General features: G+C 38.6%; 1 protein-coding gene and 1 pseudogene across 1 annotated transcript; both read left to right on the top strand.

Moving 5' to 3' along the window:
- Positions 1-34,350: 34,350 nt before the first annotated feature.
- On the top strand, positions 34,351-42,560 carry LOC127172439 (membrane-spanning 4-domains subfamily A member 4A-like). The gene is made up of 7 exons (XM_051121702.1): positions 34,351-34,444; positions 36,908-36,939; positions 37,204-37,323; positions 39,720-39,776; positions 41,268-41,420; positions 42,052-42,195; positions 42,507-42,560. The coding sequence occupies exons 1-7, from the start codon at positions 34,351-34,353 to the stop codon at positions 42,558-42,560; spliced, it is 654 nt and encodes a 217-aa protein (XP_050977659.1).
- A 15,768-nt stretch (positions 42,561-58,328) lies between these two features.
- Positions 58,329-68,604, top strand: LOC127172438 (up-regulator of cell proliferation-like; annotated as a pseudogene).
- Positions 68,605-72,089: the final 3,485 nt, after the last annotated feature.

Here is a 72,089-nt window from a genome sequence, read left to right as displayed (position 1 = left end):
GGTCATGCAATTAGCATTTATACCAACAAATCATCAGGTATGTACAATGTATGCAATATTTTGTGTTCATGTATAATAAGCATTAATTTGTTTTTAGCTTGTAATGACTGTGTAAATTGTAATTGCTTGTGTGTGTGTGTATTCTGATTGCTGAGATACTCTAATAACTTGCTCAGAATTATAACAATTTTTGTTCAATTTTTTTTGTAGCATTTTATTTTTTGGATCATTGTTATATGTTGCTATTCACCACGCTTCAGTTCATCACCTCTGTCTGTATCACAGTATTCTCCTTCAAAGCCACCAGCTAAACCAACTTTACAGTGGTAAATGTGGCACTAAACCAGGTAAATGATTTAGTGAGGTAGTTATTATTCCCATTAGCAGGGTGGCAGTCAGTTCCCTTTCTGTCGCTCACTCCGATGTTGTGTTGAGTGTTTGACACTAGGGGTCACTCTTGGGAGCCCAAACAACATCAATGTGCAGATTTTGCATAGTTGGCCATGCCCTGGATATCTGGGTATAAATATGCCAGCACGGCATCTGCTCACTTATTGTGTTTTTTGAATACAGCGTCTTTCTGTGAGAAGCAGCACCATTCACCTCCTTGTCGTTGGATCTACGGCATGGGCAGCAGTCTCTCCCTTCTTATACACAGCTAAGGCATTGTCACCGTTTGTGCAGCAGTTCTCTACGGTGAAGAAGCATACGGAGGCCATTAAACACATCTTGCTTTGCCTTGGGGTCGGGGCCTGGCCCTGAAATGAAAAGGGATTTACAGCTCTTACTTCATTGTACCCAAGAAGAGTGGTGGACTTGGAGTTTTGAATCAGCCCCTTCACAAGCTTCCATTCAAAATGCAAACCCTCAGACACATTCTCACGTGTGTCAGGGATCAGGATTGGTTTGTGGCAATATACCTGAAGGACATGTACTTTCATGTCTCAATCCTTCCGAGGCACAGGCTGTTTTGGTTCTCAGAGCTCATGCTCTTGTCATCGGCTCCTTCCTGGCGCATTCCTCTGAGGAGGGACCTCCACTCCCAGATCTCAGGAACCTCCGTCTATGGTCCCTGGATGTGACCAAGAAGACACGCATGACCTGAAATGGCGCATTTTTGTAAATTGATGTTCTTCCTGATGGAAGGACCCATGGAGATGTGTGCTATCCTCCCTCTAAGGAGGCCTGAATAGGCGCCTTTCTACCTCGACACCTCTCATAGTCTACGTGGCAGCTATTTCGGCCAACCATGACTTGGTGGAAGGCAGATCGGTGGGATTCAGGCCGTACAGGAAGATCCCTTTGAGCCGCTTCAGTCAGTTGATCTCAGTGCCTTCTCAATGAAGATGGCCCTCCTGACTGTACTCACTTCTGTTAAAAGAGTGGGAGATCTTCAAGCCCTCTGCGTTAACGTTTCATGCCTGGAATTCGGGCCGCAGACTCTCACATTATCCTGAGACCCCAGCACGGATATGCGCGCAAGGTACCCACCACTCTCTTCAAAGATCAGGTGGTGACTTTGCACACTATCCCTTCCCAGGATGGAGAACCCAACCTATTTTTGTTATGCCCAGTCCACGCCCTTCAAATTTATGTTGAACGTTCTCAGAGTTTCAGATGTTCTGAACAGCTCTTTGTCTCTCTTTATCTCCCAATGCAGCGGAAGCCAGACCTGCAGCTAGACCAGGCTCAGCGGTCCCCTTCCCACTGGAAGTGAGAGCCCACTCGACCAGGCGTGTCACTGCTTCAACAGCTTTGGCAAATGGGGCCTCTCTAACAGACATCCGTAGGTTCTATAACCTGCGAATGGAACCAGTGTCTTCCAGAATTCTAAACGCAAGCTCTGCGACTCAGGAGACTGGTCAATAAAAGAGCAATTTAGCACTACCCAAGGGATTTACTTATTCAGTTCTGTCTGTTTTCTCATGTGAACCCTGAACTACTTCTTTCCATCACTCTAACACATTTCACATAGCCAAGTTCGGTGGAGGAACCTGCTATTAGAACCCAATATAAGGTAGGTTGCCTCATGTGAACTCTTGTATTGGGTTGGCGCGCCACATTTAGTGGCTCCTCATGCGGCCCCATGTGTGCATTTTCCACCTCACATTCCTAGATGTGGTGCTTCCCCTGAGACAGATTCTGTCTCTAGATTCTGAGTTTTGGTTGTCTCTCCTTATGTGGAGTCCACCTCAGCATCCTCCTTATGCAGCACTCCCTCTGTCCTTAGGTGATTATTCACATGTTACCTCCCCTTCAGGTAGGATGTGGTCTCCGTAGTGTCCACTGTCCCAACGTGATACCAATATTCTCAGCTGTTCATATTTTTGATTTTATTACTATGAGGAAAGGCTCTGTCTGAAGGACCTTTGCCTATCCAATTGATAAAGTAGGTCTAGATCTTGGACGTTGGAAGGTTATGAAGAGGAGAGGTGCATTCATTGTAACACGTTGGCTTGTTAGTATCTGCGCCCTCATACACTTGTGATGCAATCTGACAGTTGTGGCATTTTGTATAGGGACCCCTAGTGTCGTACACTCAACACAACGTCGGAGTGATCAACGGAAAGGGAACGTCTCAGTTACGTATGGTAACCCTCATTGCCTAATGGAAGGAACGGAGACATTGTGTCCTTCATGCCACAACTCCAGACTGCCTCTGAGTGGGTTGAGATGTCAAGATGTCAGAGGTGTTTAGGATCCCAAGAGTGACCCCTAGTGTCATACATTCAACACAACATCTCCGTTCCCTCCATCAGGGAACGAGGGTTACCATATGTAACTGAGACGTTATTTGTGTTGAAGTCAATTGAAGGAGGGAGCAACTTCACTGAACAAGCCACAACCAAAGTTAAAGCTAGCAGAATGATAAGGAAATATATAGCAATGTTTCATGATGAAATGCCTTTAATCTAGTATACATCATACTGTATGAAATAGATACATGAAAACTATAAGTCAATCACAGCATGCTTTATTGTTTTTCTCTTTAAAATTTTTCAAAGTACTATTCTGTACTAACATATCTTGTCTGTTACTTACCAAGGAAACTGAATCACAGTGAAGAGATCCAAAGGCATGCACGAAATTAATATCTCATATTTTTGCTTTTTAATCTGTTCTAGTTTTACAGTGTTATATTTATGCATATTTTCATTTTCATGTTTGGTATGGAGAAAAAGATTTCTTTGAAAATATCCTGAACATATGTTAAGACCAGTGCTAGGGGTAACGCATTACAAGCAGTGAGCAATCATGTAATCAGATTTTTTCAAGTGTTAGTAAAGTAATGCATTACTTATTAATTTATAGGAAACATTTCTGAGTTGTGATGTTCTGTGATGATCCATTTCAACCACACTAATAAAATATATATATACATATTTCTGAAGAGTGTTGAACTTTCTTCTCCTGCATCTTATGCAGTCCAGAATGGCAGCACAGCTGAAAAGTTTGTTTACTGTACAGATGTGAATTTGCATTTCCTTCAGCCTGAGGCATTTTCATTTTACTTTCTGTGTGAAGGCGCTTTTAACTTTTGCCAAAAATGCATTTTTTTTTATTAAAGGGGTCATTGGATGCCCATTTTCCACAAGTCGATATGATTCTTTAGGGTCTTATTGAAAAGTCTATGATATACTTTGGTTAAAATTTCTGAATGGTAGTGTAATAAACACTCTTTTTACCTTGTCAAAATTAGCTTTGAAGAAATCAGCCCATTCTGTTGCATGTTCCTTTTAAGGCAAATGAGTTCTGCTCACCCCGCCCCTCTCTTCTGTGGAGTGAGGAGCTGTGCACTGTTTACTTTAGCCACGTTTTGCCACTAAACTTGCTAACAATCACATTATTAGGAAAGGCGATTGCAAATATTCATTAAAAAAAAAACCTTATACTCACTTCTGCTGTAAGTGAAGCTGGATTACGAATGATTCGCGTGAACATAGACGGATATATGTAGATCGGGAGGCGAATTCCCTTCACAAACAAATGTAATCTACTGCATCTTCAGCGGCTCAGATGTCAGGAGTAAATGACGACCACTATGTTCATTATTACATCGAACAACAGAACACCTCAATTGCTTAGGAGCCATTCTTGTCCATGTCCCTGCTTCTGCATCGAAACAATGCTGATCGGACTGTTACAGCTCATTCAGGGTGGGTCTAATGTAAGACGCCAGTGTCAATCAAACTATAGTGGGAGCGGCATCTGTCGGTGTGAAGTCACACAGATAAGAAGCTGAGAATGGCTTGATTTGAAAAAGGGGAAAATATTTTTACAGATAAATTAAAAACCACTGGGTGGATTTTTACCATTATAGGTTAGATGTGTACATCTGTGTAAAGTAACACCATTAGTTACTTTTTTAGGGAGTAACACAATATTGTAATGCATTACTTTTAAAAGTAACTTTCCCCAATAGTGGTTAAGACAACAGTCCCCAACAGTGGTTTAATCTTAACGTATGTTAATACAGTGGAGAAAACACACACACACATACACACTAAAAACTGATTTTTAAAGATATTTGTGTTCACAAATTTTTATAATTTATGCTACATTTTTGTTTGAATTTCAGGAGGAAGAGTGTGACATAATCCTTAAAAAGTATAAAGCAAGTTCATATGACACAAGCTCCTCCTTAGCGGTTCTTCACAGTGCACACACACAAAGACATATCATAAGAGCAATCACACATCCACATCAACACAACTCATTTTATTTCAGGTAAAATATTTCATGCATCATTTAACTTCTATAATTATTTTAATCATAGAGTCTATATTTACTTACACACTTCATCATAATATTCATCATTTAAAACCCAACCATCTTCTTTGGACTTTTGTGATCTTTCACATCAGCGATTGTTTTAGTGTAAGTTTTTGCTCATTTATTGTTATAAAATGTTATATGTCAAAAATATAATGTATACATATCTCAGACAATCAAATGATTAAGTGTATATTAGAGTGACAACATTTTTAGCTCTTTTCTGTTGTTGTTTTTGCTTTACTTTAATTGCAAGCTAATGTAAGCCTTTCAGATCTTCTTGTTTTAGAAACCCTAGCACATCACAGTTTTATAAGTCACTCCAGAAAAGAGCATCAGCTGGTGTTTTAAATATTAATGCAAATGTACATGAAAAGCAACTTTAAATAAATTGTAAACTGCAGAATTTTAATGTTTAATGGTTACGGGGATAGTTTCTCACCCTGAGTTTCTTACAGGTTTTGAACACAAAATAATATATTTTTGGTAACTAAACAGTTGCTTATAGCCACTGACTTCCATAGTATTCTGTCACCGGGACCTGTTTGGTTACCAGAGTTCTTCAAAATATCATCTTTTGTGTTCAACAGAGAAAAGAAGTTGATGTCAATGATGGAAATGATGAAAATTCTCATTTTTGTGTGAACTGTCCCATTAATTAGAGGTGAAAACTTTGCCTAGAATGGAAAGCAGCAAGGTCATGTCAACTGACAAAGCTACAGTTATCATCCAAGTAAATCCACAGGTGCCACAAGATGCTGTTATTTGTGATGATGGACAGGAGACCAGAAGAGCATATCACAATACGGCTCTTACAGAATTTTTCAGAGCACAACCAAAGGCACTGGGGGTAATGCATTTAATTATCAACTGTAATTATATATGGCTTGGGGAATATTTTTAGTATCTTATGTTCTTCTGTGATAAACTAGAAAAAAATGTTGTCATAAGTCCTCAGGTGAATAGATAGGGGCCGATCTGATTGCTTTAAGACTGCAGTGCATAAAACATTACAATACTGTATCTCCTTTGTGTGTGTGTCCAAACATGAATGATATGCCATTATATAAATAAATGAATAAATTTGACCCATATCTGATCTGCCTAGACTGTCCAGATAATGATTGGAGTGATGGTTATCCTATTTGGTATCGTTCGCACCATCCACTGCACTGACCGTTACGGTTACCGTTACGGTTTCTGTATTTCTGTCATTACTGGCATAATCTACTGGGGATCACTTATTGTAAGTTTCTTTTACTGGCTTTGTTGGCTTACTAGATTTTAATTTCCAGAATGAACTTGAACATGTCCTGTGTTTCTTTCAGTACATCGTCACTGGTTCTCTGTCTGTGTCTGCGCAGAATGAACTTCATCCATGTGTGGTGTGTATATAATTTAACCCTTTTGTCACATTATGATGTATTCAAACGGTATTATTCAAATTACTTTTTAATTGTTGTGCAGTTTATGCCACTAAAAGCACAAAGCAAGCATTTCTGTCATCTGTTCATTAAGTAAAGACTGGAACCAGAAGGGTACAATGGCGCTACGGGGGGGAACTGTGATTTTATTTTCATCCCTAAATACCAAATACAGTAGTAACAAAAAACACAGTGATATATACACAGTGTACATCAAAAAATACGCAAAAAGTGCTACTGGGGTCCATAAATTGGTGCTCCGTGGATGAGGGATTTCTTAATTCATCAAAAGGCTTTTAATGCCAAGGCGCTTAAAAATATAGTGAAAGCCTAAAAAATTAAAAGCCTTTATTCTCACATGGCTTTACATTAAAAACAACTCACAACTCACTTTTTATTTACATGATTTTTAATGAAAACTAAAAACAATTTTTGCAAAAACATTCTTAAAGGGACTTTCAGCCTCACTGATATGTTAGCGTTAGGGCCATTCCACCGAATGGGTGCCATTAGCTTCCAAAACTCTTCTTTTTTAAAGACTTAATCTAGTAATACACATATTAAACTATTCAAAAGCTGTATTGGTCCATCTCAGGTAACTTTATTTAATTTTTTACACAATTTTTACCAAAACTCTTGTCTTGTAACAAGCATGTTTAAAAATATGTCAACAAATTACTTACTTCATTTTCCTCTCAGGCAGGTGTTTATTTGAAAGGAATGGTTGGTTTCATGCTAAAAAAAGACCAAAAAAAAAAAAAGACAAAATTTTTATGATATATATATCATAAAAAAAAATGACTGTTTATTTATATTTATAATAAAATATAAAATTTAAATTGATATAAAATTAATAAACTTTTCAGTTTTTCTGTGGATATTGTTTTCTTTCAGCGCAGGTCACACTTAAAAACCATTCCATGTATGAGTCCAATACATACAGTCATGGCCAAAAATATCGGCACCCTTGCAGTTCTGTCAGAAAATGCAACACTTCTCTCAAAAAAATTGTTGCAATTGCAAATGTTTTGGTACTCACATGTTTATTTTTTGTTTGTTTGTTTGCATTGAAACAACACACACATATAAAAAAAAAAAAAAAAAAACAGAGAAGAAAAGTCAAATCTGACAATTCCACACAGAACCCCAAAAATGCAATGGACAAAATTATTGGCACCCTTAACTTAATATTTGGTAGCACCCCCTTTGGAAAAAATAACCGAAATCAGTCACTTCCTGTAACCTTGAATGCATTTCTTACACCTCTCTACTGGAATTTGGGACCACTTTTCTTTTGCAAACTGCTCCAGGTCATTCAGATTTGAAGGATGCCTTCTCCCAGCTGCTGTTTTGAGATCTCTCCATTTTATAACTCTCAAGCGCTTTGTTTGTAATCATTTCTGAGTGGCAGCAAAGCAACCTCGAAATGTCTTTGAACCTCTACCATGTTTCACTCTAGGGACTGTGTTCTTTTCTTTGAAGGCCTCATTTCTTTTTCTGTAAACAGTGCCATGATGTCCTTTACCAAAAAGCTCTGCTTTTGTCTCATCTGTCCATAGTACGTTCTCCCAGAAGGATTGTGGTTTCGACACATAAGTTTTGGCAAACTCCAGTCTTGCTTTTTTATGCCTTTGTGTCAGCAGTGGTGTCCTCCTGATAGCGTCCCTTTTCATTCAGATGGCGACAGATAGTGCGAGTTGACACGGATAGAGCGAGTTGTACCCTTGAGATTGTCCATGTTTTTCCACATTTTTTTTCCTCTCAAATCCACAGACAACTCTTTACACTTCTTTCTTTTCTCCATGCTCAGTCTGTCACACAACACAAAGGTTAAGTCAACTTTTCTCCATTTTAACTGGTTGCAAGTGTGCTTACTATATTGCCCAAACCTGTTACTTGCCACAGGTGTGTCTAAATACAAATTACAGGAGCATCACATACTTGAAAAGCAATTATTTCTTATAATTTCTGACAAGGTGCCAATAATTTTGTCCAGTCCATTTTTGAGGTCTGTGTGTGTTTGACTTTTCTTCCATGTTTTGTGTGTGTGTGTGTGTGTTTTGTTGCAGTGCAAACAAAAACAATAAACGCGTGAATATCAAAACATTTGCAATTGGAACAATTTTCTAAGAGAAGTGTTGCATTTTCTGACAGACCTGCAAGGGTGCCGATATTTTTGGCCATGACTGTAGCTACCACAAGACAGACATTTCAAGTATATTTTCTGTCAAACTTGCAGAAATGTAATATAAAACAACAATGCAGGAACAACCATTTTGTTTTCTCTGGGCAAAAGCATTCTCTCAGTGTGGAAAGAAGGCCAAAATGCTGAGAAAAATATGCATTTTCAAATTTATCTAGATTGATAAGGATGTAGCCTAATATTTACATTAATAAATCAGATGACACTACTATTCACTCCTGTTATTATAGTTACTATATATGAGTATAAGATATATGAGTATATGAGTAACAGGAATGAAAGTAACAGGAGATTTTAGGATAAAATTAGCAAATATGTATAGCCACATGGATTACATGCTAATATTATAATACAATTTAATAATATAATATTATATAATATTATAATATAATGCTAATATAATACAAATTATAGTGATTCACCAAAGATTTAAGTAATAAATAATATATAGGTAATAATAATGTAGGTAACAGGACAGTATATACGAGTACACATTTTCTGTCATTTCTTTGCCTTCAGAAGATCCAGATGTTGCAATATCCAGTTGAAAATGTGTTTTTAAAATGTTTTTTTAGAGTGGGGAATGTGTTAGGGTAACAGGACTGAATGAAAACCTGGGGACACGACTAAAATATTACAGATTTATTTTGAAATAAATGTATTCAAAGCATAGATGGGATATAGAGGTACACAAAAAAGCAAAATAAAAATGATTTCTGAAGGATTTTAAGCATCATATTTTATGTTAAAACATGTATATATATAGTAACAATATATTAACATGGAGGACACTTTGCTTAATAATAAAATGTATTTTATAGTTAGTTTTTATGCATATTTGTACATATAATGTAACTGGGGACAGAAGTGACACCCATAAACAGAATAAAAGGAAACCATAAGATTTCCATGATAAACTCACTTCACCACAGTAGCCAAAAAATGGAGACACTTTTACCACTAGAAGGATGTGCAGAGACATCAGAATGACTTTCAATATATAAAGTTGAAAAATGCAATATAATTTTTTTTTACTCAGATATTGCTACTAAATTTCACAATTAATTACAAAGAAATCGCAAGTAACACATTGAATTGAAGCAGAAAGTCTCAAATCAATGTACTCCAATATTCTTCTTCTTCTTTTTTTACTTCAAGTGTACCCCTTTACAAGTGTGCACCATTACTACTGTCATCTTTCATGTGTCAGCTTTTCTTCCTGCAGGTGAAAGCTTCTCTTATAATGAATGTGATCAGTGCCATAACTGCAGCGGCAGCCATTGTTCTGATGAGCATAGAGATACACTTTTCAGAGCGCTATACCAGATATTCTGAATTGACGGTACAGTATGCAAGACTATATTAATGTGATTGCTGTTTTGTTTAAACAAATAGTTTGTGTCATTATTAACTAACTGAAGCTATTAATAATATAATATACATTGTGCTGGTCATACACTTACAATGAACTGGACATTTCATACTTCAAAATGATGCAAAAGCACCATAAAAATATTACAAAAGTAGTTAATATGACTTGTGCACAATGTTTCAAGAGTCTGAAAACCCTATATAACTTTTTTCATGTTGAACCATGCTGGGCATGTTGAATATTTTTTAGAGATATGATCTGGGGATCGTTGGAGTATTGCTGGTGTTCTCCATCCTTCAGTTCATCATCTCCATCTGTATCTCAGGATTTGCCTGCAAAGCCACCAGAGACATTAGCTCTACAGTGGTAAACGTGGCACTGAACAAGGTAAATGATTTAGTGAAGATAACCCGGGTCTGTTTTATCCCAATAGCCAGTATGCACAGTATGCAGAGCTTTCTATAGCGCTTCCCCCCAAGGGCGATTACACTTATTAGGTTCAGTCTGTTTTCTCATGTGAACCCTGAACTACTCCTTTCCATCACCTTTCCAGCATATTTCATGTAGCCAAGTTTGGCGGAGGAACTTGCTATTAGAACCCAATACAAGGTAGGTTGCCTCATGTGAACTCTTCTGTTGGGTTGGTGCTCCACATGTAGTGGCTCCTCATGCGGCACCATGTGTGTATTTTCCACCTCACATTTCTAGATGCCGTGTTTCCCCTGAGACAGATTCTGTCTCTAGATTCTACGTTTTTGTTGTCTCTCCTTATGTGGAGCCCACCTCAGAATCCTCCCTATGTAGCACTACCTCTGTGAGTCCCTAGGTGATTATTCACATCTTACCTCCCCTTCTGGTAGGATGTGGTCTCCATAGTGTCTCTCCCACCTCTGGGGGAACAGCCACTGTCCCAATGTGATACCAAGGTTCTCCGCTGTTCATACTTTTGATTTTATTACTATGAGGAAAGACTCTGGCTGTAGGACCTCTGCCTTTATGACGGCTCTCCAGTTGAGAGAGTAGGTCTAGATCTTGGACGTTGACAGGTTACGAGGAAGAGAGTTGCATTTATTGTAACACATTGACTTGTTAGTATCAGTCCGACAGTTGTGGTATTTTGTATAGGGACCCCTAGTGTCATACACTTGACACAACATTGAAGTTGTCGACAGAAAGGGAATGTCTCAGTTGCATATGGTAACTCTTGTTCTCTGATGAAGTGAACAGAGATGTTGTGCCCTTCATGTCACAACTTCGGACTGCCTCTGAGTGGGCTGAGACGCTTCTCGACTCCTCAGAACAGAACAAGTGAGCAGATGCCACGCTGGCATATTTATACCCAGATATCTGGGGCGTGGCCAGCTATGCAAAATCTGCTCACCCAATTCCACTGGCTTTTTCTCATGATGTCAAGAGTGATCCCTAGTGTCGTACACTCAACACAGCGTCTCAGTTCCCATCATCAGAGAACGAGGGTTACCCTATGTAACTGAGAAGTTATTTGTGTTGAAGTCAATTAAAGGAACAATGCAACTTCACTGAACAAGCCACAACCAAAGTTAAAACTAGCAGAATGACAAGGAAATAACTAGCAATGTTTCTTGATGAACTGCTTTTAATCTAGTATACATCATATTGTGTGAAATAGATACATGAAATCTATAAGTCATCACAACATGATTTATTCTCTATGAGTTTTTCTCTTTACAATTTTTCAATAAAGCACATGCTTTATAGCTTCCTGGTCCGTGACGTCACCCACCTATGACGTCTTGCTTCTCTATTGGACTGATTACACATGTGATTCAGAGCGCGCTTATGCTGAGGTCGTTCCCCAAAGCTTTTTGTTGCAGCATCTCATTCCCTTCAGGGAACCAGGGTTACAGTCTTAACCTGAGACGTTCCCCTTCAGGAACTCAAGCTGCATCGAAACGCTATGGGGAATGATATGCCCATGCCCACATAGTTCCAAGTCCCTGCCCAGTGTGTGTGCTAGGCCGAAAGGACAGAAGAGCCAGGAGCGACTCGCAAGTCTAGATCATAGAACCTGACAAAGGCCTTCAGGGTGGAGTGGGCTAACCCTGCGGAGAACCGATCCTGCAGATACTCCAGCACTGTACCAACTGGGCAGTTAACTAGGTCCCGCTGGTGGTGTCCGCACCATGAAGTGAAGAGTCTCCACTTCAGGACGTACAGTTTTCTCGTAGAGGGAGCTCTGGATTGGAGGATGGTCTCAACAACCTCGGTTGAGAGATCAGAAGCTACAAGGTGCACCCCCCTCAGAGGCCACACCCATAACTTCCACAACTCCGGGCGAGGGTGGAGAATGGTGCCCCCCACCTAAGAGGAATCTCCTAGAGCTGTCGAGAAGGGAAATCAGGTCCGAGAACCAAGCTCAGGCCGGCCAGTATGGGGCTACTAAAAGAAGACGGACCCCGTCCCGGCGCACTCTCTCCAGAACTCCCTGGAGCAGAGCAATCGGGGGAAAGACGTACAGACCAAGCCTCGGCCATGTCTGTACCATGGCATCCAGCCCCACGGGAGCTGGATGAGTCTGAGAGTACCAGTGGGGACATTGCGCATTCTCCTGAGTCGCGAAGAGGTCCAACTGAGCCTGGCCAAACACTCTACATATCTGCTTCACAACCTTGCGTGTGAAGCATCCATTCCCTGGGCCTCGGCCCCTGCCTCAACAGGATGTCTGCTCCCATGTTGAGATGCCCAGGAACATGAACTGCTCTCAGCGAGAGGAGTTTGTCCTGGGACCACACAAGGATCTGGTGCGCCAACTTGTACTCCCTCGAGAGCTGACTCTGCGTGATCCGCTCCCAAGCAAACCACGCACATGCTGTGTGTATCCCCGCTCGGGATGTAACGTGAGCAGGGATTGTTTTGCCTGTAACGTGACTTGCTTTTATCTTTTGGATCTTCAAAAATATAATGTATGCATATACCTTTTAGTGTTAATCGCAGACAATAAAATGATTAAGTGTATATTAGAGTGACAACATTTTTAGCTCTCTTTTTTGTTGTTGTTGTTTTACTTTAACTGCAAGCTAATGTAAGCCTTTCAGATCTTCTTGTTTTAGAAACCCTAGCATATCACAGTTTTATAAGTCACTCCAGAAAAGAGCATCAGCTGGTGTTTGAAATATTAATGCAAATATACATGAAAAGCAACTTTAAATAAATTGTAAACTGCAGAATTTTAATGTTTAATGGTTATGGGGAGAATTCACCCAAAAATGTTGTAACTATTTTCTCACCCTGAGGTTGTTACAAACCTTTGTTTTCTTACAGGTTTTGAACACAAAAGAATATATTTTGAAGAATAGTGGTAACTAAACAGTTGCTTATAGCCAATGACTTCCATAGTATTCTGCCACCGGCAACTGTTTGGCTACCAGCGTTCTTCAAAATATCTTCTTTTGTGTTTAGCAGAGAAAAGAAGCTGATGTCATTTTTGTGTGAACTGTCCCATTAATTACAGGTGAAAACTTTGCCTAGAATGGAAAGCAGCAAGTTCATGTCAACTGACAAAGCTACAGTTATCATCCAAGTAAATCCACAGGTGCCACAAGATGCTGTTATTTGTGATGATGGACAGGAGACCAGAAGAGCATATCACAATACGGCTCTTACAGAATACAGCACAACCAAAGGCACTGGGGGTAATGCATTTAATTATCAATTGTAATTATATATGGTTTGGGGAATATTTTTAGAGTCTTATTTTCTTCTGTGATAAACTAGAAAAAAAGATTGTCATAAGTCCTCAGGTGAACAGATATGGGCTGATCTGATTGCTTTTAGACTGCAGTGCATAAAACATTACAATACTGTATCTCCTTTGTGTGTGTGTGTGTCCAAACATGAATGATATGCCATTATATAAATAAATAAATAAAATTGACCCATATCTGCTCTGTCTAGACTGTCCAGATAATGACAGGAGTGATGGTTTTCCTATTTGGTTTTGTTCGCACCATCAACACTGACATTTATGCTTTTTCTGTTACTGGCATAATCTACTGGGGATCCCTTATTGTAAGTTTCTTTTAATGGCATTGCTTTCTAGATTTTAATTTCCAGAATGAACTTGAACATGTCCTGTGTTTCTTTCAGTACATCGTCACTGGCTCACTGTCTGTGTCTGCGCAGAATAAACGTCATCCCCGTGTGGTGCGTACATATAAATTAATAACTCTCCTTTTGTCACATTATGATGTATTCAAAGTATTATTCAAATTACTTTTTAATTTGTTGTGTAGTTTATACCACTAAAAGCACAAAGCAAGCATTTCTGTCATCTGTTCATTAAGTAAAGACTGGATGCAGAAGGGTACAATGGCGCTACGGGGGGGGAACTGTGATTTTATTTTCATCCCTAAACACCAAATAGTAACAAAATACACAGCAATATATACACAATATACATCCAAAATATGCAAAAAGTGCTACTGGGGTCCATAAATTGGTGGTCTTTGGATGAGGGATTTCTTAATTCATCAAAAGGCTTTTAACGCCAAGGCACTTCAAAATATAGCGAAAAAAATAAAAAGCCTTTATTCTCACATGGCTTTACAATAAAAACAACTCACAACTCACTTTTTATTTACATAATTTTTTAATGAAAACTAAAAAATATTGTTGCAAAAACAAGGGACTTTCAGCCTCACTGATACGTTTGCGTAAGGGCCATTCCACCGAATGAGTGTCATTTGCTTCCAAAACTCTTCTTTTTTTAAAGGGGTCATCGGATGCCCATTTTCCACAAGTTGATATGATTTTTTAGGGTCTTAACGAAAAGTCTATAATATACTTTGATTAAAAATTCTCAATGGTTTTGTAAAACAACACTCTTTTTACCCTGCCAAAATGAGCTCTGCAAAAATCATCTCATTCTAAGGGGTTGTTCCTTTAAATGCAAATGAGCTCTGCTCACCCCGCCCCTCTCTTCTCTCTGTGGAAAGACGGTCTTGTTTACATTAGCCGCATTTAGCTGCGTTTAGCCGTTAAACTTCCTAACTACCACTTTATAAGGAAAGGCGATCGCAAAGATTCATAAAAAAACGCTTATACTCACTTCTGCTGTAAGTGAAGCTGGATCATGAATGATTCGCGCGATCATAGACGGATATATGTAGATCGGGAGGCGCATTCTCTTCACAAACAAACATAATCTACTGCATCTTCAGCGGCTCAGATGTCGGGAGTAAATGACGACCACTATGTTCATTTTTACATCCAGCAACACAACACCTCAATCAGTCAATCGGAGATATTCTTGTCTAACTTAGATCACTGCTCTGGCATCAAAACATGGAAAGTTACTTGTTACAGCTGATCTAAGGTAAAATGCTGTCAATCAACTATTGTGGGAGTGGCCTCTGTTGGTGTGATGCCACAACGACAGGCATCTGAGAACGGCTCGATTTGAAAAAGGGGATATTATTTTTACAGATTAATTAAAAACCACTACATGGATTTTTATCATTATAGGGTAGATTTGTACATACACTGCCAACACACATTAATGTTCAAACAACATGAAAAAGTGAACTTCCGATGACCCCTTTAAAGACTGAATCTAGTAATACACATATAATTAACTATTCAAAATCTGTATTGGTCCATCTCTGGTAACTTTAAGTTTTTACACAATTTTTAAGTGGAAGATGGATGCATTATTCTTAGTCCTGTTACCAAAACTTTTATGTCTTTTAAAAAGCATGTTTAAAAATGGTTTACAATTTTTTTCATTTTCCCTTCAGGCAGGTATTATTTTAAAGAAATTGTTGGTTTCATGGTCAAAAAAAATTTATCTTAAAAAATCACTATTTATTTACACAAGGTGTAAGTACACAAACCCATTTTATTTTATTTTTTTCATTTTGAACGTGACTCAAACCTCAATCTTATCAATCTTATTCTATGATGCAGTTTATTAAATAATGAGATAAATGAGGTCAGTCGTGGCCTAATGGTTAGAGAGTCGGGCTTGTAACTGAAAGGTTGTGGTTTGAGTCCTAGGTCAAATAACAAAAAACAAATAAATATTAAATATTACATTAAAATTGATATTAAAAATAATAAACTTAACAAATAATGCCTTTTCTGTGGATATTTTTTTTCTTACAGTGCAGCTCACACTCTAACATCATTGTATGTATGATATAGTTGCCACAAGACAGAAATGTCAAGTACATTTTCTGTCATACTTGCAGGAATGTAATATAAAACAACAATGCAGGAACAACCATTTTGTTTTGTCTAGTTAAGTTTTCTCTGGGCAAAAACATTGTCTCACTGTGGACAGAAGGCCAAAACGTTGAGGAAAAAGGTGCATTTTCGAATTTATCTAGATTAATACGGATGTAGCCTAATAATTGTATGTTAATAAATCAGATGATACATATCAGGGTTGGGGTCAATTCAGGAATGAACTCAACAATTCCAATTCAAAGAAGGAAATGGAATTGGAATTGGAATTCAACAACAATTACAGGAAACAGAGTTGGAATTGAATTGGAATTACAGGAAGTGGAATTCCACTGAATTCCGTTTATTTCTGTTTCTGAAGCATTTATTTGTGATTGCATTTAGAGACATACATTTGAACTTTATTTATGATGCTTTACAAATACCAAGTAATGTATGAAATAGAGTTGATCAAATGCAAGTAAATAAAAATGAGAACTGTACATTATGAATTAATAATTGAATGACAGTGGTAAGTTTCTGGATGTACTATACATTCAATATATGATTACCACATAATATATGTCTCAACTCACAAAAAAAATGAGTCATGTTCATTCATGTATTTCATTCACTTTTTATTGCATCGAATTATCATCATTTCCTGAAAATTGTCATCGCTAAGATTGCATCTCTCAGGCCTATATCTCATATATCTCAAGTGGAATTTAGTGGAATTTATATGATTTCAATTCTGTTTCCTGACATTCCAATTCAATTCCAATTCCATTTCCTGTCAGCTGCATGCAATTCCAATTCCATTCCAGGAAGTGAATTGGAATTTACCATTCATTCTCAATTCAATTCATGAATGGCCCCAACCCTGATACATATTACATATACTTACATATACTTATTATTACTCAGTTACTACATATGAATATAAGATATGAGCATATGAGCAACAGGACTGAAAGTAACAGGATTGAGATTTTAGGATAAAATTAGCGAATACATATAATCTAGACACATGGAGTACATGCTAATATTATGAGGATACTCAGCAAATTATAGTGATTTACCACTATTCACCAAAGTTACATCTAAGAAATAATTTAGGCAACAGGACAGTATATTTATATTCATGCTTCCAGCCACCATTGCAAAATCATCAAATATACAGAAAAGAAAATTAGATTAAAATATTTCGGTCATTTCATTGCCTTCAGAAGATCCAGATGTTGTAATGTCCAGTTGAAAAATATGTCTTGGAATTTATTGTGGACTATATTGTGGAATTTTCCCAGTTTCTTATACACTGGGGACATGTACAAATGTGTAACAAGCAGGACTTGTAGGAAGCGTGTAAGATCCAAGTGTGAGCTTTTAATTACAGATCGTAGTCAGACAGGCAGGGTCAGTATCCAGACAAACAGAGTGACGAAGACAACACAATAACGTAATCCACAAAACAGGCAGAGTCCAAAAACCAGGGAGAGCAGTCCAAAAAGTAACAAATAAACAAGGAAAGGAACGATGGCAAAAACTAGACAGAACTATGGAAAAACAAAAGCAAAACTATGATAATAAAACAAAACCGTGGCAATGACAAAAACAGGGCAATGAAAACAGAGAAAACCGCTTGGTAGAGTCCACAAGAGAAAAACAATACTTCGCAAAGTCTGTTTGGAAATGGCCTCCCTTTATGGCCACCAAACAGGAAGTTACCAACGAGGCAGCAGAGGGAGCAGCAACAGTCAGTTCATGGGTAAGGGCTCCCTCTGCTGGCTTGGCGTTACTTGCGGGGCAGGCAAGGCAGGCAGAGCAGGCAGAGCAGACAGGAGCAGAGATATCCACAGTGAAACTAGTGACATCCATAGCAGAGTGGTGTGTTCATGGACGATTTCCTTGGCTGTGGCATGACAGGCAGAGAGTTCATAATAGGCCTTCTTGGCTGTGACATGACAGGCAGAGAGTTCATGATTGGCCTTCTTGACCGTGACGTGGCGGGCACAGTTTTCATGATAGGCCTTCTTGACCGTGACATGACAGGCAGAGGGTTCGTGATAGGCCTCATTGGTCGTGACAGGACAGAGAGAGAGTTCATAGGAGGACGCCGCCCCCATTGGAGGATCCACAGCATAAGCTGACACCTCTCGAGGCATAGGCGTCAATTCTAGGGCAGACGTGGCAGTGAGTTCATAAATGGACGCCACCTCCTTAGGAGGTTCTACAGCGTGTGCTGACACCTCAGGAGGTATAGGCACGAACTCGTGGACAGATGAAGCCTCAGGAGCAGACTTGTGGTCAAATGAGGCCTCTGGGGCAGATTCGTGGACGGACGAGCCCTCTGGACCAGACTCGTGGGCAGACGAGGCCTCTGGACCAGACTCATGGACAGACGAGGCCTCTGAACCAGATTTGTGGACAGACAAGGCCTCTGGGTGGACAGACGAGGCCTCTAGAGCACAGTGTGCAGCCCACACAATGAAAATGGCAACGGCCATTACAGGCAACACAGTAGATGGTGGGATGTCTGTTGGCCTTGAGGGTGTGGATGCTGTGGACTTGTGGCTTGGGAGCGTGGGCTCGGCGTGGCTTGGGAACATGGGCTCTGCATGGCTTGGGGTTTCAGCCGATACGTGAGGTTCTGGTAGGACAGCCGTTTCTTGACTTGACTCATGGAGGTCTGCCGTGACTTGACCTGGCTCGTGCAGTCTAGCTGTGACTTGACTTGGCTCGTGAAGGTCAGCTGTGACTTGACTTGGCTCAGGGAGATCAGCTGTGGCTTGACTTGGCTCATGAAGATCAACTGTGGCTTGGCTTGGCTCAGGGACAACAGCAGCAACTTGACTTGGCTCATGAAGAACAACTGTGGCTTGGCTTGGCTCATGGACGACAGCAGCAACTTGACTTGGCTTGTGAAGATCTGCTGTAACTTGGCTTGGCTCATGAAGATCAGCTGTGACTTGGCTTGGCTCAGGGAAGACAGCAGCAATTTGACTTGGCTCGTGAAGATCTGCTGTAACTTGGCTTGGTTCATGGAAATCAGCTGTGGTTTGATATAACATAGACAACCCACCTGTAACTTGACTTGACTCAGGAACAACATGGCTTGACTCAGAAACAACAGCTGTAACGTGACTTGACTCAGGAACAACAGCTGCGACTTGGCTTGACTCATGGGGAACAGCTGTGACTTGGCTTGACTCATGGGGAACAGCTGTAACTTGGCTTGACTCAGGGGGCACAACTGTGACTTGGCTTGACTCGTAAAGAACAGCTGTATCTTGGCTTGACTCATGGAGGACAGCTGTATCTTGGCTTGACTCATGGAGAACAACAGCTATATCTTGACTTGGCACAGAAAGTGTAGCCCTGACTTGACTTGATACCGGAGGATCAGGCATCACTTGATTTGATTTGGGTGCAGCAGACATGGCGAGATGAGATTTGGATGAGATGATTCTGACTTGATGAGGCTCAGATGGGGCAGCCATTTTGTGAACAGGCTTGGTGATGGCGGCCATCTTGTGAACAGGCTTGGGGATGGCGGCCATCTTGTGAACAGGCTTGGGGATGGCGGCCATCTTGTGGACTGGCTCTGGGATGGCGGCCATCTTGCGGACTGGCTCTGGGATGGCGGCCATCTTGTGAACAGGCTTGGGGATGGCGGCCATCTTGTGAACAGGCTTGGGGATGGCGGCCATCTTGTGGACTGGCTCTGGGATGGCGGCCATCTTGTGGACTGGCTCTGGGATGGCGGCCATCTTGCGGATTGGCTCTGGGATGGCGGCCATCTTGTGGACTGGCTTGGAGATAGCAGCCATCTTGTGAGCTGGTTGTAGGAGGGCGGCCATGACAGGTGCAGACTCTGGACAGGCAGGCATGGCGTGAGCAGGCCCTGGAGCAGCAGGAATGGCGTGAGCAGGCCTTGAAGCGGCAGGAATGGCGTGAGCAGGCCCTGGAGCGGCAGGCATGGCGTGAGCAGGCCCTGGAGTGGCAGGCATGGCGTGAGCAGGCTGTGGCTTGGCAGACGTGACGTGAGCAGGCTGTGGCTTGGCAGACGTGACGTCAGCAGGCTGTGGCTTGGCAGACATGACGTGAGCAGGCTTTGGCTTGGCAGACTTGGTATGAGAAGGCTTTGGCATGATAGTGACAATACCGGACATGACACAAGAGCATTTAGGTGTGGCTGGTACAGGAGGATGGTAGGATTGATCATCGGCGATCCCTACAGTAAATGCTGATCCAGCCAGCAACAGAGCATAGTCAATATAATGGATTAATGACCAGTAGTGGTGATGTCTTGGCAGTTTAACTGAAATGTCCTTGTCCAAGCCAAAAAAGAAAATGTCCTTAAGAAAGCTGTCTTGAAAATCCACCAAGTGACAGAGCTCACAAAAGTCCATAACATATTGTTCAATTGGCCGGTTACCTTGTAGTCATCTCTTACTGAGTCGAACTAGGCGTGATGCTGGGTCCATGGTTTGATCTGTGTAGAAGCCGCTGGATCTTAGGTAGGCGAAGTATTCTGTAACAAGCAGGACTTGTAGGAAGCGTGTAAGATCCAAGTGCGAGCTTTTAATTACAGATCGTAGTCAGACAGGCAGGGTCAGTATCCAGACAAACGGAGTGACGAAGGCAACACAATAACGTAATCCACAAAACAGAGTCCAAAAACCAGGGAGAGCAGTCCAAAAAGTAACAAGTAAACAAGGAAAGGAACGATGGCAAAAACTAGACAGAACTATGGAAAAACAAAAGCAAAACTATGATAATAAAACAAAACCGTGGCAATGACAAAAACAGGGCAATGAAAACAGGGAAAACCGTTTGGTAGAGTCCGCAAGAGCAAAACAATACTTCGCAAAGTCTGTTTGGAAATGGCCTCCCTTTATGGCCACCAAACAGGAAGTTACCAACGAGGCAGCAGAGGGAGCAGCAACAGTCAGTTCATGGGTAAGGGCTCCCTCTGCTGGCTTGGCGTTACAAAATGCTATATTCATTAATTATATATTTTAAATTTGCAGTTATATTAAAGTGCGGGACACTTTGCTTAATAATAAAATGTATTTTATATATATTTTATATATATAATAATATTTTTATGTATATTTGTACATATAATATCCTGGGGACAGAAATGGCTTAAGGATTGTTAAAAGGGCTGATTATTATGAACCAACAAACAAAATGTGTAGATTTAGTTGATTTATATACAGCACAGATAATGTACAAAGTTTATAATAATTTCCTTCAAAATCGTATTCAGAGGCTGTTCAAAATAAGAGAAAGTAATATATATGTTTAAAAACTACTAATGTAAAAATAGGTGTATATCTGTCAAAGGGGTTAATCTATGGAATAAATGCAATAAGGAATTAAAACTGTAATTCACAAGAAAATGTACTAATGCAAGGTGATAAATAATTATATGACTAAGTATTAAAAAATTGTCAATGTATCAGCTTAAATTTTGAAGTAATAGTTGGAATGTGTATTTCTGTTATCATGTATGTTTGGAATTAGTACATTTTGGGAAATGTTTTATGTAATTTTGTTTATCTTGTGTTATCTAATTTAGTAAAAAGTGTTGTTCGTCAGTTAATAATTTATGAAGGGTAGACTAGGCATAATAAGCAACGCTTCGGCCTACACTTTTTTCGGTATCTGTGTTTATAGATTTATTTTTGTGAAGTATTGTCTTTGAAGACCGAAAAAATATATTATTGTTTGATTGATTAATTGATTGATGGCACCCATTCGGTGGAATGGCTCGTAAACAGTATAAAAAGAAACCACAAGATTTCCATGATAAACTCACTTTTACCACAATAGTCTAAAAACTACTAAGGATGTGCACTAAAAGACATCTGACTCATTTTCAGTTTCCAAAGTTAAAAATTGCACTGGAAAAAAATAGCAAACAGTTTTTACTCAGATATTGTTACTAAATTTCAAGAAATGGTGTTGACATTGAATTAAACATGAACTTTTAAAGTAGAAAGACTCAAATCAACATACTCCAATATTCTTCATTTTCTTTTTTTGTACCCCATTACACGTGTGCACCATTACTACTGTCACCTTTCATGTGTCAGCTTTTCTTCCTGCAGGTGAAAGCTTCTCTTATAATGAATGTGATCAGTGCCATAACTGCAGCGGCAGCCATTGTTCTGATGGGCATAGAGATACACTTTTCAGAGCGCTATACCAGATATTATCAATTTAGGGTACGATGTGCAAGACTATATTAATGTGATTACTGTTTTATTTAAACAAATATTTTGTGTCATTATTAACTAATTGAAGCTAATTTTTAATAATATACAGTGTGCTGGTCATACACTTACAATGAGCTGGACATTTCATATTTCAAAATGATGCAAAAGCACCATAAAAGTATTACAAAAGCAGTTAATATGACTTGTGCACAATATGTTTCAAGATTCTGAAAACCCTATCTAACATTTAGAAACACTGAAATATTATTTGAGAAAACTTTCATGTTGAATCATGTTGGGCATGCTGCATATTTTTTAGAGATATGATCTGGGGGTCGTTGGAATATTGCTGGTGTTCACCATCCTTCAGTTCATCATCTCCATCTGTATCTCGGGATTTGCCTTCAAAGCCAACAACAACACCAACTCTACAGTGGTAAATGTGGCACTGAACAAGGCAAATGATTGTAAATGATGATAACCAGGGTCTGTTTAACCCATTTACTAGTATGTACATTAATTTTACCTTAAACAGTCCCAACCACAAATACTTTTGTTTTTGCCCCCATTTTTCATGAGCTGAACTCAATGATCTAAGACTTTTTCTATGTACACAAAGGCCTATTTCTCTCAAATACTGTTCACAAATCTGTCTAAATCTGTGTTAGTGAGCACTTCTCCTTTGCCGAGATAATCCATCCACCTCACAGGTGTGGCATATCAAGATGCTGATTAGACAAGATGCTGATTAGGCAGCATGTCATCTAAAATGTGCAGTTTTACAGTATGTTCCTTGGGGGTGGGCAGTCAGTATCCAAAAACCAGTTGATCAGGTTGTTGATTGTGGCCTGTGGAATGTTGGTCCACTCCTCTTCAATGGCTGTGCGAAGTTGCTGGATATTGGCAGGAACTGGAACATGCTGTCATATACGCTGATTCAGAGCATCCCAAACATGCTCAATAGGTGACATGTCTGGTGAGTATGCTGGCCATGCAAGAACTGGGATGTTTTCAGCTTCCAGGAATTGTGTACAGATCCTTGCAACATGGGGCTGTGCATTATCATGCTGCAACATGAGGTGATGGTCGTGGATGAATGGCACAACAATGGGCCTCAGGATCTCATCACGGTATCTCTGTGTGTTCAAAATGCCATCAATAAAATGCATCTGTGTTCGTTGTCCATAACATACGCCTGCCCATACCATAACCCCACCACCACCATGGGCCACTCAATCCACAACGTTGACATCAACAAACCGCTCACCCACACGACGCCATACACGCTGTCTACCATCTGCCCTGTACAGTGAAATCCTTGATTCATCTGTGAAGAGAACACCTCTCCAAAGTGCCAGACGCCATCAAATGTGAGCATTTGCCCACTCAAGTCGGTTACGACGACGAACTGCAGTCAGGTCGAGACCCCGATGAGGATGACGAGCATGCAGATGAGCTTCCCTGAGACGGTTTCTGACAGTTTGTGCAGAAATTCTTTGGTAATGCAAACCGATTGTTGCAGCAGCTGTCCAGGTGGCTGGTCTCAGATAATCTTGGAGGTGAAGATGCTGGATGTGGAGGTCCCAGGCTGGTGTGGTTATACGTGGTCTGAGGTTGGATGCCAGCTCTGAAAGGCACACCTTATGGTAGAGAAATGAAATCAATCATGCTGACATTCCTGCAGTCAGCATGCCTTGCACGCTCCCTCAAAACTTGCAACACTGTGGCATTGTGCTGTGTGATAAAACTGCACATTTTTAGTGGCCTTTTATTGTGGCCAGCCTAAGGCACACCTGTGCAATAATCATGCTGTCTAATCAGCATCTTGACATAACACATGGATTATCTCGGCAAAGGAGAAGTGCTCACTAACACAGATTTAGACAGTTTTCACAGTTTTGTGAACAATATTTGAGAGAAATAGGCCTTTGTGTACATAGAAAAAGTCTTAGATCATTGAGTCCAGCTCATGAAAAATGGGGGCAAAAACAAAAGTGTTTTTTTTTGGTCAGTGTATAAAACTATCAAAATGAACTGAAAATATTTCAATGACCATAATATGTACCACTACACACCTTCGTGGTCTAAAACCAGGACAACAACAGTACAATACAAGCTGTTTAATTTTAAATAAATTATCTGTAGTCTTGTATTGTTGAGATGCTGTTATGCTACAAACAGTAAAACATAACTCATTTTCTTTTAATTAAAAAAACAACAACAACCTGCTTCATTGGCTGTGTCCAAAAGCTCTAAAGGCAGGAAGGCATCAAGGCACAATTTTGAAGGCAGCATAGATGTATCCTTCGCTGCCTTAGATATCCCACAATTCTCTGCGTTCCATTCTGTGACGGTTGAGCTAAAAAAATAAAGATGGCGTCTGAAAGTTGCATTTGGTGGTCAGTTTGTGCATAAATGTATATTTCTGAATAACGTTTTGCACTTTTGATGTTATTTCTAGTGAGAAATCAATATTATAGTATCTAAATATTTGTTTAGTAATTATTAAAACTCATTCTATTTTGTTGTAGATCATTAAACGGTTACGCTGCCTCAGAAGCCTGTCCGAAATCAGTTTCATGAGGTGCCTTCGTGCAAAAACGCACAAGTGACTGCAAAGTCACTGAATGATAAGGCAGTGAGGCAGCAAATCAGCTAGGCTTTCGGACGCAGCCATTGTAAACTGATTTTTTTTTTTTTTTTTCACTCTTCTAGACTGCTGAAGTGCATGACAGAGACAGTTTTGCTTTGGTTTTCCTCACATTTAGCCTATAAACATAGTTGCATGGATCTTGCTAGTAAAATTAAAACTGATAATGAGTCTGAATCTGTACTAACATACTGTATCTTGTCTGTTGCTTTCCAGGGAAGCTGAGTCGTACTAAAAAGATCCAAAGGCTCCAAGGAAATAAATATCTCATATTCTTGCTTTTTAAAATCTGTTCTAGTGTTACAGTGTTATATTTATGCATATTTTGTTATATATTTGATCATTATACTCATGCATCAGGCCAATGTATTTTCATTTTCATATTTGATATGGAGAAAAAGACTGTATTTGTTAACCAAGTTTCTGAATGAGTATATCCTGAACGTATGTTAAGACTAGTGTTGGTGGAAACACATTACACATAACGCGAGTTACCTAATCAGATTACTTTTTTCAAATAAGTAATGACAGTTCTCCCATTTATTCCCTGACAGCTCTCCTGCCCCAATGTTAAGAGAAAACAGGACTAAGAGCAGAGGTGTAAACATGATGGTTACTGTAGTTCTAAACTAAATGTGAACATGCATTTACTCATGTCACTTGCACAAAAACAGATTCAGTATTCTTCAAAATAAATAAAAAATGAAGTTCAAACTCACAATATTACGGAAGCCTGCAATAAATAAATGTTTAATAAAACAAATTTCCTTTATGCATTTACTGCATACTGATATGCAATTAATTAACTGATTCATTCATTCATTGCATTTGACCCATATCTATCCTGTCTAGACTGCCCAGATAATGAAGTTTTTACTGGCATAACTGAACTTCGATGATCCAATTCAGCCATACTAATAAAAAAATTATTGCTGAAGGGTGTTGAGCTTTCTTCCCATGTGTCCTATTCCTCATGCAATCCAGAATGGCAGCACACCTGAAACGTTTAAGCTATGCCTTCTACTGTACAAATGTGAATTTATATTTCCTTCAGCCTGAGGCTTTTTCCTTTCACTTTTGGTGTAAAAGGGCTTTCACATTTGCCAAACGTAGAACTTTTTTTTTATATTAAAAACAAACAAGCCCAGCCCAGATGAGAAAAAGTAACGTACCACATTACTTTCAATAAAAAGTAACACAATTATAAGTTACTTTTTTGTCATGCATTCATTTTAAAAGTAACTTTCCCCAACACTGGTTAGGACTGTCACAGAGTGACATCTGCTGATGCTTTTTAAAGATGTTTGTGTTCACAAATTTTTATAATTTATGCTACCTTGTAGTTTTTGTTTACATTTTAGGAGGAAGAGTGTTATATAATCCTTAAAAGTATAAAGCAAGTTCATATGAACCAAGCTCCTCTATAGCGGTTCTTCACAGTGCACACACATAAAGACATATTATCAACATGATCAGACATCCACATCAACACATCACATACTTTTAGTATCTCATTTTCTTCTGTGATAAAATAGAAAAAAAAAAAAATTGCCATAAGTCCTCAAGTGAATAGATGTGTCTTTCTGCTTTAACACTGTAGTGCATAAAACATTACACTACTGTAGATTTCCTTTGTGTGTATTTTCAAAAATGAATGATATGCAATTAATTAATTAATTCATTCATTCATTGCATTGACCCATATCTGTCCTGTCTAGACTTTCCAGAAAATGAATGAATGGAGTGATTACCAGTGGAGGTTATGCTTTTTCTCTTTTTGTACATTTATTTTAATGGCTTTACTTATTAGCTTCTGATTTAATTTTTAGAGTGAACATGTCCTGTGTTTCTTTTGAGGGGCAGTGGCCCAAACCAAAAAAGGGGCACTAAGGGTGCTTGTTAATACAAATGATCCAGTTACAAATATACAATTATTAAAAGAAGACAGCACATTCTGTAATCATTTCAGACTTTATTGTAGAAGTTTTGATAAGAGTGGGGTCTCCCACACTCTCTGAGCTAGTGCCTCTTCAATGGAAGTAGGGGAGAGTGGGGTAAGTTGAGCCAGTGGGTAAGCTGACCCATCCCTTGTATCATAGCAAATTGAGCCATGGGAACACTTCAGAAGCAATATTTTCAGAACCCTTTGTCATAGATACAGTCTGATAATTTAAAATAATAGGAAATATGCTGAATTACTTTAGATACTTTCATTGTACTTCTGCATTATTTTCCCTTATCATGAGGATCACATAAGTGAAAAAAAGGCTAATCTTACCCCACTTTTCCCTTTAAGTATTAGACATTTAATTTAATATTGTACAGCAGAAATCTACATTATATACTAACAAACAACTCATTTGTATTTACATCTTTAACTATTTCTGAATGAATGAATGATTTTAATAAATTGTCTATCAAATTTTTATTAACAACAACAAATTTTTATAATTTATATTAGATCTGGTCAGGTACAATAAATATGATTAGACATTCTATTCTATTGAGGACTTATGGATATTTTGTTTTTTTTTTTCTATTTTATCACAGTAGATAATGAGATACTAAAAGTATGTGATGACAGAAATACAAAAACAAACTATCAAATGTCCTTTTGTGTGTGCAATGTGAAGAACAGCAAATTTAGGAGCTTAATTTATATGAAACTGCTTTATATGCTGAACTTAATTTACATACTTTCTACCTGCACTTTTAAAGACCCTTATCATGAGGATCACATTGAGCAAATTCTAATACCCAACTGTTCTTAAGTATTAGACATTTAATTTAAGATTGAGACAGCAAGGAAATCCCCAATGGGATGGGTTAAATGAAGAGCACAAATTCCAAGTATGGGACACCATATTTGGCCACACTTCATGTCCTTCCCTTCCTTTTCCTGTCCTATTTTGTTGTCATGTTAAATACAAATGAAGTCATATTAAAAACATTAGGCTGCTTTTAGCCTGCTGGAGCTGGTTTTGGGCAATGAAACTAAGTATGTAAATAATTAAATAAATTAGCACGATAATATCATGTATCGGCGATCTCGCAGGCTGACGATAGGACCCAATGCTACTGTAGCATATTATTTACTCACCCTTTATGCATCCTAGGTGTATATGACTTCCTTCTTTCAGACGAATGCAATTGGAGTTATATTAAAAATTATCCTGGCACTCCCAAGCTTTAGAACGGCATAGATGGGTGTTTCATCAGTCCAAAACAAGTCCAATAATATGCATCCATCCATAATACTCCGGGGAGTCAATAATGGCCTCCTGTATCCATATTTAAAATGTAAGAATCACTTTAATCTAGTTTGCGCTAACAGTTGTACACGGAGCTGCTTTGGCAAGGGGCTGTTCGCCAATCACAATGCAGTGGAACAGTTAACCAATTACAACACATTTAGTTTTTCGGAAGGCGGGCCTTCATTAAACCCATAACTAATCGAGCTATTTGTGCCAGGCTGAGGAGAAAGGTATTGTAATAATGTAAATTATGTGAAAAATAATGTGTTTTCGAACCACCAAGCATAAGAGCATGTTCTGCTACAACCCCAAAACAAAATCCAGACTTTAATAGGACCCCTTTCATGCAACAAACTTCGAAACTGTTGTGTCCATAAAGCGACACACAGATTGTGAGTGAGGCTGTGGAGCAGGTGGGAAAACATGGACTGGATTATTTAGCGGAATCAGTGGATGTTTAGTGGAGTGGTAACAGAACGCTTTGAGCTGGGTAATTGGGGGACTGGTGAGAGGGGCACCTCAGCTGATGAGGCCAGAGGGGCAGTGGCTTTAGCCACCGGGTCACCCCCCTGTGCACGGCCCTGTGTGGTGAGTACATACAAAGTGATGAACTCTTTTTTTTTTTGGTCATATTATGAAGTATTCATACAGTATTATTCATATAATTTTTAAATGTTGTGCAATTTAAAACACTACAAGCACAAACCAAGCCTTTCTATCATCATGTGGTACAATGGGGCTACGGGGTAAATGCAATACTTTTTATTGACATGGTTTTTAATGAAAACCAAAAACATACTGTTGCAAAGACTTCTTAACGGGACTTTCAGCCTCACTGATACATTACTGTAAACAAATTAAAAGGAAACCACAGGATTTCCATGGTAAACTCACTTTTACCACAGTAGTCTGAAAACTGAGACACTTTTACCACTAAAAGGATGTGAACTAAAATACATCTGACTCATTTTCAACTTACAAAGTTAAAAATTGCACTGAAAAAAAAAGTGTAGAAACTATTTTTACTCAAATTACTATTAAATTTCATAATTAATTACAAAGAAATGTCAAGTAAAACACTGAATTAAACATTAACTTTTAAAGTAGAAAGACTGAAATTAACATACTCCAATAATTTTTTTTTAGGCTGTTTAACAAGTGTGCACCATTACTACTGTCATCTTTCATGTGTCAGATTTTCTTCCTGCAGGTGAAAGGATCTCTTATAATGAATATGACCCATGCCATAACTCCAGTGCAAGCCATTATTCTGATGAGTATAGAAATATACCTCTTGTCAGAGCACTATGAATGCTACACTTATAAATCCATGTGTTTAAAATTGAAGGTACAGTTGGCGCCGATAGCCTTGTGGTAAGTGTGCCGACATATATATTATACAAAGACCATAAAAGCATTATAAAAGTAGACCATGTGACTTGTGAGCTGTGTTCCCAGTGTCTGAAAACCATGTGTAATGCAGTAAAACTCTGTATAGCTCTGTAATGTAAACTCACTCAGTATAGTTGATGGAATATTTTTTGAGAAACTGCTTTCATATGGGCATGTTAAATATTTTACTTGACATGATCTGGTGATTTTTGGAATATTGCTGGTGTTCTTCATCCTTCAGCTCATCATCTCCATCTTTGCCTCAGGATTTGCTTGCAAAGCCAACAGCAACACTGACTCTACAGTGGTATATGTGGAACTGAACCAGGTAAGTGATTTACGGAACGCTGGCTAAACGTCTGGTGCATAAGGCACACTTAGCTGGAAACACTTAAGGAGTTTCGAAGTCGTCATTGGATTAATTACAGTATATACAGGATTTCCGAAAAACGTCACGTTCTTCAACGTTCTGCCTGGAAACAAAGATGTTGTGGTACCAAACCCCCTCACGAAAAAGAAAGCCGTCGTGTTTACAACTTGAACGATGACGATGAACGCTTTTCAGGATCAACTAAAAGCTGGATTTATGGAAATGCCAATGACGGAGCCTGAGCAGAGGAGCCTGGCTTGCAGAAAATAGCACATTTCTGAGTGATCTCCTGCAATGTTGTTTCAAATGCCGTGCTGCGATGCAGACGGGCACCTCCAGCACCCATGCAGAGGGTGTGTTCACTGAGAAGTCATGCTCTCACCATGAGAATATGAGTTTCGCTGTCTTCTCTCATGGATCACTTTCTTTAATGAAGGTGTTCATCCTCATTCTGCTCTCCCATTTCCTTTCTCTCCTAAGAGAAAGAAACAGCAGGCTCTGCTACTGGTTCCCTATTCGTGCTGTGTTAATTCCTCTACTTCTGCTGCTCTTACTACCTTTGACAACACTAAAGACAGAGGTTACAGCAGGAAAATCACCTTCTTCGACTCACCAGTCTCGCCCAAGGGACTATTTGGCCCTGCTGTGGATGCTGGGATGCTGAACACTTCACTGAGGCACAGAAAACTTGGCACGCTCTGTGTCGCTTCTTGTCTAGGCACTTCAGTGCTGCAGCTGCTTCAAATCGCCAGAAGCCTGCAAAGCTAGACCCATCTTGATCTGTTTGCAGAGAGGAAGAGTTACTTGGTTCAGTTCGCCTGCAGGCCACCTCATTTCAAAAGTATTACTTAGACTTCAGTGCGGGACAACAAAGCTCATGTTCTCTGGTCTGAAATGCAAACACTGGATTTAGCCAGATCAGGACAGGAACTCATTGCTCACAGGTCGCTGCTGCTCAGCCACCTGGAGTGTCACGGCTTAAAAAAAAAATCAATCTAATCAAGAGTTCTTTGTCTCCCAGTAAGCGAGTAGTCTTTCTGGGGACCATTATAATGGATTACGCCAGAATGTTCCCTGACTATTCAGCAACTGGTTATAGACTTCACGTCCACTTACAGCTTTTCAGAAGATGCTCAGCCTCATATCAGCCGCCTCCTCTGTAATTCTTCCTTATGCGGCCTCTCCAGTATTGGCTAAAAGCCAGTGTTCCGTCCCATCGATCACCAAGGTGGTCTATGGTCACATTCCCTTTAAAGAATGGCTTGGTGCCTCCTGTTATGCGCGCACAGGGCAAACACCTCTCATGCAGTTCATGTGCCCCGCAGATTGAACCAAGGAATGGATATGCTGTCCAGAGGTGATATAGCTCCAGGAGAATGGAGACTACATCCTCAGACAGTTAAAATGATTTGGTCTGTCTTCGGGAGGGCAGAGGTGGACCTTCCTCCCAATTGCCCTGCTTCCTCAGGTCATCAAATGGGTCAGGGAAGTTAAATGCTCAAGTCAAATTCCCAGAGTTGATTCAGCTGTTATCAGCAACCCCTTGGCCAATACCACTGAGGAAGGACCATCTCTCGCAAAGCGAAAGGCTTGATTTGCACCCCCAGCCAGAGCTGTGAAGTTTATGTTTGGCCCCTCGACAGGAGCTTGTCCAGCTCACTGCAAGTGTTAATAACACCATTTTAGAGGCTAGAGCCCCATCTGCAGATGCTTTTATGCCCATAAATGGTCAGTCTTCTGTGACTGGTGTTCAGCATGAAGCCTGGACTCAGATTCTTGTAATATGTCCCACATTCTAACCTTGTAACAAGAACTGTTGGAAAGGGGCGGGGCGCATTCCACACACAAAGTTTATGTGGCAGCTATCGCAGTGAATCATTCCTTTGAAGCTGGCCAGTCAATTTGCAGAAACAACCTGGTCATTAAGTTTCTAAGGGGAGCTCAGAGATTGAACTAGCCTTGTCCTCATACAGTGCCGACTTGGGACTTATCCATACTCCTAATGGCCCTACGGGGCCCTCCTTTGAGCCTCTCCAAACAGCCGAATTGCCTTCCTCCTGGCTTTAGCATCAGTCAAGCGAATGTTTGCAGGCACTGTCAGTCCAGGTGCTTCCTGTCTTGAGTTTGGGCCTAAAAACTGTAAAGTCATCCTTGCACCGAGACACGGCTATGTACCTAAGGTGCTCTACACCATGTTTGGAGCCCAGGTTATCGCCTTTTTAGCACTCCCAGCTGTTCAGACACTCAGAGCAGCTTTTTGTATGCTCTGGAGGCCACTCTAAAGGGTTCTCACTGGATAGTAGATGCTATGGTCTTGGCTTGCCATGCCCTGTTGGGGTGAGGGCCCACTCCACCAGAAGTATGGTCTGGGCATGGTTTAGGGTTGTGACGATGAGGAAATTTCCCCACCGGTTAATCGACATGTGACAACACCGGTAATACCGGTATCACCGTGGGGGTGGGGGTTTCCTCTTTTTTTCTGCGTTTAAATAGCTTATAAATGCGTGCGTATTATACTTTCACTTTCAGTTTTGCGGGAATTGGCAATTCGGCGTCAATTGTTTGAATGGACGATAACGAAAGTACAAAAAAAAAAAAAAAAAAAAAAAAAAATCACTGATATTAAACAGAACTTTTATTAACATAACGAAAAAAAAAACACAACGCCATTCTCTTTCTGTAAATTCGACTCCTCTCGTTCTCCTCACGTGATAAATGAAATATGACGCAATGTAGCCATGTTCAGTTTTTAATTATAGTGTGTTTATAGTATATCTTAAGTAAATTATTTAGAATTATATTTTCCATTTAATTCAAATAAATATTTAATAAAAAAACGAATACTTAAAAAAAAAAAAAAAAAAAAAAATGTGGGGACGGTGTCACGGTGGAAAAGTGATGTCACCGGTGTTGCGTCTTAAAAGTGAATAAAAAAAAATTTTTCCTGAATAACCAGAAATTATATTTTTACAAAAGTTTTAAAAAGGGGGTCTCTAACATTGATTAAACGAAAAAAATGGGTTAAAAGGGTAAAAATTTAATCATGCAAATATTTTCCCTTAAAAAAAAATGGAACCAAATTTTTAAAAAAAAGTTTTTAAAATTTTACAAAACAAATTTAAAAAAAAAGGGGACAAAAAATTTTAAAAATTTTTTTTTAATTTCCTGGCTAAATTTGGTTCCCCCCCGGTTGGGTGGCTAGGGTGTCCCCAATTTAAAAGCTACAGTCCTGGGGCCAGGGGGGGCGGGCCACAAAAACACTGCGGTAGACTAGCTTTTTTTAAAAAACCTCGGGGTTTGGGTTGCATTGTTTTTTTAGTTTTTTATTTGGTGTCATTGCCTAAAAAACATTTTTGAAATAAGACGGTTTTTAACGGGGTTTCCTTCCTCCTTTTTTTGGGGGGGAACCAAGTATTTTTTGTCTGTTTACAACGGGGGTATTTAACGATCCGGTTTTTTCCCCCGGGAGTTCCCCCTCTAACCCGGGGGGGTTGGGGGGACCCGATTCCAGGTTAAACCCCCCCTACCCTTGCCCCCAGCGGTTTTCCGGGGCAACCCCGGGTTTCCCCCTTTTTTAGCAACGGTGTGTCGCCCCGGGGGTGGGGCCCCCTCCCCCCGGTGTTGGGGGCCCCGGAACCCCCCCTTTTTCCGAGGCAGAGTGGGATGGGGCCGGGGGGGATCCCTCTTCCCAAAGGGGGGGCGTGCCGCCCCTTTTTCCCCCCCTAGACTGTCCTCTTTCTTTCAACCCCGCGCGGGCCCTTTCCCCCTTTAAATAAGGGGCGGAGGCTGTGCGCCCGAGGTTAAGCCCGCTCGGGCCGCTGGGGGGTTTTCCCCCCGGCTCTTTTGGGGTCAGATGATCTGTGCGGGTTAAAAACCCCCCCCTCCCCCTTTTCCCCAAATCTGGGCCTCTTCTTGGGGGTGGAAAGCCCCCGGGTTTTCCCCTTTTGGGGACTTGGCGCTCCCTTTTTCTCGGGGGAACTTGAATACACGCTTTTGTTCCTTTTATTTTCCCTTTTTGTTTTCGGAAGTGGATTCGCGATTTTTGATTTTTTTTGGGGTGGCATTACGTCCATTTGGGGGGGGGCTTTTTTCTTAAAAGGTTTAAAAAAAAAAAAAAAAGAAAAAAAAAAAAAAAAAAAAGGGGGTTTTTAATTTTATTTTCCTGCTTGTTTTTTAATTTGTTAAATTAAAAAATTTACTTTATAATTGTGGCCCCTTAAAAAGTTTATTCTCCCACTTAAACTGAATTTTACTTTTGTGAAACCCATTTGTGGGTGGTCCCAAAGGATTTGTCCTACCCATATGAAGGGGGGGTTTACTAAAAGGGGAAAAGTGTGCTTTCCCTTTTAAAGAAAAATTTTTTGGGGGGGGGATCGCCACATCAGGCTGTTTTTCCGTCGGTTGGTCCTCTCGAAAAGGGGAAAAAAGGACACTCCGAGCAGTTTGTCTGCTGGGGCTATGGCACTTTTTTTTTGGCCTGCGGCATGGGGGCCGGTGGGGCCAAGACCAAGGGGTTTTTTGGGGGAAAACCCGCTTTTATACAAGGCCGCCGCAGCCCGCGCCTTCTTTGGAGGAAAGGTTTTTTGTTGGGGCCGGGGTTGGGGCCCGCGCCGTTGCTGCACATGCCCCCCCCGGTTTGGGGGGGGTATGGGGCCACCCCCCCGGTCTGGGGGTTAAAAAGTTGGCCCTTAGGCCCGGGGGGCCCCGGTTTTTCCCCTTTTGCCAGAGATATGGCCTGCCCCCGGGGGCCCGGACCCTAGGGGGGGCCCACGGGAAGGGCGGGCCCCCCCCTTCCGGTCCCGCTTCCTTTTCCTCAAAAGGCCCCAAACCCCCCTCCCCACGAGCCACGGGCCCCTTTTTCCCGGGAAAGGGCGGGGGGTTTTCCCCCGGGGGGGTTTTACCCGCAGAGTTGCCCCCCCCATCCAGGAAAAAGCCAAACCAACCCCGGTAACCCCTCTATGGTGTTGGGGTTGGGCCCGGGCCCCCAAAAAAAACTTTCTCCATTTCAGGCTACACGGGCTGGTGTGGGTTTACCTCAGGCCGGACCTTCGGGAAATAACCCCTGCCATAGGGGGGTCTTTACTGAAAAATTTTTCCGGGGGGTGGCACTTTCCAATAAACCTTTTCCCGTGGCCGACCGGGGTTCCCCCCGGGGAACCCCTTTCCCTCTGGTCACGGGTCTATACGGGCCCTTGGCTGGGGAATCCGGTTCCGTCTGGGGGTTTCCCCCCCCCCTTTTGGGGCGCTCCTTCCCTGCCTGGGGAGCGGGTTTTTCCTCCAAACCCCTCCCCGATAAAAGGCCACTTTGTTGCCCCAGCCCCGGGGGTGCCCCCCAGGGGGTTGGTCGCCGGGCCCTGGTTTGGGCACCCCGTTCCCGGGAAAATTTCCCGAAGTTAATTTCCAAATTTTTGGGAGACCCGCCCCGCATCCCTGCAGCGCTTGCTTCTCTATTCAGAAGCTGCCGGCTGCATGCACCGCATGTGCTTTTAAGCTTCCTGGTCTCTGCGTCACCCCGCCTGTGACGTCTCGCTTCTCCATTGGACTGTATGCACACGTGTTTCAGAGCGTGGTCACGCTGGAGGCGTTCCCATAGCGTTTGAGACGCAGCCTCTCGTTCCCTCGGGGAACCTTGGTTACATACGTAATCTGAGACGTTATTACCCACATTTAGCCTACAAAAATAGTTATTACGGTGTGTGAATCTTAAAATTAAAACTGATGATGAGTATGAATTTCTTCTGTACTGACATACTGTATCTTGTCTGTTGCTTCCCAGGGAAACTGACTGAGTCATAATGAAAAGTTACTTCTTCAAATAAGTAATGACAGTTTTTCCATTTATTGACTGACAGCTCTCCTGTCCCCATGTTGAGAGATTTCGGGAGTAAGAGCAGTTTGAGATGCAGCCTTTACTGTACAAACAAGAATTTGCATTTTACGTTTTAATTTTCGCGTGAATGTAACGCATTACTTTCCATAAAAAATAACTAAGGAACACAATGTTGTAATATTGAAATGCATTGCTTTTAAAAGTAACTTTCCCAAACAGTGGTCAAGACTGTTTTGTGTTAATGTTTATTAACATATTGGAGAAAACACACAGGCACACACACACACACACACACACACACACTAACAACTGCTTTTTAAATACATTTGTGTTCACTTTAATTTATCAACCCTGTAGTTTTATTTGAATTTCAGGAGGCAGAGTGTTATATAATTCTTAAAAGTATAAAGCAAGTTTATATAAAACAAGCTCCTCCTTAGCAGTTCTTTACAGTGCGCACACACAAAGACATATCATAAGTGCAATCAGACATCAACATCAACACATCTCATTTAATTTCAGGTAAAATATTTCATGCATTGATTAACATCTATGATTATTTTAATTATGAACTGTATATTTTTATACAAACTTTGACATCAACTAAAAATATAACTATCTTTTGTTTTGATCTTTAACACTAGCGACATTTCTGCTAATTTATTGTTATACTTTGGTACATAAAACTCCAAATGAAGATTTTAGGATTTGTTTGGATCCTTCAAAAATACTCTATACATTTATAATAAGTGTTTATCTTAGATGACAATCCAATGTTTATGATATGAGGATATATTAGTGACAACATTTTTAGCTGTTAAGTTCTTTTATAATATAATTTTACCTTTGTTATTACATTGTAATAACAATGTAATAACAATATCACAGTTTATAACTCTAGACACATAACGTAGATGTACTGTACATGAAAAACTAAGAAAAGCAACCTTAAATGAGTTGTGAACTGCAGAATTCTAATGCTTAATGAAGATATATTTGAAGAATGTTGGTAACCAAATAGTGGACGGTAGCCATTGACTTCCATTGTATATATATTTTTTGCATACTGTGGAAGTAAGTGGCTACTGGTTTACCAACATTCTTCAAAATATCTTCTTCTGTGTTCAACAGAAAAAAGTAACTCATACAGGTTTGAAAAAAACTTGAGATGACAATTTTTATTTTTGGGTGAACTAATACGGCTTTTACAGAATTTCTCAAAGCACAGCCAAAGGCACTGGGGGTAATGCATTTAATGATTCATCATAATTGTGAATGATTTTGGGAATACTTTAAGTATCTAATTTTCTTTTGTGATTAAAAAAGAAATGTTGTCATAAGTCCTCAAGTGAATAGATGTGTACGTGTCTGCTTGCTTTAATACTTTAATGCATAAAACATTACAATACTGTAAATGTCCTATGTGTGTGTGTAAATGTCCAAACAGGAATGATAATGTTATTAAAAACAAGCAAACAAACATTTGACCCATATCTGCTCTGTCTAGACCATCCAGATAATGAATGGAGTGATGGTTTTCCTATTTGGTATTGTATGCACCAGCAACGATGGTTACGGTTATCCTATTTATGTCATTACTGGCATAACCTACTGGGGATTCCTTATTGTAAGTTCCCTTTCAGTCAGTCACGTTTGACATTACGTGACAAACTGGAATGTCCCCCGAAAGCCCAATCATCTTTGAGTGTAAGGAGCTCCGAATGGTGCTCCAAGCAGCACATGCAATCGCACATTCAGCTTTCCACTTTGGAGCAAAGTATTTATGCTCTAAGCAATCATCTGAGATTGACGAGTGTACAAGCATTTGAAAGCTTTTTAAACAAGTGTGGGTGTGATGGCGTGTCAGGGGTGATCGTGATTTTTACAGCATTGTCTGCTGCAGCCTTTCAAAAAAAGAGCCTTTTTGCACACTGCAGATTAGAAAAGTCATGGGGCAGTCGTGGCCTAATGGTTAGAGAGTCAGACTTGTAAGCTAAAGGTTGCAGGTTTGAGTCTCAGGTCTGGGAGGGATTGTAGGGGGGAGTGAATTACCAGCACTCTATCCACCCTCAATACCATGACTGAGGTGAGACCATTGAGCAAGGCACCAAACCCCCAGCTGCTCCCTGGGGCCACAGCATTGGCTGCTTACTGCTCCAGGTGTGTGTTCAGGTTGTGTGTGTTCATGTTTATTCACTATTTACTGCTGTTTGTAAAAACTTAGATGGGTTAAATGCAGAGCAAAAATTCCACATCATGTCCTTTCCTTTCCTTATAAAAAGAGCAATTTCCCTAAAAAGTGACACGGGTGTGACATTTTGTCTTTTAACAGATACCCTGGCCCCGTCTGACAGTCACATGTTTGGCTCGAGTGGAGGCCTCCTCTGTCTTCCGAACGATTAAGGCTGGATGATTGGTACCTGCGGGTGCCACATTCAGGTCATTAGCATTCATCCTCTGTACCCTTCTTTCAGAAAGAGCATAAAGAGCATAAAGAGGTCACTAGGCTGTGGAGGGCACCTTGCTCTGCCCGAAACTGAGCCAGTGCTTTTTCCACCCTGAGTACCCTCAATGGTGGAGCGGTCAAGGGGTATGTTGAGATCCCCCCCAGTCGAGAATTTCAATACAGGAGTGGAGGGCGGGCGGAGAATCTTTTATTCAGTTCTGGCCCTACAGCCAGCAGTACACAAATTTTTAAGAAAAGAGCAGTTTCCTCTTTCTCTGGGTCCCAAAAGGGCACAGATGGCAGTGTATGACACTGCACCTCCCGCTCCCACCTCCCACCTCCCACCCCCTTCTATTGCCAGTGGGCAGCAGAGCCTGGTTTGAGGACACCATGGTATTATATGGCACCTGTGTCCAGATCTCTGGAACCACCATGTGTGGTCTCTGAATGAGCTTTTAGGTGATCTACCTCCAGCTACCTTTAAACACCATCACTTCAGTAAGAGTGCCTTCTACAAGGCACACCTTTGCTTTAAAGTGTAACCTGTTTAGCGACTGATGTTCTTCCTGCTGAGAAGCCACCCGGAGATGCCCGATCAGCGTTGTGCTTTCTTTACTGCAGGAAAAGTTGGAGTGAAGACTGTCTTCCTCCACCCTGAAAACGTATGTTGCCACTATATTTGCACATCACAATGCAGTAGACAGACAGCACAACCTGATTATCAAGATTCTTAGGGGTACGAGGACGGTAAATCCTCCCTGCCCTCACCTGGTACCCTCTTGGGATATCTCCTCTGTCCTAATGGCCTTACAAAGGGAGTGCTTTGAACCTCTGCAGTCAGTGGAGTTTAAATTCTTGTCTCTTGGCTTCAGTTAAAGGGGTAGGGGACCTGCAGGCATTTTCAACAAATCATGCCTGGAGTTCAGACTGATGCGTTCCCAAGGTTCCCACCACGCCTTTCAGGAATGAGGTGATTAACCTGCAAGCGCTGCCCTCGGAAGAGACAGACCCAGCCCTTGCTCCGTCCCATTCGTGCCTTGCACTAATTTGTGGACCATACGCAGAACATTAGGACCTTAGAAGGGAAAGGCCACTCCAAGCAAAGGCTTGTCAACTGGATAGTGGATCCCAATTCGTCAGTCATTTTGAGGTAATGTAGAACGTGACTGACTGAAAGGGAACGTCTCAATTACGTATGTAACCAGATACATTATGTCCCATTGCCACAATTGTTGTACCACCACTGAGTGGCCAGGATGCACTGTCTCAGTTCCTCAGTGAAAAATTGAATGTGCGATTACACACATTCTTCCTTGCATACCCGTTTTGTGAGGTGGGGTGCAAATGCAAATCTCACACGACAATGTCCATTGGCTCGTTTTGTTACACTTAAAGATGGTTGGGCTCTCGGGGAAGATCCCAAATCGTCAGTCATTCTGACATAATGTCTTCATTCCCTCCTTCAGGGGACGAGGGCTACATGCGTAAACAAGTTTATTAATTTTATGCCTTTGCTTTCTAGCTTCTAATTTTAATTTCCAGAATGAACTTGAACATGTCCTGTGTTTCTTTCACAGTACATCACTGCTGGCTCTCTGACTGTTGCTGTGCAGAATAAACTTCATCCGTGTGTGGTGTGTACATACAATGTGATAAACATACAATTGTTTATAATGTATTCATACAGTATTATTCACATTACTCCTTTAATTGTTGTGTAATTTATACCACTAAAAGCACAAAGCAAGCCTCCCTATCATCTGTTCATTCAGTAAAGGTTGCGTGCAGTAGGGTACAATGGCATTGTGGGGTAATTGTGATTTTTAACTTTGTCTTTAAACACAGTAGCACCAGAAATCACAGCAATATACTTTTTACTGCCTTTCTATTTACATGACTTTTAATGAAAACTTAAAAAAAGCGTAAAAAATAAGAAACCACAAGATTCCCATGGTAAACTCACTTTTACCAGTGTTGGGTGAGTTGGGTGAGTTTTGAGGTCCCACTTTATATTAGGTGGCCTTAACTACTTTATACTTACATAAAGAAAAATAAATAAGAACAATGTATTTATTGTATTTATATTGTTTTGCAAAACACTTTTGCTGGTTTTGAGGTGGGATACGGGTATGGTTAGGGACAGGTTTGGTGGTATGGGTATAAAGGTGGGTTAAGGTGTAAGGGATGGGTCAACAGTGTAATTCTAAATGTAATTGCAGAAATTAATTACAGATGTAGTTACATACATGTATTTTTTCAAACATAAGTACAATAAAAAAAAAAACATACACAGTACATGTAAGTGCATTGTATCAAATGATTAATTTAAATGCAAATACATAATAGTTAAGACCATCTAATATAAAGTGGGACCAATTTTGATGTTAAATCCACTATTGAATTGTATTGTATATACATGTTCTACAGTCTATACACAGTCTATATATTAGTTCCATTACATAAGAAAAAACTGTAATTAAATTACAGAAAAAAAATAAGAGTAATCTCATACTTTCACGGTGACGCATTGCTGCCACACACATATTGTTTTTTTTCACTCAATTATGTTGTAATAATCTTTTCTCATTAAACCGTTATTCATCTAAAGATATAATTTGATAATATATAATCAATAATATATAATTAAGACTAAATATCAAGGCTGCACATGCATGTGAAAGAAATACATTAAATATTAAATTACAAAAAAAAGAAAAAAAAAAATCTAAAAATAGGAAAAAATTTCATAATATTCGTTTATCCATTTTTTTTCTGAAATGTTTTCCTCAAAAACATAATTTTTTTTTCTGAGAGTGTGGGTCTGAAGGTAGTTTTTGGACAGAATTATATTGACATATTGGAGATTAATCCTAATAAAAATGGTGCTACAATAAAAAATAAAAACTGCATTGAAAAATGGCATAGAAACAATTTTAATTCAGATATTGCTAGTATATTTCACATCTAATTACAAAGAAAAAAATGGCAAGTAACACATTAAAGTAATTGTGAAATTTAGAGTAGAACTCATACTCTTTAACAAAAACTTTAACTTAAACTTTTTGCTGTTTTACAAGTGCACTTTACTACTGTCACCTTTAATGTGTCAGCTTTTCTTCCTGCAGGTGAAAGGCGCACTTATAATGAATGTCATTAGTGCCATAACTGCAGCGGCAGCCATTGTTCTGATGAGCATTGACATGCAATTCTCTGCAAGGGACTATGGAGAATGTTACAATAATTACAGTTATTACGACTCCACATGTTTAAAACTGAAGGTACAATGTGCAATACTATATAAATGTGATCTGTTTAAATTCATTTTAAGTTTTATTTATTTAAATAAATAGTTTGTGCTACGGACCCCAGGCGCGGTGGTCACAATAACAAAAAGAATTGTGATCTGTAAAATAAATGAAAGACTGAGACGCAAGGAACACAGGACCACACCTTTCTTTCCCCAGATTAATCTAACCGGAAACCAAAGGTTTGATTATGAACAAATAACAATCACATTAAAGGTGAAGGTACACTGTCTCATTAAATTACAAGTACTTATTTGCTGAATTGCAAAAAGGTTGAATTACTAATTTTAAATTATATTTATTTTTTTATTTATTTAAATAAATAGTTTGCCCCAAAACGAAAATGGTGTCATCATTTACTATTTTAAGGTAATTGTTAATAAATATTGCACTGGTCATATAATTACAATGAACTGGACATTTCATACTTCAAATTATGCAAAGGCCCCATGAAAGTATCATATAAGTAGTCCATGTGACTTGTGACATGTTTCAAGTGTTTGAAAGATATATGTATAATGTAATATATTATAGAAACTCACTTAATATAATTGATAGTTTATTGAAAAACTACTTTCATATGAGCCTGTTGAATATTTTTTAGAGATATGACATGGGAATCATTGGAGTATTGCTGGTGCTCACCATCCTTCAGTTCATCATCTCCATCTGTATCTCAGGATTTGCCTGCAAAGTCAACAGCAACACCAACTCTACAGTGGTAAATGTGGCACTGAACCAGAACCAGGTAAATGATTTAGTGATGATAACCAGGGGTTTTATCCTATTTACCAGTATGTACTTTAATTTTACCTTAAACAGTCACAACAACAAAAATAAAGGTATCAGAATGAAAAGGAAATAAAAAATAACCTTAATATGTACCACTGTAAACTGTATTTAAATTCAGTGGTCTAAAAATAGGACAAGGTCCTTTGGTTATTCCTCACATATAGCCTATAAAAATAGCTCTTATGGTATGTGGATGTTAGCAACATTAATGCTGATAATGAGTCTGAATCTGTTCTGTACTAATATATCTTGTCTGTTACTTCCTAGGGAAAATCTGTCACTCTGAGGAGATCCTACTGTTTAAAGGATGCTAGGAATTAATAACTCATAGCCTATTGTTGCTTCTGTTGACTCAAGTAATATTTTTACATTACATTTCACAAAAAATAAAAAATAAAAATAAAAAATAAAATTTGTGATTAATCAAATGTTGATACAAAGATACTTTTTTTTGCCTCTGATGTCTTTTTTATTTTAACCTTACATAACCATAAAAAAATTATATAAAATGTATTTATGGTCAAAACAACTTTTGCTGCTTGTTTAGCACAATACCATTATTTAACAAACAAAAATGTTTCTCTGTTGGACAAAATGGTAATTCAGTGCATCTAGGATATTAAAGGGAGTTCAAAGTGAAATTAGGTCAACACCTAATTTAACCTAATGTAATATAATGTTTGCTAATCCTACAATCTTACAAACAAGTACAGTGTTGCTGAAACAGTCTAGCTTAAAAGAGGTTGGGCTAAAAAAGACAGACAAACCCTGTCTCTATCAAATAAAAATGTTATCAGACATATTCTCTGAAACAAGAACATATAGTCCACAACTGTAACCCTGCATAATGACAAACTTTGAAAAGTAATGGCAATCAACATTTTGTCAAAGCACCCAGATGCAAAGTGCTCTCAGAAAGCAATAAAATGCTCTACAATGTCCTTTTGCTGCTTTCAACAGTTGGATACTGTTGGTGTAAAACATCTCTCATCTGAAAAAACAACGAGATGCCACACACAGACAAACACACACCAGACTGGTGTAAGAGTGATCATCTGGTGTCAGAAACAACAGCAACATGCATCGTTATATCAGTGCACTGAAGAACAGCTGCTTAGATTTAGATGGGAATGCTTCTCTTTTCTCTACATTTCAGCACTTCTGACCAAATCTGACTTGTGTCTCAGTCTCCAGAGGTAGCAATTACACCCCCTTGTGGAAAATTCAGTTTATAAACTGGTAACTGTGCTTTTGAAACATAGCTGGCTTCAATTTGGTCAGCTGAATATTTACTGGACCTACAGTATATATAGTCCTAATGAGCTACCATGTGTAAAAACTATTGTTCAAGATGACATTCCAAATTGTTCCAGCTAAAAAAATCCTCATTTAGCATATACTTTACATAAAATTAATGTATTTTGAAAAATGTCAACATACAATTTTTAATGGTAAAATTCTTCAAATAATTAAAATAATTTGAATTTCAGGAGGTAGAGTGTTACATAAAGCAAGTTCACATGACACAAGCTCCTGCTTAGTGGTTTTTCATAGTGCACACAGAGAAAGATACTTCATAAGAGAGTGATCAGACACAAATCATTTCACTCAGGTACAATATATGTGCATTGATTAACATCTGTGATTATTTTAATTATAAAGGCTATATTTATATACACACTGATATACATCAATTAAAATCAACAATCATCTTTTGACCACTTTGATCTTTAACACCAGTGATTATTTTTAGTGCAAGTTTTTGCTCATTTATTGTTACACTTTGGTACATAAAATTCCATTTAAATTTGTGATTTGCTTGGATTCTTTCCAAAAAAAAAAAAAGAAAACTATACATTTATCATAAGTGACAATCATCATTTTTAGCTGTGAAGTTCTTTTTATTATATAATTTTACTGATTTTATTACATTGCAAGCTAATGTAAGCCTTTTAAATGTTCTTGTTTTAGAAACCCTGGCAGAAAAACATAAACAAATAAGATGTAGATTTACTGTATATAAAAAACAGAGAAAAGCAACCTTAAATAAGTTACGAACTGCTGAATTTAAATGATCAATGAAGATGTTTCGAAGAATGTTGGTAACCAGTTACCAATAGCCATTTACTTTGTATTTTTTAAAAATGTTATTTATTTATTTATTTATTACTAAAAAAAGTCAGTTGCTTTCAGCAGCTGCTTGGTTGCCAACCTTTTTCAAAAGATCCTCATTTGTGAAGAAGAAAGTAACTCATACAGGTTTTGAACAACCTGAGAAAACAGAATTTTAATTTTTGGATGCAGTGAGGTCATCTCAACTGACAAAGCTACAATTATAATCCAAGTAAATCCACAGGTACCACAGGATGCTGTTATTTGTGATGATAGGAGGCCAGATGAACATATCACAATACGGCACTTACAGAAGCACAGAGCGCAACCAAAGGCACTTGTATGAAGTAAAAACAATGCCACTTATACTTACAAAAAAATTAAAGTATTGCAAAAAGCTTTGCAAGAGAAAATGACAGTGTTGAGAAAAAAATAAATGTGATTTTTGTCTCGTCCAATGCAAAAGAAAATGAAGTATTGTAAGAAAAAAAGGTTTTGCAAACAAAAATATAGTAGAATTGCCAAAAAAAAAAAAAAATTATATATATATATAATTATATATATAAAACAATGCAAAACCAATGAATTTGCAACATATTTTCCAATTTATTTGCAATGCTGCTTCTATTTTGTGTTTCAGTCAAGTGTGAGCTAGCGATAATGTTATTTTTTTTTTTCACTAATGCTTGTGCTTTTGACTTTTTTTTAACACCATTCACTGTTAGATATTTCTGTAATTTCTACAGTTATTTACAGTATAATACTGCAAATTCCCCTTACAGTAAACCCCTTTGCATCATGGGAATTTTCTGTGATGTCAAAGACCACAAACAGAGACTTTATTGAAAGTAATTATTTTTGTAAAATGTTCTGAAATTACAGTTTGGATCACAAGACCCTACATTATTAAATAAAATACATTATGTTCACAAATAACACTAACTTGTTTATTTTTAAAAAGAATACAAATGGAGTACAAAATGTATTTAAATGAAGAAGCACCAGTTCCAGCTGCCACAAAAAGGCGATGGACACAATAGAATAGGTTGCTTAATTTAGAATAATCTGCAATGAATTATAATTTAGGCAATTTGTTTCTTATTGCACAATTACATATCAACGTACATTAATCAAATAAGCAAAAATTCTTGTCTTTCTTCTACTTCAGGTGCAAAAAAAAAAAAGAGATCATACAAGACATGTTCCAGATATAGTTCATTCATATTTTGATGTTTGCCTAAAAAGATTTTCAGTTACAAATTCATGCCCACGTAGTCAGGAAGCTATGAAAAATGCTCCTTTTTTATCATCATAACTTTGTCTCCTGTTTACACTCTTCACTCTTTTTTTTTTTTAAGAATGTACCTAATTACAGTCAGTAATGATAAAAATCAACGACAAAAGCCTCTAAAACAAATGAAATGGAGAAATAATACAGCAGATGTGCCAGAGAAGTTGTATGCATATGTTAGGTGATTCATCAAACTGTGAAGATGCACCCGTTTTCTCTAAAATGAGGAAACATGAGAAGTGCACATGCAGAATCAAAATGGGTGTTTCTTAATCAAGGGGCATTATTTATTTATTTGACACTTTTGAAAGAGGCAGAAGTATATGAGGATCTTGCTGCTGGATGGAGGACCATCATCAGGACCTGAATATGGGATTATAATTGCTCCTTTGCTCCAGATAAATACATTCTGATCCACAAATAAAGAGAATAAAACACAACTCTGCCTGGTATTCAATTATAGATCACTTTCTGTGCGTTTGAGAATCGCAGCACACATCTGTGGATTTCGAAACATTTTCAGCGTCAAGACATGCATACAAATCCACAGACAGGAGGACCAAAAAAATAAATAAATAAATAAATAAAACTGAAACTAAGATGAAAACAAGTGATCAAAAAACATTTTCATAAACTGACAAAATGAAAATGTTCTAAAAAATAAATGAGAACATAACTAAGAACAATTACTGAGAAATGAGCTGAAACAAAATATTACATCGCTACAGTACTGCAAGGTTAACTAAAATAAATTCTGTGGACAAGGGTTTGATTCCCAGGTGTGATGTATATGCAGTTGTTCGGAGACATAAAAGACGCATCTAATATTACATTACAGTACAATATTACCGTGTTATTATTATTATCAAATTACATTTACCGATCAGTCTAAAACATTCAAATATGACAACTTATATCAATATCAATTTATATTACCAATTAATGTAAATATACAAATGGATATATTTGTGATTTATATTATATTTATATTTTTACAAAAGTATAACTCCTGCAAATAACCGTGACAAGAGTTCATTTCGATTGTTTAGAGCATTTAGTGAAGTAAACTTGAACAGATATCGTATGCTCAGAGAAGTAAGTAGTGTACACTGAATAGGCACCTTCGATCGGAGCGCAGTTTGTGAAGACTTAAGGAGTGCAAAACTTTTCCCCATCTTTTACTTTTACTTTTCCCTGTCTAATCAATTTCAAAATGCTTTGTGTTGCTACATTTGTGTCAAGAAGCTTCCATTAAAATGTCTAGCTCTAGTCTGCACTCTGGGAGTGATCTGTTAAATCTGTTCAACTGTAAACACTAAACAGAAATATGTTCAAAATAGAAACAAATCAACTAAAATGAACAAACTCATTAATGAAACTATTAAAAACAAACTATTAAAAAAAAAAAAAAATAAAAAAAAAAATGCAGAACTATAATAACCTTGAGGTGGACTCCACCCACTGTCTACTCAAGCCAATCAGATAAAAGATAACAGAAACATTGCGTTGACCAATCGTAGCATGTTCTCACTACACCAGTCACATTTTGCTTTACAGTCAGGATGGGAACAGATTCCTTTTGATTCAGAATTATTCACAATATTCTATGGGCTTTTCATTTAAATTGTTTTTAAAGGGGTCATTGGATGCCCATTTTGGTTAAAAATTCTCAATGGTTGCGTTAAACAACACCCTTTTTACCGTGCCAAAATCAGCTCTGCAAAAATCATCTCATTCTGGTCGAGGCTGCTTTAAATGATAATGAGCTCTGCTCTGACCCCGCCCTCAGTCTTCTCTCTGTGGAGTGACGAGCCTGTTTACTTTAGCCGCATTTAGCCGCTAAACTTGCTAACTAGCACATTATTAGTAAAGGCGATCACAAAGATTCATAAAAAACCCTTATACCAGTGGTTCCCAAACTGGGGGGCGCGGTAAGTGCTAGTGTACCACCGATTTTTATAGAAATTCGAAAGAGACTGCTGCGTAGTCCGGCAGTATTCAGCACACACCACTCAGTGTGTGACGCTCTGCTCAATATTCCGCCCTATGAATGTGCGTTCCGTTGAGTTGCTCACGGCTCATATGAATGCTCCACTTGTGTACCGCTTATGCTCAACGGAAATACAAAGACCACTCAAATAACGCACTGACAAAAAATTTCTATGTATACTTGTTCCTGTTTGCAATAGCGTAACATACTGTGCTGTAACCTGTTGTAGTACTGCTGTACTGGACAACGCTGGTAAAATGACGCTATTCTCTCATGATGGTATGCTCTGCTCACATGCTCTGATAATAATAGCTTTGTAGGACTAACGTATACATTATTTTGATAATTAGTCAAAAAAAAGTTATATCTGATTCTGTTTCATAGAACTGAATAAACTAATATATTGAGATTTAATTTTATTGTTACTTTCAATAAACGTTGGAAAGTATGGACAAGTTTTTGAAAAGACAATACGTGCCAGGTAAACAAAGTAGATGATGAATCTACTCTAAAGATCACAACTACAAAAAGGGGAAAAAAATATGAGAAAATCTGTTTAAAAACAGTGAATGCTGTTACATAGTACAAAAAAAAAAAATAGTACATAGTAAAGCTGCATGCTTTACTTTTGATGTTTCTACTCTAAAAGTGACTAGTTCCTTGTTTATTTTTTTTTTTTTTTTTTTTCAGTAAGTTGTCACACACTGAATTTTAATTATTACATCTCAAATAAATCCTTATGAAGTTGTGTTTATGTTTATGTGTAAATGCGGGGTGGGGCTTGAATTTTTTATTCTGCAAAAGGGGGGCACGGCAGAAAAGGTTTGGGAACCACTGCCTTATACTCACTTCTGCTGTAAGTGAAGCTGGAGCACAAATGATTCGCACGAACATAGACGGATATATATATATAGATCGGGAGGTGCATTCTCTTCACAAACAAATGTAATTATTGCATCTTCAGCGGCTCAGATGTCAGGAGTAAATGACGACCACTATGTTCATTATTACATCCAGCAACACAACACCTCAATCGCTCAATCTAACTTACATCTCTGCTCCGGCATCAAAACAAAGAGGGCGGACTGTTACAACTGATCTGAGGTAAAACGCTCATGTCAATCAACTATCGTGGGAGCGGCCTCTGTTAGTGTGACGCAACAACGACAGGCATCTCAGAACGGCTCGATTTGAAAAGGGGATATTATTTTTACAGATTAATTAAAAACCACTGCATGGATTTTTATCATTATAGGGTAGATTTGTACATACACTGCCAACACACATTAATGTTCAAACAACATGTAAAAGTGAACTTAGCATCCGATGACCCCTTTAAGTTCTGTTTGTGTGGATAAAACTTACTTTATGTGGCTTCTTTATATTTCCATTGTGATCAGTGAATCAGGATAAACTCAAGATTATATACAAATTATGATCATTTACAGATCCCGAGCTCTAATAGCCCCTCTACACCTGATGCAAAGCAGCAAAATCAAACAGAACGCATTATAATCAGTGATACTGTGTACAATGTCTAAAAGTGGGAATCAGTTTGTATTAGTTTTAATTCATATTTACAATATTTGTAATCAGTGGTGTAACAGTACATGTATGTGTTTATGCAATCTGACAACGAATACTGTCAGTCACAGGCTATCAACAGAAGGGGCGCGTGTGGTAATGCTAACTTTCACAACAGTAAGGAACCTGAAGGAAAAGAGCCTATCTACACACCAACCCAAAACAAGAACAAGAACAGTGAGTTCAGACGGCATGCTTGCTTATTTTAAATCAGCAGTGTGGGAAAGTTTCAGGTTCTAGAGATGCACCGAATTTTAAGCCTGTAATGAGGAGAAAATACTGGCAGATCGAGCTCAGTGTTCATGATGCTGGAAAAATAAGACAAAATTGGGGGTAATGTGTCTCTGTCTTTCTAATTCAAAAGCCTGTCTGCCGTTTTTGTTTTGTGCAAAAAACAACTGCATTTTGTTTTTGCTTTAAATTTTGAAATTATATAATCTAATTCAAAACAAAAACAACTGCTCATGCTACATGTATGTAGGACTACTGTCTGTTCAAAATAAATGAAAAAAAAAAAAAGTTTCCCGTTGTATCGAACTATGTACTGAACCGTGACTTCTGTGTGCTGTTACAGCACTATTTCTAATGCTTAATAGTTTGTTAGATTCACAGAGCTGGGGTTCGTTCTTCATACCTTGCTTAATACATCTGAGATGATTTGAAAGATGCCAGATCTTCTAATTGTGATAACTGATCTTTTTTTTTTTTTTTTTTTTTTTTTTTAATTTGATATGAATCCCAATTATTTATTTTCCTGATTTCTAGTATTTGTACAGGCTTTACAATTGATTTAATTTTATCTTTGAGGTTTATTTATTACGTGACAGCATTAATTAAAGTTTCTTAAGGATCAAGATCAAGTTATCTGCATTTCCTGCACTCCATCGAGCCACTCTGATAATAGCTGTCACCACTCAAATTAATGCACAGCTCACATGAACTGTATAGCATGTGTATAAGACTCCAGTTCAATTATAAAGTAATTATTTTATCACAAATAAATCTTTCAATTTGTTAAACATGGCTGTCTATAGTATTACAGACTACACAACATTATTATCAGATTAATTTTTAAATTATTTTTCCTGCATCAGTAGGGTACACTTATAATAAAGCAGAAGTGGCTGGGAGAGATTTACACTTTAAAAGATGCAATCTAATACTGTTTACATTAAATAAACCTGCTCTTGAACCGAGTTAGCAACATACAAAGAACGGACACCAGCTCATATCCATCATTAAAGCTGCTTGACTGGAGTAATTTCATCTAGTAAATGATTCTAATTATTTAGTAGTCTGTTCTGTCTCGATTTATGTGAAGCTTTCTATCTAATGCTCCCATAAAGAGACGTAAAGCGCTATTTCTCTTTCTCTAACATGTTCAAATGTGTTTAAAACATAATACTGTGGCTTGGTTTGATACACTATCTAATAGGGTCTAACAAAATCTAAATGTTAAATATCTTTTACTGTACTACTTCTTGTAAACCTTGTAATTCCTATATAAGTGACTGTAAAGCAAAACGTGATTGGTTGTAGTGAGAACATGCTACAATTGGCCAGCAGCAGACGGTGGGTGGAGTCCACCCGTCTGTGAATTTGTGTTCAAGTCTGGATGCTAGAAATGTTTTGAAATCCACAAATGCGTGCAGTGATGCACAGATGCACAGGAAGCGATTTGCTAATGCATGCCTGGCAGAGTTGTGTTTGTGAATCTTTTTACATTAATTTGTGGATCACTGGAATAAAGGAACAGTTCTAACCCCATAGATGAAAGACCTGCTGAAGAGGCTGAAAAGAGCAGCTTTTGGCTCGGGATGAGGAGAGAGGTAGAAGTGCTGGGGTACTAGCCGGAAGGTAGATGTCCCGGGTTAAAGGAGTGAAATGTGGGTGAAAGCTGCTGCTGACAGGGGAGAGCAAGAAAATAAGCTCTGTTTAAAATTGAAAAGAGCTCTTTCTGATTAAAAAAAAAAAAAAAAAAAAAAAAAAAAAAAAAAAACACATGTCTTTTGCTTATGCTTACTTTTTTCATATTCTTTCTCCTTCAGTTGCTGTGGAGATTTCTTTAAACCAGGCATGATCTAAGATGTTCTCTATGGTGTAAAGCGTGGTTGGCCCTCCAACCTTAAGTTTCAGAAGAAGATCTGTGCATTCTGTGAAAGTTTTCAGAAGAAGCTGATTAGTCATGTTTGTCCTGGCACTCAAAAAAACATTTTGAGGTCTGTAGTTCATGTAAGGCAATGTTATGGAATACAATGCATTTGTAGCTGTTACTGTCACATTCTCTGGATGCCCATGAACATTTAATCACTGCTCAACATTCAGTGTCATTTATCACTAATCATTTACTGTCACTTGTGTCTGAGCTTGATGTGTTTTTCAAGCAATGTTATTTCCATTGCGTTCTCGTTATCGGTCTCACCTCTGGACAGGCATGCTTTTTTCTGACACGGATGTCCTCTTGCGTTGATAAGATCATCCAACATGTCGTATAAGTTTTCAGCTGCATACATTTTGGCATTCGCTCTAAACCTTTCCTCTAATAACACTTCGTTACTTCCTGTAAACAACACATTTCCAGAGTTTTAGCATCAAAGCATTATCAGTGAACTGTAGTAAATACGGATATAAATAAAAAGCCAACTCACGTTTTTTAATAATGTGCTCTGCTAATCTAAAGTCCATTATCTTTAGCTGCAGGGTGTCCGTGTTGATGAGTATATTACTCATATATGTGTTCTGAAAAACACCACGATCCCAGCAGTGATGAAGAGCAATGGCGAGTTGCAACATAATGCGTCTAATTATTTCTTCGTTCAGATGACCGCTGTTTTTTTTGATGAACTTCTGCAAGGTCAAACAGGGATAAGGATTTTCCATTATCAACACGTCTTGTTCCTCCATGATAAACCAGTCATATAATCTTATGATGTGGTCGCAGACTGGAGGCCTTTGCAGCATCAACAATGTAGTTGCCTCTTTACACACAGGTTCGAAGAACTCATCCTAAAGAAACAAGATTGACGAAGGGTTAGCTGACTCCCAACTAATTTTAAATCTAAAGAGTGAAGGAAATTAAAGATGAAATAATGAACATCTACTTTATAACTGATGATTCTAAGCATTGATTGTCTAATTCAGTCATACTAGCTCTACACAGAATTTAATAAAATAATTCCTAATAGAGAATTTCATGAAGAAGAACAGTTTGGCCAATTTACCAGCGTCAATGTTCTCTCACGCCAGCGCCTCTTAACAATTTTGATGAGTACCTAAAAAAAATGAAGAACATTTTTGCAAACTTAAACAAATTAAACATGTTTTGATCAAAACACTGATGTTTATGTCAGGACTCAAAGTTCACAGAAAGAAACAAGAGGCACGACGTTTGATTATGCAGAAAGAGCAACATACTTTTTGACCGTCCGATCTTCTAGTTCCTTCATAGACACGGACTTCATAAGTTCCCGATCCCAGTTCCTCTCCCACTTCATAGAGAGAGCGAAAGTATTCTGCTCCATGTTGCAGTCTCTCTTCATAAGGCAAGTCAAAGTATGAAGATGCAATATCCCGCCTCAGTTTATTCGAAAGGAATAAGTTATCTAAAAAACACACAACATGTTAATAACAAGCATGAGACTGAACTACAGCAGCAGCTGTTTGTAACAAAACCAGAAACAGGCTGAAATTGCCACGAAACAGAGCACTGGATACTCACGATTTGATGGGCGGGTCTCAAGCGGATCTGTGCCTGCTGTTGCTTCTCGTCTGGATGTTTGTGTGTGCTCCTGCGATTTCCCCTGGTCAGGCACATGAGAGCACTCTTTGGTTTTGAGGTTTTGGAAGTGGCGTTTTACAGCCTTCCACACTGCCCGGAAACAAGCACGGCCTTTCCTCCCTTTTGTGTGTTTTTCTGCAAACAAGAATATGGATTAGAAACATCTTTTTTTAAAGCACAGATGAGATTACAGCTAAATAATTATCTTGTGAACTGTCCAAATGTAGAGCTGCTTTCTGTTGCTAGTTTATGTGAATAATTAGCAGGTTTTGCACTGACATTCATGTTTTTGGAAGAGGCTCAGCCAAATTACAACCACAGTGCTGATGCTGTGCTACAAAGAAGTCTCAGTGATTCTGTTTAACATTTACATCATGTTGACAACTTTACATTTGGTGCATTTGGAATATATTTTTTGTTTAACTAGAGAGTTAATAAAAAAAAGGTACTTGAATCATGTTGTAATTACATTTACAAGTTGACTAGTTAAAAATCGAGAATCAGTCAAACGTTCTGAAGATTTTTTTTTTTTTGCCATATCGCCCGGGCCTATCTTCTCCTATTTTTATTTCTGTGTATATATGTCACGAATCTGCTCGGTGTCCCGCTGTTCGCTCACCACCAGATGTCACTCTCACCCTATCACACACTGACTGTAGCATTACACCCCGGACTACATTATCCATCAGCCACTGCTCCCACCACCTGCGCCCAATCAGAGACTGTATAAAAGCCCCGGTCTTCCTGTTACACTTTGCTGAGTATTGAATTGTTTTTGCATTCATTCAAAGCGTTCCCTTGTATCTCGTGTCTGGTTTCCGTTTGTTTTTCCTTGTTTATTTGTTTCGTTTCTTCCCGCCGCCTGCCTTTTGTGACTCTCGCCTGTCTGACCATTCTCCTGCTTCGCCCTTTGGATAACGTACGCCGCTGTTCGACCCTCGCCTGTTTATGGACTATTCTTCGTCTCGCTTTCTAAACACCTGTTTGCCATTGTTTGACCCTGCCTGCCTCTCGACCATGTCTTTGCCTCGTTGTGTTAATAAAAGTCTGCGAATGGATCCGCCTGCCTCCCGTCTCCTCGTTACAGAATACTCAGCCAACAAGGATCCAGCAGCTCAGAATACAGCAGCTCAGATCATGCGTCTTAAACAAGGTGAGCGGTCCATTGAGGAGTACATTTCGGACTTTGTTATGTTAGCTAGTCAGACTTCTATGGACGATCTGTGTCTTATGATATTCTTCCATGGAGGGCTTTCTGAACCCTACCGCTCCTCAATGCCAATTTATCAACCCCACTGGACTCTAAGAATCTAGAATCTAAACCAAAGAGGGATTCAAGTTGAACCATAGATTCAATAAGTCTACATACTGGTTTGATAACTCTCCCAAACCTGGTAGAGTAACGATCAGCTGTATTCAAATCAGCTACAGGATCTTGCAAAAGGGGTACACTGTCAGAGACAGGATTTTGGGGAGAAGGGTCAGCACCAGCACCAGCCACAGTATTGTCATCGGCCACAGGCACAGCAAATCGTGAATTTGGCTCCTGTTGGCTGGGCAACTGAGAATGCACCCATGAAGCGGTGCGGTCATCATCACATGTAGCAACATTGGAGATGTTGGACATTGAGTCTGCTTGCGAGAGTTCCTCAGCGTCATTCTGGTCATCATCTGCATCCTCTGCAGGCTCAATTTCAGCAGCGTAGGAACAAGCATCACTGTGGGTCTGGGCAGTTAGACCACCAGAGCATGTTGGGTCAGACTGTGGGGAGACACTGCAGGTAGGTGATCTAGCATCCTGTCGACCATAACCATCTGACTCAGTATTAGGCAAAGGAAGGAAGTTTACTTGCAAAAGAAGATTGCGATGTACTGTTCGCTCATTACCAGCTCGGTCACTGATCCTATAGACGTGTATGGAAGGCTTTGAGGCGACGACAGTGTATACAACAGGCTCCCATCTGTCAGCAAGTTTTCGTTTCCCTCTACAACCCTTGTTTGCCACAAGCACCTGGTCTCCAATGGCTAGAGGAAGGCCTTTAACTCTTTTGTTATACTGGCTGGACTGGTGGTTTTGTTCTTGAACAGAATTCTTCTGTGCCACTGACATAGCAGACTGAAGATCACTGATGAGTGACTTAACGTACTGGTTGTACACAAACCGACTTGTCCCGACTTCTCCACTTCTCAGCTGGTTTAAACTGAAAAGACATAGCAAGATTTGGGTCTGGACAATGTGAAATAAACATCATGACTGCTTCAGCAGCAAGATCCTCAACGCTCTTATTACGTCTGCGCAAACACTCATCAGCAACATCTATGGCCTTGTTAAGACGTATCCAGTAATCCATGGGACTTTCATTTGCTCTTGGGACAGTATTATAGAAGTCAGCCATAGGCATATTGGAGTAAGCCAACTCACTGAAGTTGTGTTTCAATATGTCAAACACCGCACTTGGAAGTTCACTTGCACTCAGTTCAGGACGGCTTCGTAGGGACACCTTAACAACATCTCTCGCTCTTCCAGCTAGTCTGCTCAAGATGAGATCAGAAACATCAGTTTGCGTTTTGCATCTCATCCTGTTTAAATAACTGCACATCATATCCTCCCATTCATGGATGGTAAATGAATCACTCTTATCGCCCCTGAAGAATGGTGGAGGTGCTGAATCTTGCTGAACTATCACCTTCAGACTAGATGCATCAATACACTCACTGGAGTGCTGAGACTGGAAAGGGGGATTAGGCTGTACTGGGCTGGGCTGGTGCGCAAGGTTAAGGCTGGCCGAAATACTCTCGCTTATTCTCTGAGCCAAATCTGAAATTATGCTCCCTAATGCCTCAGGGGAAATAACACGTTCAGCATCTGGGCGTGTGATTGTGGTGGAGCTAGCTGTTGGGCCTACAGAAGCAACAATTGCTGAATCAACTGTGTGCATATAGTCAAGACCCACATTTGCTAATGCTCTTCCTCTCCCATAACAACGAGGTGTAATTTCAGACACCCTCCTATTGTGACAAATGTCAGGCCCACTTCCCCTGCCCATTGGAAAAGTTAAATTAGATTGTTTCATAGGGCTGAAATCGTCTTTACCAATATCCTCAAACATTTTTCAAATGCAAAGTGAAAATACACAAGACATGAAAAATTACCACAAATTGATTTGCCTCAAACAACAAAACCTTAACCAATTCACAAGTGTTTGTGTATATTTTATATAAGATCGTAAAATCTGAAATCAAACCAACTCAACTCAGTTATTAGGATGAATACAGTACAAAGGAAAAATTTTCTCGTCCCTTTTTGACTTAAGTAATATTTCCTTACTCAAAGTTAGTCAGTCACGGTTTCACATTTAAAATGAATCACCAGTCAATCAATAATATACTGTTCAGATAAAGGATACGACGCTGGAAGTGCACTGAAGCATCCACCAGGCCTTGCAACACAGTCTCTCTCGATTAATACCCATCAACGATGAACGAAAGTTTTCCGGAGAGAAAAGTCGTCGATCAGTTAGTCAATGACACTCTTTACCGTTCCTTTAAGATGAAACTGTCCCGCGATGTCACGCGTTGTTCATCACACGCGCGCGCCCTCCTTAACCGCGAGCACGGAGCCCCTGCCAGCGATGGCGACGAAGGAAACCCGGGAGAGGAGATCGGCGAAGCAGGCGAGCCGTCACGCAACCACGGCGATCTGCAAAGCGCTGATATGATGATCCGAAATGGTCACGGCACCACGTGTAACCGGTGTTGTCTGCGTTGTGTTTTTTTTTTTTCTGTCAGCGTAGTAACCAGACGGACATCAACTGACGATTCGATTCTTCTTTAATCTCTGATAACACATGAAATGGTCTGTAAACAGTGTGTTTTCGCCCTTCTTTTCTTTTCTGTTAAAGGGAAACGCATTAAGCACATGCTTCAAATACATCGGCGACACATCTAAATCAATCAGCCTCAATTAAAATGAGAACATGAAAATAACGAAACATACATGAAAAGTAAAGTTAGAAATATGATTTAAACAGGAAAAATATCTTAAAGTAATTTTTAAAGTAAAGATAACATTAGATTAATAAGAGCTTAGCAAAAACCAACCTCTCCCATGTGGAGATAAAGGGAATGCAGAAAGGGAAGAGGCGGCGCAAGAGACAGGAAATTAAGATTGACACTGCCTTCGAAATTTAAAGGGGAAGATGCACACGTACAGATAGAGGCATATCAGGTACCCTTTGTGAACGTTTTTTGTGTAATTCTATATAAGAAAGGAACATTTCGCTTTCCATACCTGTTACACTCATTTTGACAAGGTAAAAAGGGTGTTGTTTTACACCATTGATAATTTTTAACCAAAGTATATTATAGACTTTTCATTAAGACCCTAAAGAATCATATCAACTTGTGGAAAATGGGCATCCGATGACCCCTTTAACACGAACGCAACGCAAGTAAAACCTCCAGACTGTAGCTGAACTGGTGCATTTGACATAAAGTTTAATAGCCTTATTGAGAAACTCAGTGCGAGGGCTAATTGAATGATTGATGGTTGTTCAGGTCTAAGCAATTGCATATTCCTATAAACTTGGGATTTCATATTTTCACTCTCCTATACTCATTCTTTCCTCACTTTCTCTGAAACCTGTGTAAATGTGTGAATGTGTGTGTTTGTGTGTTAGGAGAAGTATCTTGTGTTTTGTGCTTACAAGTTAATGTCTTAAACTGCCAATCTTGTTAATGTGCTAGTAAATAGTGTTTTCATTTTGGATATTAGTATCCATTGCAGAGTTGATGTTATGCGACTCGTTCCATAAATTGCTGGCCGACTCAGGGATCAGCCGTTCAAATTCACTATTAATTAATACTAATTAACTACTAATTAATTCCCTTTGAGCTAAATTGACCTGCTTCCCTTACACTCACTAATAAGAATAACATGCTGAAGTGTTGTGAAATACATGAAGGCTGTTTTTTTAAAGCCTTTATAGACAGATAATATGAGATTAACTCTTAAGGACCAGCATCACACTTCTTTCAAGAAGTTAGCTTCCAGAATCTGGCAGCAAGTTCATGTTTAGTCCATCTCTGCAAGACAGACTTTTCAGGATCGGAGATAACTAAAAATGAACTCTTCTGAAAGATAAATTCTTGGAAGTGTGGTACTAGAGGATGTGATGTGAAGGCTGGTCCTTTAAGATTCACTCTCAATTTATCTGTCCATAGCTTTATTAAAAATTAATTAAAAATGATCACCATTGTTCTGATTCCTGCAAATCACATGACTGGAATCACATGACAGAAACTGAAACTGAAAGTCTAAAGACAGGCATTGATATCTATTCTAATTTTTGTAGCTGAGATCCACCCTTTTATTGTTCGGTTCTCTCCAGTGAGATAAAAAAGAGAGGGTTTCAGTGTGGTCCTCATACTCTTCTGACATCAGAGAAGCATTCCAGGTTCAGAGTAAGTATCTGTCTTTTTTCTTATGTAGTTTTGATATATTACTATACGGTGTGACAATACAGACAGTATATGATCCTCACGGTGAGATGATCTCACCATCATCATTATTTGAGACAGAAAAAGAAAAACAGACAGATTCAATGTAGAAGTAATGTGGCGACATCTTTAAGATGATACCTGAAAATCTGTATTAAGAACAAAGCTAATGGTGGTCAAACCAAGAAAAGGGTGGTCACACCAAATTTGTGATTTGTTAAGAGAAGTTAATTAATAAATAAAACATCCTCACTTTACGACATTTTTGTTATATGTCTGAGTGTCTAAAGGTTGAATTGGTCACCAAGAAGAATCAAGGATCAACATTTCTCATCTGTAGACCAGTGAGTCCTTTCATTACATAATTTGTGTACAAATAAATAACAATTAGTCGTTATTAACAATTAAAATGGTAGAACAAATAGCACTGAAATTGCATTGTGTGGAAGCATATGTATATGTTATAGCCTTTCATACTTGCAGATAAATTATTTATTTGTGTTTTTTTAAAATGGAGAAAGATGCTGAACACATTACAGTTCTTTGTAATATTTTTACATTTTTTTTCTGGTTATGTAATTATAACAACATCTTCTGATTTTGCTTAATAGTACACAGAGATGGGTGGAAAATTAATTAAAAAAAAGCCTCCAGACATCAGAGAAACATTTCCTGTGCAGAGTATGTATCCGTATTTTCTTATCTGTTTATTCCTTCAGCAGCAAAAATCTTATTACAGGTTTTTTATTGTCGGCACTGGGAATGACGTCACACCAAAGTGGCCCGTTTTCCAGTTAGGGTTAGGAGTCCGAACAAATGTAATGGAGTTCACTAGGGGTGTGACGAGATACTTATCCCACGAGACAAGACGAGACACAAGACTGGGTTCACAAGAACAAGACGAGACGAGATTTTTATACTTTTCTTAAGAAATCCTCAGTGATGACATATATAGGGAAAATAGGCTTTTACTCAACTTAAAAAGACAAAATGCAAAAAAAACCAAAAAAACAAAATGTAGGTGCATTTTGAACTTTATGAAACTAAACTTCTATTTTAATGAATTATATGCATTAATAAACAACATTTAAACAAGAGCTTCACGATTCTGGATAAATTAAGAATCCCAGTTATTTTTAATAAATTGGAGACCATGATTCTCTCACGATTCTGGAGAAAAAAGATTAGACGTACTTTACTAGTGGTTCTGACAAACTGTTCATTGCTTACGTCTTTTAAAAATATATATTTATTTAAACAAACAAACAAACAAAAAACATTCAGTGAAGGAGTCAGTGTCTCACTTCATTAAGACTTGTTTGACTGTTGGAATCTCCTGAATGAATGATTTAATGACATAAGCTGTGTCCGAAATCGCTCACTCGTTCACTCATTCACTAATCCCTATATAGTGAATGGCTGTTGAGTGAACTATATCAGAAGTAGTGAACGAAATGAAGTGAACGAATTCGGACGGTGACGTGTAACGTTACACTTCGCATGAGATGGAACTGTTGCGAAAACATATTTGTCAAATATGTGCTTTTATATTACATGTACCTTATTTTAGAAAATAACATTAATAGCAATAACACCTTAAATGACTTTATATTGTAATTATACATACCTCCGCGTATGTTCGTAATCATTAAATACTATTAAAATACTGTCAACAAAAATAATACATTAATACATTAATACATTCATACTTTTATGTATTTATTGTTTGTAGTATGTTGAAACTCTGCTGAGCAGCGTATGTCAATGGTCGTAGAGTGGTTGTACACTCGAAATCAGAATGCATTGTGGGTAAAAAGTAGTGAACGAACGTAGTGAATGGGCCTTTATCGCACCGGAATTGAACACCGGAAGCGCTTATCGAAGCGGTGTATCGATTCTTCCGGTTATGTATATTTTTCAATATGCTGTAATCACTAGTTAAATAAAGGCCTGTTAAAATGAGCATCTGCAGGTTGATCTCATTGATCTCATGCATCCCACGCATCTCATTCGTGTTGTGTCAGGAAATCGTGAAAACTGAGGCAGTGTGTCATTGTTTAGAATAAAAGCAGCCAGGTACACTGCTGTAACACCGGCGAAAGAAAGGAAAGAGAGGATTCTCGCATTAGTTTTCATTGCGTTGCGATGGGACCGGAAGTGGGGATACACTGCTTCGCTTACCGGATATAGGAAGTGAGATAAAGGTCCATGAAGTCATTCACTCAGAATTCGGACATCACTACAAAATGGCTGACACCTGATATCGTGCACTATATAGTGGATAGGGAGTGGTTTCGGACACAGCTATACTTTTTTTAAACGGGCAGTTGTCGCCACCTCCTTGCGGAAGACGATAAGCGTTACTATACATACAAGTGTTAAGATACTTTCGTTTTGATCGCTACTGTAGACAGTAAGTGTTTATTCCCAAACTATGAACTTTTATCCCAGTGCTTCTGTTATTTAAATGTCTGTAACAAAAGAAAATGATTATGATGTGGTTGAAAAGACTTTGTGTTGCTCTTTCTGCGTTCACATTTCCCCCGACCCTCTGATTTATTAACATGGGCAGCGACAAAACCTGCTTCTCACGCTCCACTGACACTTGCGATGTGAAACAGTCCTAATAGACTAGGGAGTAAGTTCCCGTGGGTGTTTGAATGGAGATCTTGATATTTTAAGGATTAATTGTGCAGTTCTAGTGTAAACACTGCAAAATGTTTTATGGGGATATCGTCACGAGATCTCGTCACATCCCTAGAGTTCACTCATGTTTAGCAGTGTTAGCACACCTGCTCTGGCTGTGTGTTCACAGTGTGTGTGTGCGCTTGGATGGGTTAAATGCAGAGCACAAATTTCGAGTGTGCGTCTCTATACCCTGGTGAAAAAAGCAGCATATGCTGGTAGGTATGTTTTGATGCTGGGATGCTGGTTAGGTAGGTTTTGTTTCTGGTTTAAGCTGGTCCTTTGCTGATTTATGCTGGTCCTTAGCTGGTTTAAGCTGGTCCTTTGCTGGTTCATGGTGGTCCTTTGCTGGTTCATGGTGGTCCTTGACCAGCAACATGACCAGCAAAAACCAGCAAAGTACCATCTTAAACCAGCTAAGGACCAGCATAAACAGCATCAAAACATACCTACCAGCATATGCTGCTTTTTTCACCAGGGTACTTGGCCAGACGTCCTTTCCTTTCCTTTCCTTTCCTTTCCTTTCCTTTCCTTTCCTTTCCTACAGACACTCACATGCACCATAACAACATGTTCACACATAGAGGTTGGGCAGTAATGAGTGTATGACTATGACATGGGACTATGAACAGAAGTGTATGGCAGCCATCTTGAAGTCTCAACATTTTTCCAATTGAAAAACCTGGCGTGGAGCTTTGAATCTCCATACCTCTGAGGACAAATCAAACGCAGCATTAGGAACTAGACACGACCAGTAGGATCAGTAATGTAAGCCAGCCGTCAGTGGTTTTATTTAAAGTACAAAAAAACATTTTTTCCAGAGAAATATTTCTTTATCTAATTTTTCCCAAAATAGGGTGACGTGTGCAGTATGGATCACTATAAACACATGTAGTGTATGTTTCATTTATACTTGTAACTAGAGGATGCCAGGTATATCTATATAATTACAGGAACTAAAGAATAGAATTAGGATCAGTGTTCGAATTGAGGGGGGGCTGGGGGGGTCCCGGACCTCCCATAAGCATTAAGGGACGCCCCATAACACCCCAAAAAAATATACTTGGGGGGGTCCCCTGGTTTTTCAATAAAAATATAATACTTCAAACATAAAACTAGTGAAAATGAAAACGAAATAAAAAGATTTGATTGCTGTATTAAATTTAGACCTGCTCACGTTAAATCATATTTTATTTTCACGCGTTTTTACAGCGTTGCATTATAACCAATCACACACGACTCTGTTGAGTTTAGAATGCAGCGGCCAATCAGAGGCGTTCAGAACAGTCATTGCTGAAACCTGGAGTTTTGTTCAGATTCCCTCATTACAAGCAACGAAGTGCAGACGAAGTGCAGATGTACAAACTATGTAAGTAAGGGATTCATTTATCATACAGTGTATGGACAGTTTCACTGATTATAAGAGGAGTTATGAGTGCTTAAACACCAGCTAGACTGACTGTGCTCATTTAGAGTGCGTTCTTTCACTGCATGATTCAGTCTAATAAAATGCATTTTTCCAATATTCAGGATATGGGGGCAGAATTCTTTTCTTTTTGCAGAATATTTCGCCAACAAAAATCATTCCAAACACAGCCACTGCACTGTTTTGCGTCTCTAAACAACATAACGGTGTTTTGTTCCTGAATGAATCAACCGTTTAAATGATTCGGTTCAATCGCAATGACTCACTTATTAACTGTGACTTACTGACACCTACTGGCAGTTGTAATTCCACATTTAAATTACCTTTTCATTTTTTAAAATAATTTTGAAATATCACCATTCAACGTTTTAGGATTAAAGTATTAAAACAGTTTTCATGCATTTGTAACTGTAGGTTAAATGCATTCATGTCCTGCATTAAACAGTAGGTAAATACATCTAAATGCCAATTCAGATGCAGTGTTTGTGTTTCCTTTATATTGAAAACATGAATTGTGTTGATAATGATTTTATTTGTGTGATAACAGCCTAAAATGTCTTATTATTCTAAGGGACTTTATTGATTAAATATAAGAACTTAACGCAAAAGGAAATAAAAGATAATGCACACTTTCAGAAAAAATAATGGCTTTATAAAGGTTAAAAATGCCCCCAAAAGGTAAAAATCACTTTTAAACTTGTTTGCGTAGTGATTTTTTGGTACACCTAATTCACCATGGTAAAATAAGCTTTTATCTTAGAATTGGGTTTTCTCAATAATAACAAGGACAAGACAAAAATATGAATCATATTTGTATACTTTTTTTTTTTTTTTTTGGAGGAGGAGGAGGTCTGGTTAGGGGGACCCCCCAAGAACTTTGACACAATTCGAACACTGATTAGGATTTATAACAAGCTGCCAATAAAGGGTGCCAAATTACCTGTAGAGACCCACAGGAACCATTAAAGTTTCTGTTAAAACCAATAAAATTGCCATTATAACCAGTAAAACCGTTACAAATTTTTTGGTAATTAGTAGTCAATAAATGCATAGATTTACAGTATTTACACACCAACATATGTGTATGAATATTCAGTATGTAGTATGAACTCAGTATGAATATGTAGTTATTCAGTATTGTTTTTAAAAGATAAATTCCAATAACATATTGCTGTTGTTTTGATTATGTTTTATGTTCTCAAACTTGTAATTTGTGTTAGTCAAGGGTAATGGATCACAGAGTGATTATTAATATTATTATCTTGTAAAAATTGAGCTGCTGATCAGTGAAAATGAATAATAAAAGCGCAGAAAAAGATTGTCTAGGTTATTTTGGGGCATTGTAAATGTGACTTATTTTGTTCTCATTTACAGGAAACATTGTGAAAACATTTCTGGAAAATTTGGGTTTGGTAAAGTACTATGATGAGAAGCTCACTCTACATACAGTGCTGCAGATCGACAAGAACAGTGTGACAGATGTGCCTGTTCAGTCCCTTTCAGATCTGCCATGGCTGTTCTTGAAGAAACTGATGATGCTACAGAGGACAGCGAGGAGTGTTAAGTGTTTTTCATCAGACGGGGCAGAAAAATCAGGGTGGGATGATGATCAGGAGACTGAATCAGACTGTCCTCAGTCAGTAAACCCTTTAGATGTTTTGACTGCTGTTTTCCTTTGTTCTGACAGTTTTCTTCAGCAGGAAATGATCTTGAAAATGTCCATGTGCCAGTTTGCTGTTCCTCTGCTGCTTCCAAACAGTGATAAAAATCAGATCACTCTTATGCTTTGGGCAATGAGAGATATTGTGAAAAAATACAAACCACAGTCTCTGTCAGATCCAAGTGCATTTGTGGAAGAAAGGATTGCTCTGTCAGAAATACCTTTAGTGTCTTTTGTGAGACTTGGTAGATGTAACATTTCCAAATCAGAAATTCTGAATAAGTTATTGAGCAATCCACAGCAGTATACTGATACCTTTGTGCACTTCAACATGGATTGTGGAAACATCAAAAAGAAAATATCAAATGGCTTAGTTGAGATGTCCTGGTATCTTCCTTGTGGAAACAAGAACATTGATGTCTTTCCTGAGCCTGTAGCGATTGCTAACTTGAGAGGTGACATCCAGGACTTTGAAACACAGTACACTTTTCTGTGTGAGGCTTCGACTGCTGTGTTTGTGTTCTTTGAACCACAACTTTTAGGTTCACATTTAAGTTCAGTCCCCAGTCAGAAATCTACACCTCAGCTATTCTTTGTTGGGGACTTCATTAATGATAGCATAAAAGCTACAGTCAGCAAGCTCAACCTGAACACAAGCAATTTCATCTTTAAAGCAAAGCAGAATGATGCAGACTTTGTTGACAAAATCCAGACCAAGTTGCAAGATGTAATTCTAAACAACAATCACAAAATTTCAGTTGTTCATTTAGCTGAGATTGCACAGAATCTGGGAATTCTGGTGGATGAGGATGCTGAAGAATGTCAGCATGCCAAAGCATGTGCAGATGAAATCACATCAAAAATTAACAATATATCGCAGTTCAAGGATGAGGAGCTTCCCTTACAAGGGGAAATCTTGCTAAAATTGGCCAAGTTAGAGAAGGAGGAATGCCGAATGAAGAAAATTGGGGATAAAAAAATTGAGGACTACAAAAATGACCTTCTAATGGAGAGAAAGAAGCTCAGAGAAGAGCAAAACAGAACTAACATGTCTACTGCTGTGAGCTGCTTTATCTATGCAATATCAACGCCAGAAAGAAACTACTTCTTAAAATGGATGAGAATCAATTTGGAGAATCGCTCACATGAAGTACTGCCTCACCTCAGAGAATTGTACAAACAGAAATGTCAGAGCAACAAGGAACAACAATGTAAGAACAACATGGAAATTGCTGAGCTTGATAAAAAGATTTCAAACAGTTCTTTAGGAGTGGAGCACTTCTTTCGAGAGATGAGCCAGGTTTACGAGGCTGCAGTCTCACTCCCAGAAGATGCACCTTCCCGAAAACAGCTGGAACATTTACCTAAACTCTGTGCTCAACTACTGCTGGATGGATTTTCGTTTGAACTTATGGATGGAGATTCTTCAAATATACCTGTGAATTGGATTACTAGTGTGTTTTCTGAGTTAAACACACTGGTGGAGCCCAAAAACAAGATTATGGTTGTCACTGTTTTGGGCGTCCAGAGTTCAGGAAAGTCAACGCTGCTGAACACCATGTTTGGAGTTCAGTTTGCAGTGAGCAGTGGAAGATGCACCAGAGGAGCCTTTATGCAGCTCATTAAAGTAACAGAAGCAGAACTCAGTTGTGATTATATAGTGATAATTGACACTGAGGGACTGAAATCCCCTGAGCTCGCACAACTGGACAACAGCTATGAACATGACAATGAATTGGCAACTCTTGTTGTTGGACTGAGTGATGTAACAATTGTCAACATCGCCATGGAGAATTCAACAGAGATGAAAGACATTTTACAGATCATTGTTCATGCCTTCCTCAGGATGAAGGAAATAGGAAAGAAACACACATGTTTGTTTGTACACCAGAATGTTGCTGATGTCTCAGCTCATGGTTCAAACATGAGAGATCGTAAATTTCTGTTGGAGCAACTGAATGAAATGACAGAAGCTGCAGCCAAAATGGAGAACAAACTGGAGTTCAAGAAATTTACGGATGTGATGAATTATGACACTGAGACGGGTGACCACTACATCCCTGGATTGTGGCATGGAAACCCCCCAATGGCACCAGTGAGTATTGGCTATAGTGAGTCTGTGTATGCTCTCAAAAAGCATATAATGGAGATCTTCAGCAATTACAAGTCTAGCACTATCAATGATTTTTTTAAATGGACCAAAGACTTGTGGACTGCTGTGAAATATGAGAAATTCATCTTCAGCTTCAGAAACAGTCTGGTGGCTGACGCATACATCAATCTGTGCTCAGAGTACAACAAATGGGACTGGACACTGAGAAAGCAAATACACACATGGGCATTAGAAGCTGAAACGAAGATCTTAAACCATGGAAAATTTGAAAAATCTGAACAGTGCACCACTGACGATGTCCATTGTCACCTACTACAAGAAGCAGATGCTGAACTTTCAAAAGGACATGATGAAATCATTGAAAAGATCAAATTATACTATGAACAAGGAGAAGGTCATGTTGAACTTGTGGAAAGTTATCGACAAGACTTTATAAACTCTGCCAAGTCTTTAAATACGGAGCTTTCAAATTCAATCAGAATCAAACTGGATGCTGCTCTTTCACGTCGAAATGGAATGATGAAGGTGGAAGGAATCAAAAAGACATACATGGACACAATGGAGAAAAAAAGTGCTGGACTTGCTAAAAGACTGTCGTGAGAACAAGTCAGATATGTCAGACTCTATGCTGGATGAAGCATTTGAAAAGATGTGGCAGGAGACTGTCAGCACATTGTCATACACAGGGCTTCAGAAACAAGACATTATGTCAAGAGTTCTTCTTCATTTGAGGAGAAATTTAGAATCTAGAGGAAGTTCAATGGCTCAAAAGTTAGACAAAGTGAAGGATTTAAACAATCATGGGCAAGAAAAATTTATTGCTTGCGAAAACAAAAACTGGTTTTCCAAGTGGATTTATAAAAATCAGATCAAGATAGTTCAAGAGATGTCAGACAACCTTATCAGTGAATGTTGGGAATTTGTGAAAACAAAGAGTGAAAGTAAGGATGATTATGATGACACATACATCAGGGAAATTCTTAACATGATTGATAAGAAACTTAAGGCTCATGAAGATTTAAAAAAGAAGATTTAAAGGAAGATTTTGAATTGTACCTTAAACTGCACATCTGTGGCTTTTCAGGCATAGAATTTCAAAAGATTCACAATCAATTCATCCAGGACAATAACCCATGTAGAGCCTTGGAGAACTTCAAACAAGCATACCTCTGTAACTTCATTGACCTTTACCATGAACGAGACCAGTGTCAGAAGACAGCTGATGAATTCATGAGCAGCTGCATAAAACCTGCTTTGGAAAAATACGTGTCTGAGGTCTTGGGCATGAAAATGGCAGACAAGATGGTGATTGGTGAAAACTCAGCAAATTTTTAGAACAAGGATAGCATTTCAGAACTCAGTCTTGAAAAATCTTCTTGATGAATTTGAATTTGAAACTTATTTGCATTTCATTGAGTCATATGAATCATCTGTTAAAGACTTTATTTTAGACAAAGTCGAAAAGCACTTTACAGCAGAGAACAGAATGATCAAATTAGAGGAAAAGCTCCTCAATGAAGTCATCAAAGAAATTACTCAGGCAATCGAAGAAGCAGAGCAAGACTCAAACATAAATGACATCAAGGAATTCATCCAAGACATCTGCAGGAAACTTCAAGAAAGACTTGTTATTCCCAAGGATGTAGTGGACAAAATCAGCACACTGAACAATGCAAATCCCCAAAAAATTGCTGAAAGCCTTCAATGTTCTGTGAAGGACATGGATAAATTACTGAAAGACAGTTTCCGAAAATCAGGATTTGAAAACGGAATAAAGCGTCTTCAAATCAAACCACAGGATGTGCTGTTCAAGCGAGTGTGGGGCTGTGGGAAACAGTGTCCATTCTGTAAAGCACCATGTGAGGCTGGAGGAGAAGACCACACTAAACACTTTGTCTCAATTCACAGACCAGAAGGTCTCGGTCGTATGAGACGTAAAAATTCTAACAAACTAGTGACAGACATCTGTACATCATCGGTGCACAGCGACAAACACTTTAAGAGGCGTGACACCAATTATCAGTCGCATCCATACAAAGAATACAGTAAAATCTATCCAGATTGGCGAATCGATCCAGACTGCAGCATAGAGGCCTCAGCATACTGGAAACATGTGATGGCAGAATTCAGTGAGCAGTTTGCTGATGAGTATGATGCAGAGCCTGCAGATATACCATCAACCTGGAAAGACATTTCAAAGGACAGAGCAAAGAAAAGCCTAGGGTAAACATCATTCAACTAGGAAAAACAAACAAACAAATAAATAAATATATCTAACAACAGGAGAAACATGCTTTGGTTCAGTAGTTAAAGCTTGCATATCATGAGTAATGAATGAAACAGAACAGTGGAGTGCCATTAGACAAAATTCTTCACATTTAAAAAAAAAAAAAAAAAAAAAAAAAAATATATATATATATATATATATATTGTGTGCTGTTGTTTTGTGTGTTACATATGCATGCATATCTGTAGATTAATTCTGTAGACTTCATTTGCCAATCCAAACAATTTTACCTGAATGAATTCTTATAGTTGTATTGATGTGTTGAAAATCTGATTGTCTGTCATACATCTACAATTAAACATGGTCACCACCATCAAACAACTAGTTACGATATAGAGACATTAAAAAAACCCATAGACGCCTGAAATGTTTATACACATATATTGGCTTTCCCATTACACCACTATCTTCTGTAGGATCCTCTTCCTTCCACAAAGTAAAAGTTGTTATTCCAGGTGCAATGACAGGTCAGCTGTCACTAGTGTAGTTTATCTTTCTCACTTTCCTTTTGCAATATATGTTGAACCCGGTTACCTAAAAGCTAAATGATTTAGATGTTGAAAGATATCAAGAATGTCCTACAATATTACAATGGTGCATGAAACATAGCAATGGCATGTGACCTTTTATCTGTTTCAGCATTTCACAAAATTAGTCTCCAAAACGTTTTATTTTAATTCAAGTGGTAAAGACATGTACTGACAAACTGCATAAGAATCCAGCAAAAAAAAAAAAAAATGCAAAAACCAATTTTAACATAATATTAACTACTGTTATAATACTATAGCTGTTAATTAATATATGAAAGTATCTGTTTTACAAAATAATTTAAAATAGAATAGAATAGATGATACTGCCAAATAGAAATGCTACTGAAGACACTATAGGTGTTATGGTGCAAATTAATAGTAACTATTACTGAATTTAACTAGATTGTCATACGCTTTATCATTATACGCTTTTGTGTATTATATTATATTTATATGGTTTAGATATTATATTAAAATTACATAATTTAATTAGACAACCTCAGAGGAAAGAACAATCAAAAGTGAGATCTCTTTTTCTCTTTAGCTCTAGGCTCTGAATCTGTCAGGATCGTGGACCTGTTCTGTCTAGTTTTTCCCCTGTGTCTGTTCCTGGTTCTCCTTATTTGGTCATGTTCCTGTCTTCGTTTAGTCTAATTAGTTATCCTGTGCTCCCAATTACCCCATGTATTTAAGTCCTAGTCCTTGTGTTCCTCATTGGTCGGGTCTACATGTTGGTGTACCTGTGCTTCTCCAAGTTCCTGTTGTGGATTTACCCCTGTGTTTTGATTATTAAAGACTCTAAAGCTTTACAAGAAATCTCAGCAACATCACACACTGTGCTTCAATCTTTCTTCTTAACTAGATACACTGGTGGTCTCACATTTGTCTCTTGTCAAAAGTAAAAAGTCTCAACATCACATACTGTGCCCAATGTGCGTTTTTTCCTAAACTAAAGATTCTGGGGGTCTTATATTTGCCTTCTTTAAAGAGCGCCTATTAAGCCCCTTTTTACAATATGTAATATCAGGTGTCCCCGCCCCTTTTTTAGAATAGGGCTGTTCCTTTAAAGCTTTTAACTGAGATAATCTGCTAAAATCTGTTTGATTTTGATTATCATGTCTATTGTGCTGAAAACATGCATTTTAAAGCCATATCAGTTTAAACTTGTATGGTTTTCTGAGCGCACACATCCGAAGCACACATGCAGAATGTGCATGTAATGACTAAACTAAGCTCTTTCACACACAAATTTGTGTTAAAAGCATGTATAAGGTTACAAAAACACAGCCAGTTATGTCTGTAGTGAACAGCGGTCAAGATGGCAAAACCCCTTTCCATACAACATATGGAAGGTTATATTCTGATGCTTTCAGGCCTTCATCCTCGAAAAAACTGTCTGTTATGTCTTAAGTGAAAGTAAACAGTTGAGAAAGAAATAAAATGTGTATCATTATATTGGATGCATTTTCTGCTAAAGTGATCACGCCTAATTAAGTTGGCTTGAGAAAGTCACTTACTGATCTACTATTTAAGATTATTATTCTTCTTCTTCTGAGCCAAATTTCGGTATCTATGTACTCCTAGAGCTTTCAAGCTAGAACCACCAAACCTCGGCCCAGACCTTCAGACTGGTTTGACTCGGTGTGCTGTATTTTTTAAGATTGATCCAGTTTTCGTAAACCGGACTATCAAAACCACCAAAAATCCCTTAGACTTAAATTGACGGAATGTTCAAATGAGCCAACACTCTTCAAACTCCCAGAATCCTGTGAGGCTCAATCAAGCTTCACTTCTATGTACTAGTTCTAGTCCATTTAGACTCATTTAAGCTTCCACTCTAATATTTCTAATATTTCTAATCTAACTAAATCATGCTAACAACATGCTAGTAACATGCTAATCATGCTACAAACATAGTAGTAACGTGTTAATCATGTTAACAACAAGCTAGTAGCATGCTAATCATGCTAACAACAGGCTAGCAACTTGCTAATCATGATAGAAACATGCTAGCAACGTGCTAGTAACATGCTAATCATGCTAACAACATGCTAGTAACTTGCTAATCATGCTAGCAGCATGCTAATAATGCTACAAACATACTATTAACTTGCTAATCATGTTAACAACATGCTAGTCGCACGCTAATAATGCTAACAACATGCTAGTAACATGCTAATCATGCTAACAACATGCTAGTAACTTGCTAATCATGCTAGCAGCATGGTAATAATGCTACAAACATACTAGTAACTTGTTAATCATGCTAACAACATGCTAGTAACTTGCTAATCATCCTAGCGGCATGGTAATAATGCTACAAACATACTAGTAACTTGTTAATCATGCTAACAACATGCTAATAACTTGCTAATTATGATGAGCAGTGTGTGTGTGCAACCATGCTAGCAGGGTGCTAGTAATTGCTAATCATGCTAGCAGAATGCTAATCATGTTAGGAACCTGTTGGTAACTTGCTAATCATACTAGCAGCATGCAAATCATGTTAGGACCATGCTAACAACATGGTAGTAACATGCTAATCATGTTAGCAATATGCTAGTAAAATGCTAACAACACGCTAATCATGCTAGCAACATGGTAGTAACTTGCTAATCATGCTAGCAACATGTTAGTAACTTGTTAATCATGTTAGTAACATGCTAGTAACGTAATCATGTTAGCAATGTGCTAGTAAAATGCTAATCATACATGTTAGTAACTTGCTAATCATGCTAGCAGCATGCTAATCATGTTAGGAACATGCTAACAACATGGTAGTAACACGCTAATCATGCTAGCAACATGGTAGTAACTTGCTAATTATGTTAGCAATATGCTAGTAAAATGGTAACAACACATTAATCATGCTAGCAACATGGTAGTAACTTGCTA

The sequence above is a fragment of the Labeo rohita genome, chromosome 10 (genome assembly GCF_022985175.1).
Source record: "Labeo rohita strain BAU-BD-2019 chromosome 10, IGBB_LRoh.1.0, whole genome shotgun sequence".
NCBI lineage: Eukaryota > Metazoa > Chordata > Actinopteri > Cypriniformes > Cyprinidae > Labeo > Labeo rohita.
The sequence above is the reverse complement of the archived record's forward strand: the minus strand, read 5'-3'. Positions and strand labels throughout refer to the sequence as shown.

Excerpts from the sequence above, each read along its gene's own strand:
- LOC127172439 (XM_051121702.1), top strand. The coding sequence starts at position 34,351 with ATGGGGGCCGGTGGGGCCAAGACCAAGGGGTTTTTTGGGGGAAAACCC. Across the intron at positions 37,324-39,719 it reads CCTACTGGGGATTCCTTATT|TACATCACTGCTGGCTCTCT; the intron begins GTAAGTTCCCTT and ends TTTCTTTCACAG. Across the intron at positions 41,421-42,051 it reads CCACATGTTTAAAACTGAAG|AGATATGACATGGGAATCAT; the intron begins GTACAATGTGCA and ends AATATTTTTTAG.